This window comes from Lampetra planeri, chromosome 7, assembly GCF_965212315.1.
Source record: "Lampetra planeri chromosome 7, kcLamPlan1.2.h2, whole genome shotgun sequence".
Classification (NCBI taxonomy): Eukaryota; Metazoa; Chordata; class Hyperoartia; order Petromyzontiformes; family Petromyzontidae; genus Lampetra; species Lampetra planeri.
The window spans coordinates 17,465,161-17,537,249 of record NC_136113.1 but is presented as its reverse complement, the minus strand read 5'-3'; positions in this window follow the sequence as shown (position 1 = coordinate 17,537,249).

The following is a 72,089-nucleotide window of genomic DNA, read 5'->3' as shown; positions in this document are numbered from 1 at the left end:
CTGACGTCCCGTGCCTGTTCTTGCATCCGCGTGGTCCCTCTCACTGTCCATCTGTGCGTCGCAAGCATTGACAAATTATCCGCCGCCAACGACCACAAATCCGCCGACGTTGCATGCCAATGTTTAAACGAGTGGGATGTGCCTGAGAGCAGGCAACACGCGCGAATGCAGTCTCCCCTTTGTGTTTGTTTTTTAATAACGTGTCCATTTGGCATCGTGACGGCAGCGCGATCGATGACTCCGCTCACCGGTGGGAATTATCAGAGCACGCTTGTGCACAGCATTGTCACACCGGGTTAGGGAGGAAATATTTTCCACTGAAAATTCCCCACGCCCCCCAATGTGTCGGGCTACAGTGGCTTTCGAGAGCTGAGCCACATTGCAGTGACAAGATAGGACAAAGGAGTCACTTTCCATCGCTTCTGACTGACAAATGCGCACGCTGACAGTGAAAAATGAAACAAACAGCCAAACGATAATAAGGTCCAACAGAACGTGGAGCTTCTCCGTCGAGTGACATCGATGCCTTCCAGTGGCGGAGCGTCGTGGGCACAGGGCCCGCTGCGTGGAATTAAACGGGAGAGGGGGGTCCCCTGTCCAATCGCCGTCGTCCTTTCTCGTAGCCCGGCGCTGGGGCTGCCATGAGCCGGGTCTGCGTGCGGTGATTCAAGCCAGTCAGGAGAAAATTAAGGGCAGCAAGAGTCTTCATATCCAATTGTTTAAACTTACCTCTCCTGTCAAGGGAACTCCTTCTGCTGAACAAAACTATCGGAGAGAAAATTATCTACTAAATGCATTTTGGACCGTTAGAAAGAACTGTGGGCAATAAAATAACATAATTGTTTGTCCATCAGCCTATCAGACTTCTGCACATCCCAGCAACATTCGTTCAAGCAGCAAGTGGTTATGGTGTGCTAAGTTTCAACAATTCATTCCTTTCTGTTACGATGCTGCTTTAAACGTTATCCTACCACGAGCAGAGAAACTACCATTCACAAAATTCTGCGGCCACACCGTGAAAGTGCTCCATCATCAGTTCAGCGACGCTGCATTTGCACGGCTATGCCAAGAGCGGCTCAGCAAAAAGCTTCAACAGCCGCGCGGCTCCGCGAGCACCACACAATGTGCCGCTCCTCCAGCGATCCCAGCCCACGCTTACCGACGAGGATCGCAAGTGACCGAGATGCCATGAGGCACGCAAACTCTCGCCCCCATTAACCCCGCGATGATGTCACAGCTGGTTCCGAGGGCATCCGGGACGCGCGACTCGTCCGAGTCTCAGGCCTGGCCGGTGGCAACGGATTCTCTTGACCTGAGTGGGAGGTGTTTACTCCGATGGGTCTCGGATGTCTTCGTCTCGGTTTTTTTTAAGTCCTCGAAGTGAAGTGGCAGTCGCTAAAATAAATAAAGATGAGTCACCCGCTATCCCAGATTTTAGAAAAGCAATGCCTTGAATCTCTCTGCGCAGAGCTTCGCTAAACGTTTATACGTTTGAGGTTGTCTTTAGCTACTATACTTTTCTCCCACATGAAAGCAAACACTGTTAAAATGGAACTGGCCAAACATCCCAATGCAGGACCCTCTGTAGGTAAATATAGGGGACTTGTTATTATTCTGTGTAAACTGGTCAAACGCGCATCACACATTGTGACATCCTCTTGGAAGGCGGACGACGAGTGTCATCGATGGGCTCTCGCCCGGCTTCACATCAGAGTCTCTCAGCCTCTCGTTCAGCACCGGGGGGGGGGGGGGGGGCTCCTCGCCTCGGCGCAGCTTCGTCCCAACAATGAGAGCGAGTCTTTACTCCCACCCGCGGTGGTTGCTTTGTGTGTGTCCAGGTAGATGCAGGCCCCCAGGCACCGCGGCCACCGTCTGCGGTGCGGACGACAATTAGCGCGGTTGGCTACGTACGGTGCGAAAGAAGTTGAACTTACGTGCGCGCGTACGTGCTTACGTGCGCCGAAGGAAAGAGACGACAAAGAGAATGAGCCAAGGGTGCTGGTGACAGCCTGTCGACAGGGCACCACCTCCCCGCGCCTCCTCCCTTCACCTCCCGCACACCGACCCCATCAACCTTGCACTGGAGATTAAACCCCGCACCCCACACCCTTCTCATGCCTAGCACATCCACAGGACGTCATTGTACGTAATACCTCCATACCCAGAAGTTCAGTCTGCCAAAGCATTCAATATTTCGTTTCATCTCAAATAAAATGGAATGTTAATTTGTACCACGCGATGATAATGGTGGGGATTGTTTAACCATCCTTCACTATTCTTATGCGTGCGGGTTGGTGAAGGAGAGGTCCCTAGGACTGGTTTAGATATTACATTTGGGAACCGAACTAAGATTTTTGGGTTCATGGTGCGGTGTGCCAACCACTCTGCCACCGCTCTCCAGATCAACAACAATTGTAACGTATAAATTAATTTAACATTCACGAATTGAATGTATTCCGATGTTGACTCGTATGGCAATGTAAAACCAGGTGTACGTTGGGCCAAGGGTTGGTCGGTTATAATTCGACTGCACATGCAAGGAACATCGTGAATGGAGTACAACTCTGGCTGCCGCTCATGTCTCTGTAAAGTCACTTTTCTATTTGTCTACGATCGACACTCAAACTCGCCAGGCCTCTCACGAGCGAGTGCCGGGTTGGCTTGCTGCAAGTTCACGCCGCAGTGAGGAGAGAGGCGCACATTCACAACGCCTCGGCCCTGACATCACAACAACTCCCTGGCATCACAACAACTCCCTGGCATCACAACAACTCCCTGGCATCACAACCACTCCCTGGCATCACAACAACTCCCTGGCATCACAACCACTCCCTGACGTCACAACAACTCCCTGACGTCACAACAACTCCCTGGCATCACAACCACTCCCTGGCATCACAACAACTCCCTGGCATCACAACCACTCCCTGACGTCACAACAACTCCCTGGCATCACAACCACTCCCTGGCATCACAACAACTCCCTGGCATCACAACCACTCCCTGACGTCACAACAACTCCCTGACGTCACAACAACTCCCTGGCATCACAACAATTCCCTGACGTCACAACAACTCCCTGACATCACAACAACTCCCTGGCATCACAACAATTCCCTGACGTCACAACAACTCCCTGGCATCACAACCACTCCCTGACGTCACAACAACTCCCTGACGTCACAACAACTCCCTGGCATCACAACAATTCCCTGACGTCACAACAACTCCCTGACATCACAACAACTCCCTGGCATCACAACAATTCCCTGACGTCACAACAACTCCCTGACATCACAACAACTCCCTGACGTCACAACAACTCCCTGACGTCACAACAACTCCCTAGCATCACAACAACTCCCTGACATCACAACAACTCCCTGGCATCACAACCACTCCCTGACGTCACAACAACTCCCTGACGTCACAACAACTCCCTGACATCACAACAACTCCCTGACGTCACAACAACTCCCTGACGTCACAACAACTCCCTGACGTCACAACCACTCCCTGACATCACAACAACTCCCTGACATCACAACAACTCCCTGACATCACAACAACTCCCTGACGTCACAACAACTCCCTAGCATCACAACAACTCCCTGTCATCACAACAACTCCCTGGCATCACAACAACTCCCTGACGTCACAACAACTCCCTGGCATCACAACCACTCCCTGACGTCACAACAACTCCCTGACGTCACAACAACTCCCTAGCATCACAACAACTCCCTGACATCACAACAACTCCCTGGCGTCACAACAACTCCCTGGCATCACAACCACTCCCTGACGTCACAACCACTCCCTAGCATCACAACAACTCCCTGGCATCACAACAATTCCCTGACGTCACAACAACTCCCTGACATCACAACAACTCCCTGACGTCACAACAACTCCCTGACGTCACAACAATTCCCTGACATCACAACAACTCCCTGACGTCACAACAACTCCCTGACGTCACAACAACTCCCTGGCATCACAACAATTCCCTGACGTCACAACAACTCCCTGGCATCACAACAACTCCCTGGCATCACAACAATTCCCTGACGTCACAACAACTCCCTGGCATCACAACCACTCCCTGACGTCACAACAACTCCCTGACGTCACAACAACTCCCTGGCATCACAACAATTCCCTGACGTCACAACAACTCCCTGACATCACAACAACTCCCTGGCATCACAACAATTCCCTGACGTCACAACAACTCCCTGACATCACAACAACTCCCTGACGTCACAACAACTCCCTGACGTCACAACAACTCCCTAGCATCACAACAACTCCCTGACATCACAACAACTCCCTGGCATCACAACCACTCCCTGACGTCACAACAACTCCCTGACGTCACAACAACTCCCTGACATCACAACAACTCCCTGACGTCACAACAACTCCCTGACGTCACAACAACTCCCTGACGTCACAACCACTCCTTGACATCACAACAACTCCCTGACATCACAACAACTCCCTGACATCACAACAACTCCCTGACGTCACAACAACTCCCTAGCATCACAACAACTCCCTGTCATCACAACAACTCCCTGGCATCACAACAACTCCCTGACGTCACAACAACTCCCTGGCATCACAACCACTCCCTGACGTCACAACAACTCCCTGACGTCACAACAACTCCCTAGCATCACAACAACTCCCTGACATCACAACAACTCCCTGGCGTCACAACAACTCCCTGGCATCACAACTACTCCCTGACGTCACAACCACTCCCTAGCATCACAACAACTCCCTGGCATCACAACAATTCCCTGACGTCACAACAACTCCCTGACATCACAACAACTCCCTGACGTCACAACAACTCCCTGACGTCACAACAATTCCCTGACATCACAACAACTCCCTGACGTCACAACAACTCCCTAGCATCACAGCAACTCCCTGCCGCGTGTCCGTGCGGTGTGTCGCGAGGGCCGTGCGATGCAACGCACGGTCGCCACGGAGCCGAACGCCGACTCGAACTCTCCGCCGTTTTCAAAATCCGCCCGTGCGTCGATTTTCAGCGGTGGGCCTTGGGCTGCAACGTGGAAGCGCTTGAAGGCAGCACACACGCGCACGGGACCTCGTCCTTTGTGAACCGCATGCGCGTGTCATGAATATGATGTTGCGCGCGCCTGTATGTTATTAACCCCGTGGCTTCTGTGCGTGCATCCTGCTACCTTTACAACTCGCCACCGTCGCCCCCCACCCTGCACCTACCGACGATTCAAAAGAGATCCTTGCACGAATCAAAAGATGCATTTGAATCAAGTACATCATTGCTTCCTGCCAGCTGCATATCAGATGCCATTTTAACTGTTTAAATAGCGCGGCCCCACAACTGCGATAATGATAACGCCATGCCGTCGAGCGCCGACGATTTTTATTGCGGGTTTTTTTTTTTTAAATTGGACAACTGTTCATCACGTCTTTACGACGCGGGGCACACAACCGTTGGCGGCCGAGGAGGAGGAGGGAGGCGGCGGCGAGGCTGATGAGGCGTCGTTTTGTCGGCACGGTTTGGGGGGGGCTTGAGGTTGAACGTCGGAGTGACGCACGCGGCGTTGGGTGGGGGGGGGGGCTGCCGTGGCGAGCCGCGGCCAGAGATGAAGCGCGGCCTCAAACGCGGCCCGCGCCACGGCACGCCCCACCGGACGGGATTTAACTAACGATGACAAACACAGCCCGCGCCTAACTAAAATAAGGACTGCGGCATGAAACATTGAATAAAAAAAATGGAACATCACAACCGTGTCAGTGTGCATGGGTTTTTTTTTCGTCCATGAGCAGCACGAACTTTTTCTTTTCATTTTGCCGTTTCACCACTTCAAAAGCGGCGTTTTCGGATTTTTGGCAAAGCCACTGCTTGTGGCTATTTAAATTAATGGCAAAATGCATTAATACTGCACCGCACAAGGCCACTTCACATCACAAACTAAGCGGAGATTTAGATTTCAAAGCGAAATAAAATAGCTGGCTTCATTTTCAGGAGCAACTTCCCCCCCGTCTTTACTCATCAACGGACGTCAACTAGAGCAGGGCACGAGCGCTGCGCCCTCGAGAGGCGCGCTGGGAGCTCGTCACGCGAGAGGAGCGGCTCGCCACGAGGGCGTCCAGCGGCTGTGGTCGCGATGAGGATGCCCCTCGCGGGCCACCCTCGATAACGAGCACGCACCAAGCTCCCGCGCCATCAATCCGCACTTACGCTCCATCTCCTCGTATTTTCTTTTTCTTTATACACAAAACGCGTCGTGCGCTCTGATTCCCGATGACCGCTCGCGAGCGTTCACACTCGGCACCACGTGTTCAATGGAGCGCCGGTGTGGGGGGCAGCTGGGCAGCACGGGGCGGCGGTGAGACGCGGACGAGAGAGGGGCGTGAAGTGAATCTGAGGAGGGAGGGAAGTGAATCTGAGGAGGGGGGGGTGAAGTGAATCTGAGGAGGGGGGGGGGGTGAAGTGAATCTGAGGAGGGGGGATGGTGAAGTGAATCTGAGGAGGGGGGGGGGGGTGAAGTGAATCTGAGGAGGGGGGGGTGAAGTGAATCTGAGGAGGGGGGGGTGAAGTGAATCTGAGGAGGGAGGGGGGGAAGTGAATCTGAGGAGGGGAGGGGGGGGGTGAAGTGAATCTGAGGAGGGGGGGGTGAAGTGAATCTGAGGAGGGGGGGTGAAGTGAATCTGAGGAGGGAGGGGGGGAAGTGAATCTGAGGAGGGAGGGAAGTGAATCTGAGGAGGGGGGGGTGAAGTGAATCTGAGGAGGGGGGGGGGGGTGAAGTGAATCTGAGGAGGGGGGATGGTGAAGTGAATCTGAGGAGGGGGGGGGGGTGAAGTGAATCTGAGGAGGGGGGGTGAAGTGAATCTGAGGAGGGGGGGGTGAAGTGAATCTGAGGAGGGAGGGGGGGAAGTGAATCTGAGGAGGGGAGGGGGGGGGGTGAAGTGAATCTGAGGAGGGGGGGGTGAAGTGAATCTGAGGAGGGGGGGTGAAGTGAATCTGAGGAGGGAGGGGGGGAAGTGAATCTGAGGAGGGAGGGAAGTGAATCTGAGGAGGGGGGGGGTGAAGTGAATCTGAGGAGGGGGGGGGGGGTGAAGTGAATCTGAGGAGGGGGGATGGTGAAGTGAATCTGAGGAGGGGGGGGGGTGAAGTGAATCTGAGGAGGGGGGGTGAAGTGAATCTGAGGAGGGGGGGGGTGAAGTGAATCTGAGGAGGGAGGGGGGGAAGTGAATCTGAGGAGGGGAGGGGGGGGGGTGAAGTGAATCTGAGGAGGGGGGGGGTGAAGTGAATCTGAGGAGGGGGGGTGAAGTGAATCTGAGGAGGGAGGGGGGGAAGTGAATCTGAGGAGGGAGGGGGGGAAGTGAATCTGAGGAGGGGGGATGGTGAAGTGAATCTGAGGAGGGGGGGGGGGTGAAGTGAATCTGAGGAGGGGGGGGTGAAGTGAATCTGAGGAGGGAGGGGGGGAAGTGAATCTGAGGAGGGGGGGGTGAAGTGAATCTGAGGAGGGGGGGTGAAGTGAATCTGAGGAGGGAGGGGGGGAAGTGAATCTGAGGAGGGGGGGGTGAAGTGAATCTGAGGAGGGGGGGGGGTGAAGTGAATCTGAGGAGGGAGGGGGGGAAGTGAATCTGAGGAGGGGGGGTGAAGTGAATCTGAGGAGGGGGGGGGGGTGAAGTGAATCTGAGGAGGGAGGGGGGGAAGTGAATCTGAGGAGGGGGAAGGTGAAGTGAATCTGAGGAGGGAGGGAAGTGAATCTGAGGAGGGAGGGGGGGAAGTGAATCTGAGGAGGGGGGGTGAAGTGAATCTGAGGAGGGGGGGGGAGTGGATCTGAGGAGGGAGGGGGGGAAGTGAATCTGAGGAGGGGGGGGGGGGTGAAGTGAATCTGAGGAGGGAGGGGGGGAAGTGAATCTGAGGAGGGGGGGGTGAAGTGAATCTGAGGAGGGGGGGTGAAGTGAATCTGAGGAGGGAGGGGGGGAAGTGAATCTGAGGAGGGGGGGGGGGGGTGAAGTGAATCTGAGGAGGGAGGGGGGGAAGTGAATCTGAGGAGGGGGGGGGGTGAAGTGAATCTGAGGAGGGGGGATGGTGAAGTGAATCTGAGGAGGGGGGGTGAAGTGAATCTGAGGAGGGGGGGGGGGTGAAGTGAATCTGAGGAGGGGGGATGGTGAAGTGAATCTGAGGAGGGGGGGAGGGTGAAGTGAATCTGAGGAGGGGGGGGGGGTGAAGTGAATCTGAGGAGGGGGGGGTGAAGTGAATCTGAGGAGGGGGGGTGAAGTGAATCTGAGGAGGAGGGGGGGGTGAAGTGAATCTGAGGAGGGAGGGGGGGAAGTGAATCTGAGGAGGGGGGGGGTGAAGTGAATCTGAGGAGGGAGGGGGGAAGTGAATCTGAGGAGGGAGGGGGGGAAGTGAATCTGAGGAGGGGGGGGGGTGAAGTGAATCTGAGGAGGGAGGGGGGGAAGTGAATCTGAGGAGGGAGGGGGGGAAGTAAATCTGAGGAGGGGGGGGTGAAGTGAATCTGAGGAGGGGGGGGGGAAGTGAATCTGAAGAGGGAGGGGGGGAAGTGAATCTGAGGAGGGGGGGGGGGTGAAGTGAATCTGAGGAGGGGGGATGGTGAAGTTAATCTGAGGATGGGGGGGTGAAGTGAATCTGAGGAGGGGGGATGGTGAAGTGAATCTGAGGAGGGGGGGGGGGGTGAAGTGAATCTGAGGAGGGGGGGTGAAGTGAATCTGAGGAGGGGGGATGGTGAAGTGAATCTGAGGAGGGGGGGGTGAAGTGAATCTGAGGAGGGGGGGGTGAAGTGAATCTGAGGAGGGGGGGTGAAGTGAATCTGAGGAGGGGGGGGGGGGTGAAGTGAATCTGAGGATGGGGGGGGGAGTGAATCTGAGGAGGGAAGGAAGTGAATCTGAGGAGGGAGGGGGGAAGTGAATCTGAGGAGGGGGGGGTGAAGTGAATCTGAGGAGGGAGGGGGGGAAGTGAATCTGAGGAGGGGGGGTGAAGTGAATCTGAGGAGGGGGGGTGAAGTGAATCTGAGGAGGGGGGATGGTGAAGTGAATCTGAGGAGGGAGGGGGGGAAGTGAATCTGAGGAGGGGGGTAAAGTGAATCTGAGGAGGGGGGATGGTGAAGTGAATCTAAGGAGGGGGGGTGAAGTGAATCTGAGGAGGGAGGGGGGGAAGTGAATCTGAGGAGGGGGGGGTGAAGTGAATCTGAGGAGGGGGGGGGGAAGTGAATCTGAGGAGGGAGGGGGGAAGTGAATTGGAGGAGGGAGGAGGGGGGGTTGTGAATTGGAGGAGGGGGTTAGGTGAATATGAGGAGGGAGGGAAGTGAATCTGAGGAGGGAAGGGGGTGAAGTGAATCAGAGGATGGAGGGGGGTGAAGTGAATCTGAGGAGGGAGGGGGGGAAGTGAATCTGAGGAGGGGGGGGTGAAGTGAATCTGAGGAGGGGGGGGAAGTGAATCTGAGGAGGGAGGGGGGAAGTGAATTGGAGGAGGGAGGGGGGGGCTTGTGAATTGGAGGAGGGGGTAAGGTGAATCTGAGGAGGGGGGTGAAGTAAATCAGAGGAGGGAGGCGGGTGATGTGAATCAGAGGATGGAGCGGGGTGAAGTGAATCTGAGTAGGGGGTGAAGTGAATCAGAGGAGGGAGGGGCGTGAAGTGAATCTGAGGAGGGGGGGAAGTGAATCTGAGGAGGGAGGGGGGAAGTGAATCTGAGGAGGGGGGATGGTGAAGTGAATCTGAGGAGGGAGGGGGGGAAGTGAATCTGAGGAGGGAGGGGGAAGTGAATCAGAGGAGGGAGGGGGGGGGGAGTGAATTGGAGGAGGGGGTAAGGTGAATCTGAGGAGGGAGGGGGGTGAAGTGAATCAGAGGAGGGAGTGGGGTGAAGTGAATCAGAGGATGGAGGGGGGTGAAGTGAATCTGAGTATGGGGTGAAGTGAATCAGAGGAGGGAGAGGCGTGAAGTGAATCTGAGGAGGGGGGGAAGTGAATCTGAGGAGGGAAGGGGGTGAAGTGAATCTGAGGAGGGGGGGAAGTGAATCTGAGGAGGGGGGTGAAGTGAATCTGAGGAGGGAAGGGGGTGAAGTGAATCTGAGGAGGGGGGGGGTGAAGTGAATCTGAGTAGGGGGGAAGTGAATCTGAGGAGGGAAGGGGGTGAAGTGAATCTGAGGAGGGAGGGGGGGAAGTGAATCTGAGGAGGGGGGTGAAGTGAATCTGAGGAGGGGTAGGGGGTGAAGTGAATCTGAGGATGGAGGGGGGGAAGTGAATCAGAGGAGGGGGGAAGTGAATCTGAGGAGGGGTTGGGGGTGAAGTGAATCTGAGGATGGAGGGGGGGAAGTGAATCAGAGGAGGGGGGAAGTGAATCTGAGGAGGGGTAGGGGGTGAAGTGAATCTGAGGATGGAGGGGGGGAAGTGAATCAGAGGAGGGGGGAAGTGAATCTGAGGAGGGGTTGGGGGTGAAGTGAATCTGAGGATGGAAGGGGGGAAGTGAATCTGAGGAGGGGGGGGAAGTGAATCTGAGGAGGGGGGGGGGTGAAGTGAATCTGAGGAGGAGGAGGGGGGGTGAGGCGCTGCCTCTCTCACAGCAGCAGTGTGCGCCAGCGCTCCTGCGAGTCATTTGCTTATGAGAGCATCATTCTCAGACTTTGGTGAATCATTTATGTCGTCAAGCTGGCACGGGCTCTGCACCACTCATTTACACATCAAGCAAACGAGTCCCCCTAGACAGGCCTGGCCGGCAGGATTGATGAGCCGCGCACGCGACTCGGGGTGGGGGTTTTCCACCTCCTCGCCCCCCCCCCGCACCCCGCGCCCCATTTGCCTCCCCCCTCCACCCCGGCGCTCCACCCCCGCCACGCACTGCCCCCGCTGCCCCCCCCCCCCGCTCCTCCGTGTCCTCACATGCAGAGTGCAACAACGCCGGCGCTCATCCCACTTGAAGCTCCAAGGACGCGACTCGGTGTCTCGCTCCCCGGAGCCGCGCGCGCGTTAATGAATCGCCCCGACACGCTCGCCTCCTCGCTCCCTCGCTCGCTCGCTCGCTCCCTCGCTCGCCCCTCGCTCGCTCCCTCGCTCGCCCCGGCCCGTCCGGCCCATCTGGCCTGGCCCGGCCGCCGCGCCGTCGACACGAGAGGCGTCGTCCACCGCGTGAGCGACGCTGCGGCCGCGGCGCGCCCCGTCCCTGTCGCGTCGCCGTCTCGCTCGCCTCGGGACGAGCGGCGAGGGGGGAGGAGGAGGAGGAGGCGGATCGCTCTCCGCTTACATCTCTGAGCCCTGTCGGCGTGTTGGCGAGTCCGGGACCCATTTTAAAAAAATGTTTCAATTTCATTCAATGGAACGTCTTAATGCAGCGAACCCTCTGAGGAGCCAATTTAGAAATGGTGCATCTCAATGGGCATTCTTTGGTGCCAAGGCTCCTCACGGCGACGTTTTTATCGCAGCGACGGTTACATTTTGCTCCGAAAAAAAAGTCTTTAAATCCTCGCAGTGGCCAAAAATTATCTTACAAGGACTTGATTACCTAATCACTAAATTGCTCATGCCTGCTGCACTAGGGACTCTTTTGAATGAGTCAAAGAAAACAAAATAACAACTGATGATGATTGGAGAGCCATACAAATGGCAATTAGAGGCAGCTTCAGAAGAATTCATATTGAAGTGCGTCGCCTCGTCGCTCCGCACAACAAAACGTGGGGTGGGGCTCGCGGAGGGATTCCTCGGCAGCTATAATGTTATTAGCAGCAGCGGTCGCAATATAATTCAGCTTTATATCTCGTGTGATTTTTAGAAGCAGAAATATTCTCACGAAAACAAACAGCCAGACCTCTTGCTCGACGCTTCAAAAGTAACCACGCATTTATTTTGTTTTGTGTGCTACCGTTTCTTGAAGAAAAAAGAAATCGTCGATTTCACGTTTAACGCTCTCTCGTTTTATTTACCAGGATTAAAGAACGAGAGATGGAAAGAAACGTGCGTGTGTGTGTGTATATAGTGTCCCTTTTCTGCATTGGTGCATATCAAATTTGTAAGTGGGCTCTGAAGTAAAGACAGCAATAGTGGGGCTGGGAAGGGGCAGAGTGAGAGGGAATGAGATAGCGGATGGGAGGGGGAGGAGACCCGCACGGGCTGGGAGAAGGGGAGAAGTGAGCATATGCTTTGGCGTGGGAATTAATAGCTTGCTGGCTGCTAAGCCGCCTCTGGCTCATTTGCTAGCGGAGTTTGGGCAAATAGACGGCACATATGGGTCAATTTAGTTAATGCCTTGTACCAAATGAAGTACTATTAGCGCAATGAGGTATTGCACATGAATTGCACTGCAGGGCGGTGGAACGCCATTAAACTTGAATACGTGTGAAATTAAAACTCGGAAGCAGGTGTAGCAAAAAAAAACAACAACAAAAAACAAAAAATCGAAATAAAAAACCAGGACATTAGCCTGTGATGTAGCTCCCACTCAACTCTTTGTTGTCATTTAATAAAGAGTTTTAAAGTGCCAGACAGGCACAACACAATTTAGTGCCTGGAGACTTTACAACCTAATCATGCTGTGGCATATACTTCGTTTTAAATGCTTTGGTCTGCAGGAGGGGGGGGGGGTTACTTTTTAGTTTCCGCACGCGATGGTGAACTAACGCACTCGAGTCGGTCCCTCCCGTGTCTTCATGTACAGTGGTCGAGGCGTGCGCGAGTAGAGCGGTGGCGCCGTGGTTAGCGCGCCGCGCTACGGACCCGTCCACCCGAGTTTGATTCCCGCTCACGGCCAACACCGGTGAAGCAGCCCTGGGCATCCGCTTGGTCGATTCGGCCTCAAATAGGTTCCCGGTGCCGATGTGTGGGGAAACGAAGCCAGCCGGTGCGTGGTGTTGGCCACAACGGTCCCTCGCGCCTCGTGCCGGCCTCAATCGGTACTCGCCTCGACCTGCATCGTGGAATGGCGTTGCTAATCAAGTGACTGGATTTTTTCCATGATCATGCCCACCACCGGTACTTGCCATTGTGGTATACGAACCAGGTCCTGGTCAGGTTATCTTTAAATGAGCATCTGGTATGGGGTTTGAACATTGGCGCTGGTGCACAGTGCACAATATAATCTGTAATAGGTGCTCGCTAACAGCACCAACTGTGAAAGTGGATACCTTATGCTGCTGTATGCAGGTGGGACGGTGGTCTTTGAATTGTAAAGTAAATTTTACATTCAGCCTATGACCAAATCACCCGAAATGCACTGCGATCTCATCAGATATTGGGAGCTAAGCAGGCCCGAGCCTGCATAGTACTTGGATGGGCGACCACCATGCATACTAGGTGCTACAGGACATCAGGCTATGTGGTGGGCGTCAGAGGGCAAGAGGGCAAACCCCATTGTCGTACTCGACTTCTATGCCTCCATGTCTACGATCCCTGCCTTCGCCGACCTGCACTGACTTCCACGGTGAAGTATGGTCACGTGGTCCCATGACCTGCGTGATCTCGGCAGGGTCTCACCCAGCAGTGGATTGACGCTTGTACAATACGAGAGGAACTGAAATGGTTGGGCAATGTTGTTATAATTCGTCCACTCCACCTGCGACCATGCCTCTCATCGCGAGCGAGCGTGTGCACGCGCAGCAGCAGCAGCCGCGGGGGCACAACAATCGCGACCGTGGAGTTGGACCTGGCACCACGGCGCCGAGATATTAACGACGTCGCCTGGTAGACAAGAGGTCGTGGGTTCAATTACGACCCGGACGCATATATATGTGGAGTTTGCGCGTCTCTCGCCCTGTGGTGGCATGGATTTTTCTCCGGGTCCTCCGGTTTTTACCTTCACATTTGGAATCAATATGCATTTAGAGTACTTCGCTGCAATACATTTCCACATAAGCTACTTCGTTGAGCGATCATTTGTGGCCAGGTCACTTCTGAAAAAGAGCTATAAAGCTCGTGGGCCTTGCCTGGTGAAATTAAATAGTTTGTAGTTGTTTTAGTTCAGACTGGGTTTGTGGGGCCCTACACACACCGTACGTGCAGCGATGCCGCATCCACATGTGCAAAGTTTAACGATTCCCTAATTGATCCCGAGGATGAATCTGGGAGAATTGGTTTGTGCATCGAGTTCAATACAAAAGGGGGTATTGGGCTTTGCTTTTCTTAATTGTTGGGTTTTAGTGAAATTTAGAGCATACATTTGCCTACTTTGGTCGATGACTGCTTCAAGACACTTTGCAGTGTCCTGTATAATGTGATCTTGACATTCGCCTTGTAATGATATTTACATCTCTCGAGATTCAATTAACTGCCGTGACTCGGGGTCGCGATTCGATTGCTATTATTCTATTGGCAGCAGGGGCCACGTGTTCATCCAGGTGGTGAGAACTCAGGAGACCGGGATGAGTGTCATTTGCAAGTGTAACCTGGGCCATTAGTCTGCCAGTAGGTGGAAGTGATTTCTGCTGTAAATTTGTAAAACGTGGACCCAGATGCCAGCGCACGGTGGCCCTACTCTTGCGGATGACGTCATCGGATCTTGAACGTCCAATGCGAAGCAGACGGCGCGTGGTATTATTACGGTCATTGCACACCACGGTAATAACCAGGGCAGCCACTGGAGTTGAACTGGCGCCACGGTGATGAGATGTTAACTACTCGGTATACAGGAGGTCGTGGGTTTGATTCAAACCCTGACACCTGTAATTCGGAGTATGTATGTCTCTCTCGGCGTGGTCGCATATTTTTCTCCCCAGGTCCTCCGGTGTTTCCCTCCACATTTAGAAATATGCCTTTAGAGTATGTGGCTGATATAAATTTCCACGCGATAAGCCACTTCGTTGAGCTGTAACTTGTGGCCAGATCGCTTCTGAAAAAGTGAAAAGAGCGACATGGCTCAGTGGGCCTGTCCTGGTAAAATAACAAATAGCATTTAGATTTTTTTCCGATGAACATCTGCAACAAGCGACAAATGCACTGCTGCTAGGCCATGCCACCAACTGCATGATCAAATAGAGAATGCAAATGGGAATTATGTTTCTTAGACGCGCAATTCGATGGCGTCAATTGTGAGCACGAGAATCAATGTTAATCGGTGAATCAATGCGTCGCTTCACCTTTAAGACGCACACAGTACTATACGATCACCCGCATGCTGGTTTATTGTCAACCGTGCAAAATAACCAAGGTGGTATGTTCAAAACGGTGAACGCAGAAATAAATCCCGTCTCAGAATGTAATTGACTTCAAATTTCCTTGGCTAAACAAGACGCATTCAAGGTCAGACCTAAGACCAAGACACGTGACCATTTGTTGAAGACAATGAGCAGCGCATGTCTTCCCGTGTGACAGAAAGAAGAGTGGAACGTGGAGGTAACGAAAATTAAAATAACATTTCAAGCTTCCGTGGGACTAAGTTATCACCTGCCTCAGTTCACGCCAAATTGAGTCAATACGTCATTAACTTGAAGTGTGGAGACATACTTGCGTAGAGTGTATAATCAAACAAAGAATCATACTAAAAACATTTAATATGTGAAGTCGTTTGTTGATCTATCAAGCAAACAACCACGACGACGACGACCGAGGGTGACTAAACTCACAAACGGCGCAGCGACACGCTCCTCAGCGCGCACCGCCGACAGTCTGCACCATCGGTTGTTGTTGCGCCACGCTCTGGCATTAAAAACAAAATCCCCCCGAACGTTCCCGGTTCAATTGAGGCCACTCCAGGTGCTAATTGGGATGGCAAGCGACGCAAGATTACACAAATGTTTTCCGTGACAATTTGCCAAAAATAATCCGTGCGCCAAAAATGGACACGTGCCACCAGGACGAGAGAGCGCCGTTCCCTTCCCCGCGTGCGCATTAGCAGCACACTCTGCCGGACAACAGGGCACACTCGAGCTGCTGGCATCACAAATCGACGGCAGGCTTATTCTTTCGAGGGGGGTGGGGGTAGAGGAGAGAAAAGACCATTACGCAAACACGAATAATAATAATAGCCCTCTGTGACTGGCAGCTGTTGAGAATCCACTGGCACACTTAAGCCGGGTCGGCCCTCCCGCAAACATCAGCCTGCGAAATAACGGGAGTGTGCACGAAGATACGTGTTAGTCAGAGCGTGCTGCCTCGAGGTGCCTAGGGTAGGCGGGTGGGTGGGTAAGGACGAGTGAGAGGAGGGAGATGTATGCGCACGTGGCTATAGACAACAGATTAACGAGAGGGATCGGGAGGAGAGATAAGAAGAAGAAGATGCGCGTTCACACACAAAGAGAAACGGACCGGGTGGTCGTGTGAATGGGGAGAGACAAGAAACGGAGAGACGGGGGAGACACGGAGTGACAGGAGCATGCGGGCAGACAGAGAGACATGGGTAGAAAGATGTGCCGCGAGAAAGATAGAGTGGCTCAAAAGAAGGGACCAAACATCGCGAATTGGACGGAGACGTGCAGAGTGCGAGAACGAAATGGAAAGAGAAACGAAAAGAGAAGAGAATGACAGACGGAGGGAAGAGCGATAGTGATGGTGAGCAGCGGAGAGAGAAATGAAATGTGTATCTTTTCATCCGGGGCGCAGGAGCTAGATTAGAGGAGTGGTAGTGCGGGCATGGAAAGCATGCGAGTATAAGTGTGCGCTATCAGATTTATGTGAAGTGTAAAGAGATTGGACTAAAACAGCAAAAGCTGCAGCAAAACTGTTATTCCTGCCACATACGCACATTAGGAACTGTGCATCGCCCAGTCATTAATATGCACAGCTCCATCACTATAATTAGCTGGAACCCTGTAGCTTTTGCTAATTAGGGAAACCTCATTAACATATGCAAATGAATGAATGATGAGCTCTAATCAAGGGTTTGGATGTCACATTAATAACGGAATAAGCACTTTTCACACCGCCATCTTCACGGCACATGAAGGGACACGGTGCTTTTACAATATTTCATTTTGTGGCAAATTGTTTGTGGTAAGTGTGAGTATTAAAGGCCATATGTGGGCTGAACCTTGTCAGTGTCCAAATGACAGTAAAATAGCCCGTGTACCACGGATCTTTTGAAACGTACAAATATAATGCAAAAAAACCAAGCGGTGAAATACACATTTATAAAACTGTATTGCTGTGTGTGAATTATCTTGTTTAAATCTGTATCTCATCTCCATGAAATCTAAACGAAAGCAGACTTGAGTTTAATGACTATAGGAAGACAAGAAATGCCAAAAAAATCTTCAAAAACAGCAGAATGAAAACCTAATTGAATCTTTAAAATGTTAAATAAGGACTCATTAACGTAAATCACGTCTACAACGTGAATCAAATATAACGGATGTTTATCTCGCTCTCAATATTCCAAAGCCTGCGTTGGACGTGCGACTCACCGAGGGTGGCCACGGTGTGAGCACGTGGGCACGAGCCCGGAGCCAGACGGCAGTGCCCACGTGGCTCCGAGTTGGTGACATTCGCACGAGTCACAGCCACTTGAACCGCCATCCACGTGCCCCTGCCGTGCGTTTCACCGCCTCTCACCAACAAATGTGGCATTCATAATTCATACTCTTATTATAATTATTACCACAAATGTGACAATGCGACCTATTTACATTGGCGCCTCTCAAAACATTTGACATGTATTTCACCGAACTGTTTGAGCACACACGAACGTCAGCGCTTCTTCATTCCTTCCGAAGCAAGGCGAAATGAGACCGCCCTGCGGAGTTTGCTCTCTCTCTCTCTGCCCTGCACTGGGCTCCGACTCCGAGCGGGGAGACATCACTGCGACGCTCATTACATTCCTCACAGTAGAAAGACGCTCTTTAACGGACTTCGTCCGAAGCTCATGTTTAAACCCTCAATCTATCTTTCTTCGCTACCCCGGTTTATTGTGTGTGTGTGTATATTTCATTACGTGGCGCTCATTGGGCGCGCCGCTGCGATGAAGCGGGCTTAGCGCCACACTGGCGACAAATCGCGCCCGTGCAGCCGCTGGCACGGGCTGCGAGCCGCATCCATCAGCCGCGGGAGCAGGATGGATGGAGGATGGATGGAGCAGGATGGATGGAGCGGCGCTCGGACACTGACTGGCGCGCTCCGCGGCTTTGGATGGCGCGCCTCTTCATTAGGGGCGAGAAATCCCATCACTCCCAGATTAACTATCGATCCCCTGCCGAATTACATTAACACGATGGCTGACCCCTGAGACCAGAGGCCCGGCGAGGAGAGGGAAGAATGGCTGATTAAAGGGGAGGGGAAGCCTGCGGGAAATTGATATGGAAACGCGCGGTTGGCAGCGGCAGGAAGGCTGAGGAAGCGGATGACGGGTGTGGGGTGGTGTGGGGTGGTGTGGGGTGGGGTTGGGGGGGACGGAGGGGAGGGGCACGGTCAGCAAAGCGGCGTGGACGGCGCACGAGCGGATCGGCGCTCCGCCGCCGCGCGGCCGCGAGCGTCCTGCAACCAGCCCGCGTTGAGCCACGGCGCGGCGCGGCACGGCCCTCCGTGCAACGTGGCCTTTAGCCGCCGTTTGAAAAGCCCAGAGAAAAGGCAAGACAGTATCATAATGTCACGGAAATGAAAGGGCGAGTTTTTCAAAAGTTGGCCGGGGGAGGGGAGGGGCTGGGGAGAGCTCGGGGAGGTAAAGGGAGACTCGCTGCAAAATGCAGATTAAAAGGCGAGTCGGCAGTATAAATCCTCCGGCCCCTCAGCGCTGGGGAATGAATCCGCGCCGGTTTGAAAGCCAAATTCACGCTCACAAATCAAATCCCCTTGCGGCCGTTATTTATTTTTTTCCATACTCGAATTTATTACAGATAACCTTCAAGGCATCTACAAAGGCTGACCCGTCGGAAATCCGCCCATTGTCTGCCGCTTTGCGTCTCCGGGGCGCAGGCTTAAAGGATGGGCCACATTAACATTTTTGCGCCGCCGAATGGAGTGCGTTTTTATCGCGAGTTAATAACTGAAAAAAACCCTCTCCGTGTCCATAAAGGTTATCGTGCAACGATTGCAATCACCTTTTTTCCCCACCCCGCTTTTCTCTTTTTTTTGACCAAACAAAATCCATACAGATCTCTCCCCTCCTCCTCCTCCACGGCGGCGGCGGCGGCGGCGGCGTCTCTCGTCGCGCTCCACGCGGGGCGCGTTGTTGTCCGGTCGCACGGCGACGGCGTTCGCGAGCTCCCGGCCAACTCATGCGATGATGTCAAACTCGAGGTGTGCATTTAAGCGCTGGCCGTGAACGAAGTCGGGGGAGACGAATGCAGACGCGGCGCGGCGGAGAAGGCTTGTGACCTGCTTACCAAACCCGACCTCAAATCCCACACCGTGGCGCAGTCTTCACGAGCGAAACGAAGCGGTTAGCGCGTGTGACTGGCATGCGGTGAATTCGGCTTCGTGTCAACCCCCTTATGCAAAAACCGAAATGCGAAAAGCTTGACCTAATCCCCCGGGGATCAGTAAAACCTTGCCATCGTTCGCGGGGGCTAGGTATTTAACAACACAATGACGAAAAGAGAGCCGGAAAAGTTTCGGCATATGCATAATTCACGCCACAATATATTCCGCACTCGGTGACACCGTGTGCCTTTAATTGGCTGCTTCACGCCACGCCGTGGCAATCCTCGGTCCCGTCTCGAGTACGCGCCACGATGAAGCTGGCGTGGGCCAGAACACACTCGCGGCTCAGAAGCATTTGTTTAGCTGACGACGAGCGGGGCTGGCGGCAGGGGGGGCGGGCCCCGGCATTTAAGCCGGGACGGGCGACGACCCGCCATGGTGGGTGGGGGCCGCCCCTCGCGAGCGAGCGGAGACGCCAGCGGGACGGGGGAACCGGAATGGCGCGGGGGGCGGGGGGCAAAACGGCGGGTTCCGAGGGCAGCGGTGGCGGCCTCGGATCCTCGAGCCGGAACTCGGCTTGGGGTGGGCGACATCCCGCCCGGGGGCTCGAGCGTCGCTCCGAGTCGCCCTTCGGAGCACGGGACCCCCCCCCCCCCCATGGGTCGCCCGCGGCGCCGCTGGTCGGCGTGCACCTTGACCCCGCCGCCTTCCCCATGCTCTCACGGCGGCGCAGTACCCACGAGTCCCGGTCTGCAATCGATGGCAAGACGCCAGTGCACCTTTCCGTGCGGCAAGCGGTGACTTTTGAGCATCAGAGGCAAGGGGGGTCTAATGAAATGTAAAAAAATTAACCCGTAAAAACAAAGTTTTTCACTATAAATCCTTTATATGCGTGGCGGCTAGAGTCCTCTCGTCCTCTGGCTTGAGATGGCTGCCACCTATGGGTCAGATGATTGCCTGCCACCATTAAGCAATTGGTAATTTAATAGAATTTATTTTTTCCTAAAAAGTGTAACATTTTGGAAAACATTTTTCAAGAAAATCAATTGTCACGCACAACGAGTCTGTGTGCAAAATATCAGCTCGATTTGATCACGGGAAGTGGGTTAAAAAACGACCGAAAGATTTGCACGGTCGTAAGCGCGCAAGCAAGCAAGCAAGCGAACTTAATATAAAGGATTTAAAAACAGAGTCGCTCGCGTCGCTCTATCCACGCACGTAGTTTAACAAGCGGCCATTGCGGCACCGACCGAGTATCGCGTGCGAGACTAATCTGTGGGGTTCTACCGCTAACACCGACGATTGTCTCTTCTCAAACACTTGTCAGCTGGTTCCCCCCGTGCAGATCGGGCCCCATCCCATCTGGACCACTTTGTTTCAAGGCAATACTTGGCACGTGGTCAGCATTTAAAATGACACGAAACATTTTAACACGCGGATGATTGCACGTGCGTATCACGGCGCCTCCCATTGGTTCGCCAAACCCCCGTGGCTCGGGGTGTTTACGATTAATTTGCACAAACTGCAGTGAGAGGAACCTATCCTCGAGCAGCAGAGGCCCTGTGGAGCAGCGAATGCATTCACACCCCTCCTCCTGCCCCCCGCAATCGCCCCCTCCTGCCCCCAAACCCTCTCGTCTACTTTGACCAATCTTCAGCTCTAAACTTCTATCAGATATTTGCGTCAGCCACCTGGCTGATGTCACGTTAACGCTCCAATTTAGCACAAATTCAGTTTTCCATTTGCAATCGGGCGAGTGGGGTCAGCGAGGTCACCCTGGGCCACGTACGCCCAGCGCGTGCGTGTCCCACACACCCAGCGCGTGTCCCACACACACACCCAGCGCGTGCGTGTCCTACACACCCAGCGCGTGTCCCACACACACACCCAGCGCGTGCGTGTCCCACACACCCAGCGCGTGCGTGTCCCACACACACACCCAGCGCGTGTCCCACACACCCAGCGCGTGTCCCACACACACACCCAGCGCGTGTCCCACACACACACCCAGCGCGTGTCCCACACACACACCCAGCGCGTGCGTGTCCCACACACCCAGCGCGTGTCCCACACACCCAGCGCGTGTCCCACACACCCAGCGCGTGTCCCACACACCCAGCGCGTGTCCCACACACACACACAGCGCGTGTCCCACACACACACCCAGCGCGTGCGTGTCCCACTGTCACAATCAGTGGTGAGATGTTAAATATCTCACCTAGTATACAGGAGGTCGTGGCTTCAATCCCAACCCTCACGCCTGCTGCATATTTGGAGTTTGCACGTTCTCCCCGTGGTCGCGTGGATTTTTCTCCAGGTCCTCCAGTTGTTCCCTTCACTCTTAGAATCAACGTGCGTTTAGAGTATTTGGCTGCTATACATTTCCACATTAGCCACTTCGTTGAGCTATCATTTGTGGCCAGGTCGCTTCTGTAAAATTGCTGTGTAGCTCAGTGGGCTTTTCCTGGTAAAAAACAAAATTTAAAGTTCATTTTATTTTCACAATCGCATGTACTGCTCTGTTTGGGAACACCTCAGGAAAATCCATCGCTCAACACATTCACTCCGCCTTGTAAGTTCCACTGGGCTTAACACCACCCCCAACGACGTACGTAAAACAGACAATGCAGATTACAGAACAATGGCGTGCTATTATGAACCGCCAATTGATTTCAAAGCAATTCTATCTATAGGTGTCCAATATATCGGGGTTATTCTCGGACCTGTCACCTCTGAGATGATTTGCGGTGGGGGTGCAACACCGGCCCTGCAATGGACGCCCCCGTGGGGCGAGCCACCGCGGCAGAGAAGTGGACGTTACGGCCGCTCGTCGAGGCTTTGCCGGCTGTAGGCCGGCAGGTGCGGTGGGGTGATGTCTGTCGCGCGAGGCCCTGACCCAGAGTCGCCCTCTACCCCCTCCAACCCCCCCCACGTTACGGCCATGGAGGGCGACAGGTGGCAACCAAACTCTGCTGTCGTGCCACTCGAGGGTGACCGTGCCCAGATTGCGCATGAATTGCGACGCGCGCTGCGTGAAACGTGGACGCTCTGAAACGGCGCGGAGCAAAAGCTGAAAGGTGCGCGGGGAGAAGCGTGGGGAGATGCGTGCCTGGGATTATATCGACAAAGACCAAGGGAGTAACTCGCGGATCAAAGGACAAACATGAGCCGGAGGCACCATAGTGACTCAAAGTGAGCGGGTGGACAGGTCGCCGGACGGTATGACGGCCGATGTTTGAGGCTCATGACGGAGCCTCAAACATCGTGGGATCATGGGAGATGGTGGTGTCGTGCGGAGGTCTACATCCAACAGGGGATCGAGCCTGATGGTGATGATGATAAATTGTCCTCTCTTCAACCAACCTCGCACACACTCTCTGCACAAAATCAGTGTGTGCACTATACATCGCCATCATCACGATCAATGTATTACTAATATTTAAAAAAACTTTCCTAAAGTACAGCATAACATTAACTGAGTTAACCATAATCAAGTACCAACGTTTGCAAGTGCTAAAAATAGATACATCGATACAGGCAACAATATATATACACAATCTAACTGAGCACGTATTTAGATCATGAACAATATAAATTTAAGTACCTTAAAGGAACAAGCTGACTTTGTTGGAAACATTTGCAGTCGAATGGAGAAAAATACAACTCAGAACCACGTGCCATGTTTACAATATCAATATATGCTGGCTTTAAAACTGTGGTATAGCATTTCATTGATCAATTGATTAAGTGCTTGTTAAATGTGCATGTTCATGTGCGTCCTCTGCTTTAAGAGCACTTGTCAATACAACATTGGGTATTACTATCGGTTGATAATCTACATTATTATTACTGTAGAACAGCGCCCTTCTAATACGTCTTCTTCGTATTCCTACCAGTTAAAATCTCCCACTCGAAGAGTGTCGGCTTTGTTTATCCCAGTCTTGTCCGGTCAAACCCAAGTTCAATAAAACCGAGCTGCCACTGCGTGTGAAGCCATCGTCGTCATCATCATCAGCAGCAGCAGCAGCAGCGGAGTCGCTCGCAGTGCCATGGTCGAGAGGGCACACTCCTCACGGCTCCGGTGGGTGGAGCCGCAGCGAGCGGCGCGCCCACCACGGTGCCCGTGGAATTGGGGGTGAGACGATGGGCGGCGACGGCGCAATCCGAGAGGTGGTCGCGGCGGGTCGCAGCGTCGCCCCCAACGTCGCCGGCTTTCTCGCGGCGGGCGTCACTCCGCAGCCACTTACGCAATCTGACCCCCGTTGGCCCCACCCACCGCCCACCCAAACTCCGTCTCGCTCTCAACCTCAACCCCGTCGCCCTGGCTCTCGACACATCACGGATTTCACCACGCGCTACCCCCCCCCCCCAGACACTCTCTCTCTCCGCTGGCTCTCATCACCCTGCGTGTGCAAATCCTGGCGTGAGCGGTGAGTCGAACGCTCGACTCACACTCCCAAGGTTACTTGGTACAAATTGCCGCAGTTTTTATTTTGTTTAAATATTTCACCCGGAGAAATGTCTTGAGACGGAACGTCTCGCTTGCCAGGGTTTCCAGGGAGCCGGCTGACGCATCCTCGTACACGGCAAACCCATCAGAGCATGATGTCGACGTGGTGTTTCTCCCCTCCACCTGGTCCCTGCCATGATAATGCGGAATTCCCACTACCGACTCAGAACTGTCCTGGTACTCCTGCAAGTCAGAGACGAGAACCACTAAAACGCATTTCTAGACAAAGCATCCGCTCTCAGTTGACTTTCCTTGACGTATTAAAAAACTCACAAGAGTTTTTGCTCAAGGTGTTTCACGTGGGAGCAACCCAGCAGAGAAAGCCCAGGGAGTGCAGACAAAGACGGCTCAAAATCCACAGCGGGTAGGTCAGCGACGTCCTCGCAGTACTGCTTGTACACGTGGCCTTGCTGGGTCTCCGGCTGCGTACGTCACGGACGCGATCTCTGCATGACCCATTAACCCTGGTGGCACCCGGTCAATGGGTCGCACCTCCGACGAGCACGGCTGGCTACGTACGGTGCTAAGAAAGTTCAATATACGTACGTACCCCGACGTGGGGCCACCACAAGCCAGCGAGTAAAACAAACGCTGATTAAACACGAGAAGTTAAATCAGTTAGAGGAAGGCCTAGTTTGGTGCATACGCCAGAGCAGAGAGTGGGCTATTATGTCTGCGCTTATATTAATTCAGCATATGTGGCTTTTTTTGTAAATTGCCATAACGACTTTTCGTTATTATTCACACAACGCGTATGTAAAATCCAATGTATGGTTTGCATGTAATTGTTATACCGCAATTCTGTCACATTTTTTTTCGTTCAACATAATTATTTTGCATAATTTCCGTGCCATAACCACAGAGAACCTATCTTCGTAATGATGGCAGTGTTGTGCTTTTTCTAACGATTTGGTAGAATTTCATGAAATTCTCCCCATTCAAGCCAACGAGAGTCTTGCAGACGGAGAGTGTGTCACGTTGTGCACACGCTGCCAACGCCATCGCTGCTCTCATTGCACTCTAACAAGTTTAATATTTTCATCTGGGATCTGTCATTCATTACGAAGTCTTCATTGCGCGGTTACTCAAAAACATGCCCACTCAAATTAGTTGTGTAATGTATTGCAAGGAAAAAATAATATTTTTCTCTCATCCAAAATTTCGTATTTTTGTAAAAAAAAGATAAAGTAGAGAGAGCGATGCGTTTGCCTGAGCACCTAAGCGAATGCATGTGCGTGTGTGCATGCATTTGGAGTGGTAGCACGGTGATCAGCACTCTGCACGATGAGCCTGACCACCTGAGTTCGATTCCCGCTCGTGGCCAAAACCAAATGACTACCACGAGTGAGACTAAGGCGGCCAGGCGTAGTGCTGGCCACCCACTCGTGTGCTGTAACGGCCCTCATAGGTTCTCGCAGAGGCGATACGAGGGGTATCTTTTTGCAACTGGGAAACAGTAACATGGTGGTTAGCGCACTGCGATACGAACCCAGCAGCCCAGGCTGGAATTCCACCCACGGGCTGACATCAGTGGTGATTATCTGAACCGGTCATGGGCTTCCCCGAGGTCGACGTGGCCTTAAGTGAATAGCAGGTCCAGTATGTAACCATGAGCACTGGGGAGACAAAGACAAGTCTCTGTAAGCTATATGGGGGGTCTTTGTCTTTGTGCGTGCATGTGCGTGCGTGCGCGCAAATTAAACTCCCTCTCCCATCCCATCGAAGCAGAACTTTCTACTGCAGCAAAATCAGCCACTCCTAATCAATATTGCTCATTGTTTCAGCTGTAAAACACTGATTTGTAAACAATACCAACACAAAATAGCCTCAACAGCAACGTCAAAAAAGGTAGCCAATTAAATATTTAAAGTCAGCTACATTCTCCCCGCTTCGGTTGCGAATAGCAGTTGCAAATTAGTTCGCGTGACTCTGCAGGAAACTGCAGCCGGCGCCGCAGACTGACGTTCGGTTATTCCCAACGCCCGAGATTCGGGTCTTTTATCTGCACATTGGATGGTTTGAAAAAGGAGAAAACATCGTATTAGGGAAAACATTCAAACATCCCTGCCTATTTTACATCAGCAGTGGAAGTCCACGTGTGTTTGTCTAGCCAGTGGTGGGAAGTCATAGAAGTCTGGCAAGAGCCACTTGGGTCACCAAAATCACAAAAGCAAAACAAATAAATGAATGAAATTACTTAGTTAATTCATTAATTTAATCTATGTCATCGGTGCTCTACATTATCACCTGCTCCTGTACTACGATGGGCCTGAGTATGCGTTTCGGCAACATCACTGGCAGGCTACCAGATGAACGTGGAGATCTTTGTGCATTTGGACCTCCATTAAAACAGTGCAGCCTGGCACCAGGAATTAAACAATATACCATTTACTGTCTCGGGCCTCTCAAGGAAGATGGGCACGCTGCGTGACGTTCATCTGAGCACGAGGACACTGGCAAGTTGTCCGAGAAGTGTGGAACTTCCAGAAGATGTCCATTACCGGTCCCGAGAGCAAAAGTAATTGTTGAGGGTCGATCGATTACGCGGGCAGAAGATGTCTGAGGACGCCGGCCTCGGGCTGCTTAGAGAGGGCATTGGGGTGGAGCGCTCTGAGGAGGACGCGCTCGAGGTACGGCAGGCTTCGTCCGGGAAGAATCTAAAGACTCTGCAGAAGGGATATCGGGCGGCGTAAGAAGAAGGTCTATGTGCAGAATCAAGAGATGATGGAAGGGATGGAGAGGGTACCCTAGAAGAGTTTTGACTTTAAACTTTCGTGACTGCAGGAATTCATATTCTTTGGTTCTTTCGGTAAAAAGTCACGCAGATAAAAAAAAGTTAAAGCCAAAACCCCACTATAATTTTTATTTTATTTTTAATTTCATTTTATTTTATTTTTTTATTTTCTATTTACGTGACTCTACCGAAAGAACCAAAGAATACCCTAGAAGAGGTCGGGCGCGTTGGATGAGATCAGGCAAAGTGGCAGGAACGTGTGGCGCTAATTGCTGAGACGTTGAAAGAAGAGGATCATACGAAGGGTGGGGAGTTGCACAATACAAGTAGCACGCAGTAGGGTACAGCTGCCGCGGGACTGGAGGAAGGCAATCATCGTGCAGCACCACCACCGCCGCCACCACCACCGCCGCCGCCACGGCCACCACCGCCACCACCACCGCCACCACCACCACCACCACCGCCACCGCCACCACCACCGCCACCACCACCACCACCACCGCCACCGCCACCACCGCCACCACCACCACCACCACCGCCACCACCACCACCACCACCGCCGCCACGGCCACCACCGCCACCACCACCGCCACCACCGCCACCACCGCCACCACCACCACCGCCACCACCACCACCGCCGCCACGGCCACCACCGCCACCACCACCGCCACCACCACCGCCACCACCGCCACCACCACCACCGCCACCACGGCCACTACCGCCACCACCGCCACGGCCACTACCGCCACCACCGCCACGGCCACCACCGCCACCACCACCGCCACCACCACCGCCACCACCGCCACCACGGCCACCACCGCCACCACCGCCACGGCACGCATTAGCAAGGGGGATAGAAAGTAGTGCAATGACTCCATGGGATTAAGGCTGCTGAGCATTCCAGGTCACAGGTATATACCGGAATCTTGTTCAATAGAATAAAGAGTCAGATAGAAATGTAAAAAAACACACGTAAGGGACAATTAGTGTGGATTTAGATCAGGGAGGCGTTGTAGTGATGAGATCTTCACGGTAAGGCAGCTGGTCGAGAAAAGGTGGAAGCACGGGAAGGATCTCTGGATTGCTCTGTCGGCTTTAAGCCCACGCTTCTGTGTGGGAACCGCTGTGGCTGTTGTGGCATCCCAGGTAAGATGAGCCAACTGAGCTGTTCATTCTTGTTTGAATGGTTTGACGTCAAGACAGGTATTCGTCAAGGTTGTATTTAGTCTCCCATGTTGAATGTTGCGCTTGATTGTGTATTGATTCACTAACACCACGAATGGGGTTAACAAAGTTGGTGACTGAAGATGAACGTACGAGACTTGGAGATCGCACGATTGTTGGCTGGGACTTCGGCTGCAGCTGGGCAGCTGGAGACTCGAGTCTGTAGACACGAGATTTCATAAGACTACGTTGATTCTAGACTACGTTGATTCTAGACTACGTTGATTCTAGACTACGTTGATTCTAGACTACGTTGATTCTAGACTACGTTGATTCTAGACTACGTTGATGACAGCTGTGAAAAAGAGCTTTGCAGCTCATCGGATTCATCCAGCGTGAATTCATATTCTGATTCTGAGAAACAACGTTCCTGGAGTGGGGTGGCATGTCTTGAACGGAGGAGAGGTTGGACTTTTTGAACTTCAGCACCAATGTCCATAAACACTTTAGAGCAATTACACACACGCACGGCGATTTCTAGGCCGCATGAGACACAATTACCATGATGACCAGCGGGTCATCATGGTAGATACGAGTTTACACACACGCAGAGCCTTGGTTGAGACCATCATCTGAAACGAGTCTAACTTGTGACCGGATTAACTTAGACGGCGGCAGGGCAAGCACACAGCCGTATGGCGGTTTCGCCCTTGTTAGGAGTCACCAGTACGGTGTGGCCATCGTTGTCTACTGCTGCCCCCCAGCCTGCACGCACACACGCACCCTCTCCACAGCCCAACCGAAACAACAACAACAACGGATCGGAGGGGGGGGGACCGCGTGGCGTGCCGTGTCAATCCTCTGGCCACGTTTCATTCACCCGGGCGGCGCGTAGCAATCAAACTCGCAGGAACATGGGGCCGCGCATTGAATTAGTATACAATATTAATACCACACACCAGTCTAATTTGTATAACAGCTCTTTTCATAATTAATACAACATTCTAGAAGTAGAACCCAAAATGAATTCTTAGCAAATGCATGTGCCATCAACTCAGAACATGCATATTTGCACTTGCAATAGAGAGGGCTGCCAGAACTGTCAATGCACTTAAACATCGCCGCCGTAATTGTAGCGCACTAACAAACGAGGGGTAAATATAGCTCCGATAATTAGGGGAAATGACAAAATGTAATTTTGGAAATGGCAAGATGCTAAGAATCAGGGCCACCCGATTGTAAGTATAGAATGCCTTTACATTAACACTTATCACGATCCAATTACCATGGGTACCGAGGGCGGGGGGGGGGCATTTAAAAGGATACGGAATCGGGCCAATTACTCCATTTCATTTTGTGCCGTAAATTAAAGGGAAAAAGAAGCACGAACTACGAGACAGAGAAACATTAGTAATTTAAATGCCAAACTCCAATCTTACATGATAACTTCATAATTTTCAGATGTCATCCTCGTGAAATTAACACCTCGCAAATCGAAGCGCTGCTGCTGCCTTCCTTGCGCGCGCTCGTTTACGTGCGGGGGGGGAGGGGGGACTTTAATAACACAAATATTACAGCCGGCGCCGAACGAATGTCGAGAGTCAGTCTCGGGCACAGTTTTTTGTTTAATTACATTCTGGAGACTTTTACCTTCCTCGGTTCGATTTTGTTCATTAATTGAAAGTTCGATGCGAGGCCCGCGGTGACACAAGACGGTGACACAAGGGGGTGACACAAGGGGGTGACAACAGGGGGTGACACAAGACGGTGACACAAGACGGTGATACAAGGGGGTGACACAAGACGGTGACACAAGGCGGTGACACAATGGGGTGACACAAGGCGGTGACACAAGGCGGTGACACAAGGATGGTGACACAAGACGGTGACACAAGGCGGTGACACAAGGGGGTGACACAAGGGGGTGACAAAAGGGGGTGACACAAGACGGTGACACAAGACGGTGACACAAGGGGTGACACAAGGGGGTGACACAAGACGGTGACACAAGACGGTGATACAAGGGGGTGACACAAGACGGTGACACAAGGCGGTGACACAAGGAGGGTGACACAAGACGGTGACACAAGGCGGTGACACAAGGGGGTGACACAAGGGGGTGACAAAAGGGGGTGACACAAGACGGTGACACAAGGCGGTGACATAAGGGGGTGACACAATGGGGTGACACAAGGGGGTGACACAAGACGGTGACACAAGGCGCTCTCAACACAAGCTGCGGAACACAGCGCCCTGCTCTCGTTTGGTCAGTGTACAGTGGTGGGGGGTGACGTGGGGGGGGACGTGGGGGGGGGACCTGATGCACAAAATGTTTTTAACCTCAAAATCCGAAGGTTCATTGTTAGCGCTACAAATCGCTAACAGCTCGTTAGGGGTGGCCACTTGTTCTGTTGCTCCCAAAAATGCCAGGTGCTCAGAAGAATGGGGGTTGAAGACTTGCAAATTATGTTTTGTGTGTGTGTGGTGTTCCATGCCTCCTCGCTAGCCTATTGCTAATTAAGGCAACATAATCAGCACTCCCGGCAGACTCTCGCGATCTGAAAAGCGGATACCCCAGAGCGTGAACCGGTAGCAGCTCCAGCCGCTCGCCCCCAGCGGTCAGTCATCTCCTCGTGACCCTGCTGCGGCTACTACCCTGAGCCAGGTTCACTCTTGCATGTGAGGCGACCCTTATCTGTAGAGTTCTCACCTCATTGAACAAAATAAACTTGAAACGACTCTTACCCGTGAACTTCGCTCATCGATTACGCAAATCACGTTGGGGATGTTCTCAGTCTACCAGACTGCTCGTTTCAACTCATCCGTACCGTGTTCAACTACCATTGCAGACCACAAAAACACATTCACATTTCCACTTATCCATTCACTCACCCAATCACCCACCCACTCACCCGCCCACTCACCCGCCCAATCACCCACCCAATCACCCACCCGCTCACCCACCCACTCAATCACCCACCCGCTCACCCACCCGCCCGCTCACCCACCCACCCACTCGCTCACCTACCCGCCCACTCACCACACTGCAGATCACCTCGCTTCTCTCTGCACGCAAATTCGTGAAGCGTTCTCTCTGCTTCTTCCCTCGCACCTCTCCATCTTGGAATTCCCTCCATCCCATCGTCATTTTTGTCCAAGCACTTACAATAATAACCTCGCTCAATTCAAGAAAAGTCTTAACTCTGATCTATGTTAACAATTACGGTGCTGATAGTTACTGGCCGCTTGTCTGTGGGCCCTTTGGGTCTGTGCTCAACACCTGTGTTTCGAAAAGCACAGAGAGAGCACCATCACCAAACGCCTCCCTGGCGCGCTTCACCGACACGTCCCCGGAGTGCCGGTTCTGCGGTAAAGTGGAGACGGTGGCGCACCAATACGCGGAGTGCAAGAGCCTGGACTTGTTGTTCAAGGTCCTGAGAAACATCCTCCTAAGGTTCAGCCTCCACTTCTCCCCGACGGTCTTCATCTTTGGATACCCAAAGGGCGACGGGCCCCAACATCTTCAGGGGCTGGTCAACGTGCTCGTCGGCTATGCCAAGCTCGCCGTACACAGGGCGAGGAAGTTGGCCCTGGAGGGGAAACATCCGGCCAGCAGCGTGGGCATCTTCCGTGGGCTGGAGTTCCGCCATGCGCGGCTGACCCACGCCGTGCCGACATTCAAGGAGCAGTGGGCGATGGAGGAGGCCGTGTGCTCGGTGGCAGATGACGGAGAGCTCTGCATGCAGATGTGAGCTACCCGTCGGAGGCCGTTGGACTGCGAGATGGGCTGCGTGCAGAACGAGAGTGAGCGAGCGAGTGAGTGAGCGAAAGCGAGCGGGGGGGCGGGTACATAAAGCAAAGCATTAAAAATACGAAATGATGAACGAAGCAAAGTGCCGACTACACCGACCATCTTCTTGTTTCCACTGATCGTAAAAAAAAAGAGCAGGCGACAACCTCTCCCTCGCCCAACACGCAGAGACGCCTCAGTCGGCCGGCCCGTCGCGACTCAAGTCGATGTGGGGGTGATGTAGCGCCTCCAGTGGCTGCAGGGGTGACGTCAGCCCGTGTGCACGTACATAGAATCGATTCACGCGTCACGAGAGTGAGAATTGATTTGATGGTTGAAACACTATGTTCAACTTCTTTCGCACCGTACGTAGCCGACCGTGCTCATCGGATGTGCGGGGGAAAGAGAATTGAACACGAAACAACTGCTCTAGAGAAATGAGGTTTTCAACTTTTAAAATGTAAAGCTCCAGTGACTTGCACCCGTGACTTCTCCGCTCACCGCGCCTTCTGCGAGGGGTGTTCTCGCCACTCGTTGTGGACTGTGGGGGGCCGCACTCAAGGCCACCAGGGGCCGCCGGTGACCCGCGGGCCTTGCACTGGGGATCCCTGGCTTACACGAAGAAGCATCGTCATAATGCTGCGACATCCCTTGCTGACAACGGAACGCTTCGCCGAGTCTCGGATATTTTTTTTTTCAGGAGGTCCCTGGAACGATTCGCAAAAATTGTGGGTTGAGTATTTTTGCTCGTGGGAAGAAACCACGAATCCCAACGCAAACAACTCACGCACACGCATACGATGCGGCCGTCTGGAACGCTTTTCTTTCAGATGTTAGGAAGTCACTGGAGCTATGCACTTTTACATCTAAATTGAAAACTAATTTCTTTCAAACTGCATTTTGTATTCAGTTTGTTGTCCTTCCCCCGCGCATCCCGTTATAGTACGGTTGGCTACGTACGGTGCGAAAGACGTTCAACATACATGCGACCATACGCTGCACAGACGGACCATAAATCTACGTTATGCACTGCCCCCCCCACCTCCATACAATGGACTCGTATCTATCGCATGCCGCTGTCCACCGCGTCGACTCCATCCTTACAGAGTCCGCCCACGAGTCATGAACAAATAAATAAATACCGCTCCTGCCTGCGGACCCTCGTCCCATGCTCGCCCCTGAAGCTGGGGGTGCTGGGGGGCTGGGAAGGGGGGCACACGTGGATACGGTGGACAAGCAACGGCGCTGAGCGTCGCGTCCGCTCTCGCAAGTCGCGCGCCCATCCCTGCCGCCGAGTGAGCATGCGAAGAGCCGCCGAGTGAGCGTGCAAAGAGCCGCCGAGTGAGCGTGCAAAGAGCCGCCGCCGCCCGCTTCTCCCGCGGTGCCAGCCTCGAAACGGACAGAGAGCGCCATCAGAGACACTCCCCGCCCACGATGAGTGCGGAGTGTAGAGCAGCAGCAGCTGCGTTCTGTTCCTTCTGCTCCCACCACGCACGAGGCTGAGAAGGGGGGGCGAGGCTGGACAGTGGGGGGCTGTGACTGGAGCCCACTCACTTCGCCACGGGACCCTGATAATCTTCAGGTGAAAATTTTGTTTCTTTCCTCTCGTCGTAATCCCTCTTCCTCGAGGACCGCTCTGGCGTTTTAAAAATACACACTTCAATGAATGAATAAGTATGAACTATATATATACGCACACGCACAACAAAAGCCAACACCAAAATACGCATTCCTTTTAATCACAACCCGACTTTCAAGTGTGCTGCTATTTGCTGTTCATAACCAGGGCTGTGTTCGGTAACTTCAACTCGCATCATGCTCAGGATGGCGACTGCCGAATTTAAAAAAAAATCTGAAAAATATTTTAGAGCCTTTTGAAAACAGCGGCCCTCTTTGTTAAGCAAGTGCTACCGTGGCGTGCCGAATTAACTTGCTCAAACAAACGAACACAAAACGTGGAAAAATATCCTAAAACAAACACGAGGGCAGCAATAACGCGCCGGGCTTGGTGCCACGTGGGCCAGCCATCATCACGACGAGGGGGGAATTCGGGAAAGGTAATTCCGGACAAACAGCTCCGTTCCACGACGAGGCCTGCAGCCCAATCATAGCTGCACCTGGCGAGCACTTAGGGGCAAAGGGAAATAATCTCCATGAATAAAAAGCAATTCCCTGCCGCAATCCGACCAGGAAAGCTGATCTGAATGGGCCTCCCATCGCAGTGTCGTGGCGCAGCCTATTAAGCGGAACAGCAACGCAATTGGTAATTCGAGTCCGATTAACGAACTTTTTTCTTTCATAAACTCAATAATTAGAATTAGCCTATCAATCGTTTTTTCCCCCGGCTCAAGCATGCATTGCCTTTAAAAATAGAAATTAGAAAAGTCATAAAAGTATGGTATATGACATAAATGAATCCTTTAACGTATAATTGAACATAATTGGACCAAATGAATTAAGCACACCATGCGATGTCTGTCACCGTCAGTGTCAATTATTGTTGTTTCAATTAGCACAGTGTCTCTTTACCAGAAAAGCGTTATTTAAGCCACGCTAGAATTCATTACGAAAAATTAGTTGCAGAGGCTTACACGCTGTACTCTCGTAACTAATTTCATAATGAGCTCTTCATAATGGCCCTATATTGACACAAGTATTGTTCGGCAGGCGTGCGTGGTGCGCTCTGCATTGAAAATCTCCGGCAAAGCCGAAGCGCATCCCGTCGCTGTCTCCGCGCGCACGGCTCCGCCTCGCTGGGACGACATCGCCGCCACTGCCGCCACTGCCGCCGCCACCGCCGCGATGTTTAAAAGCTGCCCTCCCTCAGCCGGGGCCGCGAGAGGGGCAGATGAAGAGGCCCACGTCCATTGTTTGGCAGTGGATTCGGCCGCCTCTGTTTGGAGTGCTTAGACCCACCTGGCCTGGCGTACGGAATTACTAGATAACAATAATGATGATGATGAAAGCACTTCAGCAGCAGACCTCTCTCCTCCTGGGTCTCTGTCGAGTATCTTAATCCTGGCGAGGTTTGACAGAAGGGACGCCCGTGTGAAAGGGGTGAGTGGGAGAGGCTGTTGTACGAGCAGAATTGCATTTGTGGGTCGCGGCGGGGGAGGGGAGGAGAATGGGAAACCAGGAATGTGTCCGCCGCAGAGGGGGCGGTCGGCTCCGCGCGCGCCGGTCACGAGATCCGGGCCTCCTCCTCCTCCTGTACGCACGTACACGACGCACGCCCGTGCTGTTGTACACGCGAATATGATCTTTCCCGTTGCCTACCTCACATCTGCTTGGGTGTAACGTTACGCGCCGTGACTTTGCGTGTTTGCCGGTGGGACGCGAGCGCACAAAGGGGTCGCCTCACAGAAGCGCTTTGGCGAGCACCCCGTCGTCCGTGGGCAGATGGGACGGCGGTGGCCCGCGCGGCCCTCACAAAGGGGCCGCGCGCTCTCTGTGGCGCCAGGGACCCCTTGGTCTGATGGAGAGGCCAACCGGCGGTGGTAGCCTGCGTGCATCGCAGGCGCAGATTTCGGCTTCACTATTCCGCATTTATTCCACAATGGTTTTTTTGGGGTTAGGTCACATAATGATCGGGACAAATGTGTGTCATTAAGACCGTCCGCCGCCTGATTTGGCTAAACAAATGAAACTGTCACGTGTGCACGCGTTATGGTTTCAGCTCACCGGTAAGTTAAAGAACAACTCTCACAGGCAGATGAAGAAATTAGATGCCACGCGTCACGTCTTCAGGAAAATGTAAAAAGTCAGGATAAAATCCAGGAATTCTGACTGAATAAATCAAACCAGAAGTCTGATTGAAATCAATGATTCCTGATTTTTTTACTTATCTACAATAATTACCTGTGCAATGACATGGTCATTTTTTTTACAAATGTGAAATCTATTTTTAAATAAAAATTGTTTCTAAATGTATATTTTTTGACCGTTTACATTTTTGTCGCGTTGTGCTATTTATATAACTTCTTTGATACATTCATTATTTTATTCATTCGTGTGCATGGGGTATAAGTGTGTAACGCTTGCAGGGGCGGCCCGTCCATATAGGTGAACTAGGCGGTCACTTAGGGCGCCAATTTAAGTGGAGCGCCAAATTCGAGGAAATAAATACAAATAAAATAATGGAGATGTAATTTTTTTCAATTTCCGTGCACGTACAGAGGGAATATTAATTATAATTAATTTCTCAACATTTCTGAGAATGTATTGGTTGAACGGACGTACGGAAAACTGGAATAATTATGCCTCTGTTTAAAACAAACGCTTAAAAAGCATTAAACGGAAAATAGGGGCAAAGTGTTCCCAGAAAGAGTATGTTCCCAGTTTACCAAAAACCTCAACCTCGATCTGCGCTTGGGGTTTGCATGGCTCTCCTGGGGCGCCAGTTGCTGGCAGCAGCTCGTCAAGGGCAGCCTCCCGGAACGCTTGGTTTGTTCATGCGGTGTGTGTCCACATGCCCTGCGTGGCCAAGCAGCTCTCAATTGGTGAAATGAAGAGGTCTCAACAGGTACATGGCTAGAGAAGAGACGGATTGATGTGGCACAGGAAGACCTCAAGTTGAGTGGCCTTGCCGATGGCTGGCACCAGCTAAATCGAGATCAGCCTTTGTGAAGGGAGATGTTGAATGATGCTACTGATCAGCAGCCACTCTCCACCAACGAGAGGCGCAGGGGCGGCGCGCACACGACGAAGCGCCACCTTACAGAGTGCGGTGGCGGTGGTGGTGGCGGTAGTGCCCCCGTTGCTCGCCATCCTGGTCAGGTAACCTACAGCATGTTCCCTGTTCCAGCACTGTTCAATAAATTGCCCCCCCCCTTCCCTCCCCATGGGCTAGCACCAATTTACAAATTGAGGGGGGTGGACTTGGGGGAGGGGGTGGTATGACGCGGAGCTGCGGCGATACGTCGCGTGTTTCGGCGCTGATGCTGGGGGAGCTGTAGCCGAGGGGCACTGGGTGGCTACCAGGCATGGAACAAAACACAGGTTTGATTCCCATCCTCAGCTCAGGTTACGTAGGGACGTTTCACTTTAACGACACAATCCACGTGTAAATCACAACGCGTGACTGTAACGAACGCCGTCACCGTCCAAATAAACTCGATTGGCTTCCACCACCAACGTGACTGCGGGAATTCTAGCAGGGGGAGGTTAAAGTGCATTGATCATCCCCCCCACCCACCCCGACCTCACCGCTCCCCGTGGCACCACGCACATCCCACACCGGTCCCACCCGCTCTGCCATTGCCATACCTCGACAAGCCCATCGTGGTTAGTTCCTCCTGCACGCCATGGGCACGGGAGCCCTGGCGGGCCGCTACGTACGAGCGGGGGACACCCCGCTGCTGTTGCTGCTGTTGCTGCTGCTGTTGCTGCTGTTGCTGCCGTTGCTGCTGTTGCTGCTGCTGTTGCTGCTGCTGTTGCTGCTGTTGCTGCTGTTGCTGCTGCTGTTGCTGCTGTTGCTGCTGCTGTTGCTGCTGTTGCTGCCGTTGCTGCTGTTGCTGCTGCTGCTGTTGCTGCTGTTGCTGCTGTTGCTGCTGTTGCTGCTGCTGTTGCTGCTGTTGCTGCTGCTGTTGCTGCTGTTGCTGCCGTTGCTGCTGTTGCTGCTGCTGTTGCTGCTGCTGTTGCTGCTGTTGCTGCTGTTGCTGCTGTTGCTGCTGCTGTTGCTGCTGTTGCTGCTGTTGCTGCTGCTGTTGCTGCTGTTGCTGCTGTGGCTGCTGTTGCTGCTGTTGCTGCTGCTGCTGCTTCTCATATCCATCACGGGCTCCGGTGTTTGATCGCTCGATCGCGCGTGGTATCCGAGATCTCCTCCTCAACCCGTTGTCAACGGGCATCGGACAGGCCGGCCCCTGCGAATCCCGCCGAAGAAACTCGCCGGCATCCTTTGGGGCAAGTCCAGAGAGCGCCGGGCCTCTCTGTCAGTTAGCAGAATCGGGCAGCCAAGCTATCTATCTTCCAAACAAAAATGCGCGTCCCCATGAGAGCGTGAAGGCGATGGATTGCTCTTTAACCCTCGCTCCGGGAGAGCCAGTCACGGCTCAATGGAGTTTACTTGCGTGGGTACTCATGGCAGACCGGTGCCGCGCCTCGACAGTGCGGCTGGGACGGTTCATCCTGCGTTGTGTGGCCGGCACAAACGAGGGCACAAGCAGAACAAACCATGGGGGATTTGGTAAAAAAAAAAAAAAGCTTTGGCTATTGGTAAAACAGATACGTGGGTTATAGCAGCGTGCTTGCAACATCATTGAAACAACGGTATATCAACGCAAACATTATTACACGCGGTTATTCAATCCCTGTAGATGTACACTGTGTTAAGTTACACCTCCCAATTGCTGTTATGTCATGATTAAAGTTACAATATTTCACGGGAGTGGAGAGCGAGGCAGATAATCCTGCCGCCTCCGACTCTGCGACTCGCTGTGCAACAAAGACGCCTCTCCGGCCGGGCGAGTCGATATGCGCCTCCCCGTGCATCTTCAAACGCGCCACGTGGACTGCACGCTTCCCCCCGCCGTCGCCGCCGCCCCATCGCCGCATCTCTCTCTCTTCACCAATACCCCTGCTCCATTGTGATAAGCTAAAAACGTTCAAAAATAATATTCACTTTTTTTTTCTTTCCTTCCCAAAACAGAGGGTTTCTTTCTAGGTTTCGGGGTTGTGTTGATGAAAATCTTGCAATGCTAATGTTTGAGGGGTTGTTGTTTGCTCCAAAACAAAATTTTAAAACAATTCTTCGTTGACGGCTTGGATGCTGTTTAACTACTTTGAAAATATGAACGTCCCCTGTTTTGCTTTGCAAAACGAAAGAGTACTCCGGATTTGTTTCAGCTGATGCTGCAGAGGTTCTCATCTCGGGGTCGTCACGACTTTTGTTTTTGGGCATTAAGAAGACAGGACACGGGACACGGCCGTAGTGTATTCAGATAGTGCGATGTACAGCCAACAAGCACAGGGATGGGTAGATGAATGTGCAAATAATAACATCATCAGAAGAGCCCCCGCTGTCGATCCACTGCAAGACGAGGGCCTCCCCGCCCCGTGGAGGTCGTGGGGTTTTTTGACCATACTTCACCACAATGGTCAGCGCGGATAGGTGAACGCAGGAGGCATAGATGTAGGATTAACACGGTTGGCAACGTTCGGGGCGAAATGAAGTTCAACATGCAGAGTTCACTGGAGTACAATACAACAACGGATTTTACTGCACCACCCTCTGCTGGCCACCGCTGGGCACAGCAGCAAGTCGTGTGGCTGTATAGAGTGCCCATCCGAGTAATATCCAGGCTCGGCACCGCTTAGCTTCTGAGGTGCGGTGAAATGACGCAGCGCGCTTGGCATGAACTGGGAAAGGTCGCGCACGTCACGGGATGTTCACGAGACGGCATTTCGTGTAATCCACCACCAACACTGCGGCTCTCACCGCTCTCCTTCTACCCTCACACTGTCGGACTCCAGGATTCCCTCCCATCGTCGCTTTTCCCCAAGCTCTGATGACAACCACCTTGCTCGACTCAAGAAACGTGCGAACGCTTTCACCTATTACGACTTCGCTGCTGCTCAGGCGGCTTTCACAGCCGCCCACCCTGAAGTGCAAGTTCAACCCCTGGCAGTGTCATCCGTGGGAGGTTGTTCTCGTGTGTGCGCGTGTTAGGGCCCTAACACCAGCGAGTATGATCCGAGTCGAGAGTTCTAATCCCAATGGCTGACTGATAATGCGACTAACACGGGGGGTTGTGGTGCAGTGCTTAGCACACTGTGCTATGAACGCAGCGACCTAAGTTCACCACCCAGTCGCAGATAACACCGAAGGCGAGCGATATCTGAACCGGTACCTGGGTTACCTGCTTCATTAGCCCAGCGCGGTGAAGTATGGTCGAACAACTCCCCGTAACTAACATAGCATCGTAAGGCCTTCATCCAGTTGTGAAGTGACAAGGGGCTATGATTATAATAATAACTAATTATGTATTATTACGTAACAAAAGCTGTCAAGGTACGCATTGAAAGGGACAGAGTCGTGTCCACCGGGCCTCGAATATAAGCATCCCAGCATTGCATCTGTCTCCATGGAAATTATAAACTATACCTACAAAATGTATTTTATTACTCTGCAAAGCCTCGTTGAATCTAAATGCGTATTCTCAGGATTGCCCGCCTAGGTATGTCTGCTTGATTATTTTTAAAGCATTTTTTGGGATAGCGAAGAATTCAGCGTGCCCAGAGAGAGCACACAGGTTTATGGGAAGGACAAACTCAATTTAAATAGGTTAGCGATGTACTTGCTGTGCTGCCGCCTACGTGTGCCACTCCACTGCTCTGCAGGCCCTGCAGGCTGGAAACGCACCCACGTGAAAGCTCCATCTCTGCGTGAGCCACCAACCCCAGCGTGGTCGGATCACAGGCGTTCACCGTCATCACATCCGCCACTTCTCACTTCCAGGCAAGGGAACATTTGTTCTTTGGAGGTGGAGAGGGAGTGAGAGAGAGAGAGAGATTATAACCCCCAAAATAAAGGATGTCCCCACGGCGTCTCCTACGCCCCCCCCGCCTCTCGTCTCAAGAAAGGAATTATCCCAGCGCGTCACCGTGGCGGCGAGCTGACGTGATGTATGCCCGCGTACGGAACTAAACATATATCTTGTGGAAAGCTCGCGCTATGCACGGCACGGTTATTGCATGGGTGTGTTCGTTTGAGGCCTCGTCCAAATACGGAAGGTATGAAGTTGTCCTAGTAAATTATAATGTACCTTTAAACCGTGGGAAGTGTGAAAACTTTCCGGAGCACAATAAAAACACGGCAGCGCCGTGGGCTGTTTGCATCAAACTTTTGGAGTGGCTGCGGGCAGTGATCGCGGATGGATTCTCTCTCTGTTAGGAGTAATTTTGCAAAACAAAACTGAGCACCGTCTTGAGTGAGACGGACCTCGAGACGATCTTGGATGCAGCACTATCTGGTGCCGATGTCCAACACGTGCGGTGTCAAATCTCGGGTCACTATTCGAAGAACCCCATTCTCTCTCGTATGAAGTGATAGCAAAAGGGAGAGAAAAACATCTCGAAATGTTTAAAGCAGCCATCCTTGTGCTACAATGTCTTAATGTACAGCCTTGCATGTTGTGTGTACAGCACAGCCAAGTATCCATCCACTGCTGAAGGCATTCCCGACAACAACATGCAGAGCTGACGTGCGCCTGTACCTAACTTTCACGCACTGTTGTTCACTCGGGCACTGCGTTTCGTTTACGACCGCTAGATACATTGCTGGTCCGCTGTGCAATACCCCTTAAGCACTCTGCTCTACTCGATCTCGGCAACGTCGACGTTTTCCTAGTTTATGAAGATAGCGTTCGTCCAGCTTAACCGAGTGTGGTGGGTTTGGTGGCTGTGCTCGTGCGCTGGGCTGGCGGTGGCAATTCCACATTCCCACGGCCGGTGCTGAGTCCATCCGCGCGAGAAACCGAGGGGTTGGACAGAGCGGGCGCTGGGGGTGGGGGGGGGGGACTGTGGACCAGGTGAGGGGCACCCGCAGCACACGTGCGAAGTGGGCCCATTGCGCAACGCGGCGGCACTAAATTATTCAGAACGCAACTCGGGCGCGCGGACACAAAGCGCCGCTTTCCGCTCAATCAATAACGGCGGCGGCGGATGCGATTCAGAGGCGGCGGCGGCGGCAGCGCGCGCTGCGGGCTCGCGTTCCCAAGGCCGCGTGCCGCACGGTCGCCTGAGCCCCCAACCGCAGATCCATCCGATGTCATTACAAGGCTGACGGCCTTCTTATAATAAAGGTCGCTCTTTATATATCGAAATGCATTAACTCTCAAGCCTTGGCTTTAAAAAAAAAAAGGGAGAGAGCGGGAGAGCGGCACTGTAGTAGCCATTCAATCAACGGCCTCGGAGCAAAAGGGGGTAGAGGAGGGGACTGTGGGACGGGCGCGTTGCGGGGGTGGGGTGTTCTGTTGGGTTTGGTCGTGGAGGCTGTGGGTGGTGGTGGTCGTGGAGGCTGTGGGTGGTGGTGGTGATTATGATGGTGTGAGAAGGTGTGCGGCGTGCGTTGTGGCGATGAGGTTTTGGTTGCTGGTGGTGATGATGATGATAGTGGTTGAGGTGTCTATTGTGGGGTGAGGTCGGAAGGGTGGTGCGTGGGCTTTAGTGGTCCGCGCTATGGCATTGTCGGTGTGGGAGGTGGTGGTGGTTGAGAGCGCGGGTGGATGGCTGAGGGTGGGGGAGAGAAGGAGTGGGGGCGGAGGGCGAGCGAGGCTGCCCCCTCCACCCGCCCTGCCCGACTCTGCTGCGCCCTGTGTATCGCTGCATATTGAAATGAGATTGAAAACCGCTGCTCTATAAAACACCGCGACCTTGAGAGCGTGGCAGTCTTGTTAGGACGGCGGCTCATTTTTTTAATATTGGGAGGCCGCCTCCGAGACAGGCGCTGGCTGCTGAGAGATGCCCCCCCCCCCCCCGCGTAGAGACGCGATGCAAATCGCGTCCCTAGGCGGTGACAAACGGCGTGGAGCCGCTATCTGCGTGGGGCTCAGCGCGGGGCCCGCCCGCTCTCTGGCTCGGGGCCGCGTGTACGCCCGGGTGTCTGTGTGTACACGAGCCCGCGATCACACACACACACGCGCGCACACACAGGCCGCCGACTGTTTGTGTGCACGTACAAAGGCAGTGACGGACCACCCCCCCCCCCCCCGTCTTTAATTCGATTCTTGCAATGATGGCAGCAGCAGGGTGTTCAGGGTGTTCAGGGTTTTCAGTGTGTTCAGGGATTAAATGCCAACATCCAGGTTTGCTGTTGCCACGACGAGAGGGCTTCAGCAGAGATGTTGTGTAGTTGAGCTCCTCCTCCGCTGAAGGAGCACAGATTGCAGTGGTTGACGATACGGTCCAGAGTTTGTATCGCATTGCCACAATCGCACAACTTTTGTCTAAATGTGTCTCTGTGCACCTTCATATGTCTCTATGGGTGTCTATGAATCGATATATCTCGATGCGTCTCTATTGATTCACCACGGGGTCCAGAGTTTGAATCGCATTGCCACAATCGCACGACTGTGCCCTGTCTTTAATTTTAAAATTGTTTAAGATGTGCGCATTGGCCTGTTGATGTTCACGCGGGCGTCTCTGAGAAGGCATGTCGAAGGCGCGACACGCCACGTGATCACACTGGAGACACGTCGAGGGCTGGTCACGGGCGCCTATCCAGGCCGGTACGCCATTCGAGGGCCTGGCGTGGCCAGCACCACACATGTCACGATCTCTCCCAAATGTTGATGTTTCTTTACAACGCAACAGGTACCTTTGCTTAAGGCCGAATTAACCTAAAAGATGGCCAAGCCCGGTTCAGATATTACTCGCCACTGACGTTAGCAATGGTCGGGGATGAAACTCAGATTACAAATCAGTGCGGATCAGCACATCACGTGGGCGTGTTTAACAAGCATCGGGTGCGTGCCGCGTGGTAAGCGTGGAGGGAGGGGGGAGTGTGAGAGAGAGAGAGGTCCTGCCGCAAGCCCCTGGTGCCTCGGGGTCACGGGCGCGCATCCAGGCGACCCTGGTCTCAAGCTGGCTGGCGAGCGAGTCGAGTTCAATGCCAACGTCGCTTCAGCGGAGCTCTCTCCACACACAGCTTCTCCCCTCTCTCTCTCTCTACAATGAAACTCTTCTTGCAGTCCATTTACCACCTCCCCCACAACCATCCCCCACACACCTCCTACACCCCCACTCGCCCTGCTCCACAACCAGTGCCCCCCACCCCGCACCCTCTCTCGGCCTAGCCCCCCCCCCCCGATCTGCTCACCGTGGCTCCACGAGGCAGACCACGCGTGCGTGGTGCAGCAGCAGCAGCAACGGCGACGGGAAACTGGAAACCGACCCCCACCTGATTAGCATCGGTTCAAGCAAGCCTGACAACTCTGCTGACGAGACACTGATTGTCCAATACGGGCCACGGTTTGTGTTGAAAATAAAGCCGCTGAGGTTGTGCGCTCCAGGAGGGCCGTGCGGCTGATGTGATGTGTACAACAATATATATATCAGGGGGAGGGAGGGGTGCGGGAGAGAGGTGCGTTGCTTGTTTATTGTGCTCGCAGCTCCGCGAGTGCACGTGTTGTACGAGGAGCTCTCGGCGTGTCCACGTGATGAGCGTGTGCAGCCCATCGAGTCAAAATCCACTGCTGGATGAGGGCTTCCCCTTGCCACGGTGGTCATGGGGTTACGCGACCATACTTCACCACGTTGGTCAGTGAAGACGGGGAGCATAGATGTGGATGTAGAGTACAATGCAACGATGCGTTTTGCTGCACCGCCCTCTGATGGCCACACCGTGACACCCACAGCTGCCTATAAACACCTATTCACGCACGTGTGTCACGTGTGTCACTCATCCGAGCACGACGCAGGCTCAGCCTCGCTTGGCATGTGAGATCTGATGCGATCAGGTACCAACTGGGGTGATTTGGCAACAGGCATTCGTAAAGTACTCACCTGGAAATCTACTTACGGGTTATGAAAAATCGTAAACAAACGCCGTGTATCGTCTGTAATACCCGGGCTCCTACTCAACACGTCTGAGGCAATGTTTCAGTGAAGCCGCGTGGAGATGCTGAACTTGCGTTGTGAGCACAGCGCCGCGTATCATCCAGGTGCTCTGTCTACCTCTCCAGCAGATGCATCCCTGTGCATACCTGTGCATACCTGTGCATACCTGGGGGTGCGTGGTGGTTGTGCATACCTGGGGGTGCGTGGTGGTTGTGCTCTGGGGGTGGTTGGTGGTTGTGCATACCTGGGGGTGCGTGGTGGTTGTGCTCTGGGGGTGCGTGGTGGTTGTGCTCTGGGGTGGTTGGTGGTTGTGCATACCTGGGGGTGCGTGGTGGTTGTGCTCTGGGGGTGCGTGGTGGTTGTGCATACCTGGGGGTGCGTGGTGGTTGTGCATACCTGGGGGTGCGTGGTGGTTGTGCTCTGGGGGTGGTTGGTGGTTGTGCTCTGGGGGTGGTTGGTGGTTGTGCCCTGGGGGTGGTTGGTGGTTGTGCCCTGGGGGTGGTTGGTGGTTGTGCCCTAGGGGTGCGTGGTGGTTGTGCCCTGGGGGTGGTTGGTGGTTGTGCTCTGGGGGTGGTTGGTGGTTGTGCTCTGGGGGTGGTTGGTGGTTGTGCCCTGGGGGTGGTTGGTGGTTGTGCCCTAGGGGTGCGTTGTGGTTGTGCCCTGGGGGTGGTTGGTGGTTGTGCTCTGGGGGTGCGTGGTGGTTGTGCTCTGGGGGTGCGTGGTGGTTGTGCTCTGGGGGTGCGTGGTGGTTGTGCCCTGGGGGGTGGTTGGTGGTTGTGCCCTTTGTTTCGTGGTCACACGCCCAATGGAAATGTAACTTTATAGATTGTTTGGGCCACGTCGTGATTTCAGACAGTAACCATTGTTCAACTCCTACCACGAATAGATTAAATGATGCCGGGAATCGTTGAGTGTCGTCATGTGTTGTGTGAGTGGATGACAATGACCCCTGTGACATCATCCGCAAGACGAGACGATGGTGTGCCAGTGTCGCAGCAAAATAGTAACAAAAAAACTGTGCAACAAAGAGCAGTTGCTGTCCTGACATGATACGGCGTTTGCATGCAGTCACTGACAAATAGAGCAATGTTATTGGACTTGGGTCTGTTTGAAAGACGGCGTATTAGAATGCAACGTATTTCATAATCAAGTGGTCTGGTTTTGTAAATTGCGAATATAGGTCAAAGACAGTGGGATGGTGTTTTATTAAATGACCGAGGTGTCTTGAGTGAGGTATAGTCCCTCTAGAAGATAGAGCGGGTTAACATTTACCCTCGTCCGTTTGCTTTCACGCAACCAGGCAGGTGAGCGTCTTATAAACGTCCGACTCATTTCTTACAGGGACTGACATCTCATTCAGTCCCGTCTCTGCGGCGTTGCAGCGTCACCCTCCTCGCACACGTGGCGGCTTCTCTGGGCACTCCGGTGTCCTCCCGCATGGACACACACCCGTGATTGGAATTGTCCCCACATCCAAATACGGGACCCTGGAGCTTGGTTTACAGTTGGCGCCAGTCCTGCCGACCTCCCCGCTCGTCTGCGGCCTACCGCGCCTCCGAATGATTCGCTCTCCCTGAGAGTGAACAACAACTATGCACGTTACAGAATCTCGTTCATCGTGAGGTGCCTGTATATGCGTATCAAATCCAGGTGGGTATTTAATATCCCATTATGTATAGCTGAGAGATAGGGGGTTCAACGATGCATCGATTCGCCCATGCATATTTATTCATCAGCATTACGATCCATGCATTGCATCGGGTGTTTGAGAATCGATCTTAATCTTTGCTATGGAGATTGCTTGCGAATGATATGCAAATGCATGCACATATTGCGTTCGGGCTGGCGGGCCAAATGGGTACCGAGCAGAAGATACAACAACGAGACACAAATACAAACGAGCAAAGAAAGTGGGAGAAAATGTTCTCTGGAATGCATTCGTAGCCCGAAATCGCACCAATTCATTTTATCATTCTGCGCGGGAGATGGAACTCCAGCTTCTGGATAAAAACCTACAAAGATTATGTGACAACATTCACGGACACATGGAAATAACTCTGTTGTTCAGCCTCTCACCAAGTACCACTTGTCAATGGGTGTCTCACGCACATGAGGCCTCCATCCACACGTGACCCACCAATCCCGCCTCCCCATTGGATTGAAGTTCAGGGAGCAGGAGAAGCCCGCGCGAGTCGGTCTGTCCGCAGAGCGAGCTGGCGCTGTGGTTATATGTGGCAGCAAGGGGTATCAGCGTGGAATTAATTACACTCTGCAACGTGGAGGGGCAAGGTCAGGAAGCGTTTGGATCAATCAGGACACAGGTAACAAGCTGATTACTTATACCTGCCGCAACACTCTGCCATCAATCAGGCCAGCCGTTGAGATTCCCAGAGTCGAATAAGCGTAAGCCCAAAGGGACTTCAATCGCAAATAATTAACGTAGGAATTACCTTTAATCAGAACCGCTCTCCATCGGTTAAAAAAACCTGCCTGTGCCATGAACAATTCGCGTAATAAATGTCTGCTAGCGCAATGGTGGGTGGCAAGATGAGGAGGAGGTGCCACACTTTGTGAATTTGGAGCCATTTGTTTCAAAAAATTCAGAAGAAAAAAAACACATCAAAGGGATCAAACAACCCCCACGGCCAATATGTGTGCCGTAAGGTTTCATCCAGCAGTGGATTTAAAGACATACACGGCAAATTAGTATTTAATAAATTATGTCACCCTGCACTCACCAAAGTGTTGGGCATAAATCAGGGGATCACAGTGTTTCTACGTGTTGATGTATTTATTGTGGACACCACAGATGTCCATTCCACACGCCAGCATGGACGTTTTGAAAGCCGCGTGCATAAGAAATTAAAAACGCCAAGACGGCACGGGAACCACGAGCACGGCACAGATACGACACAGGACACAATTTCACTATCGGTGAGCTACTTAACCGGAAAATAAGCAACTCTCTGCAAAACAAATGTTGCTTTTAAGATGTTTCTCTGTTTTATTGATATTTAAAGGCTGGCAAGCGGTAAAAGTTGTTGGAGGAAAGAAAAAAATCCATCGGGTAGGCCAGGAGATTGAAACAGCCGCGGTGTGTAATCCCGGAGGCCTGGATGGTAAGGCCCGGCTCATCTTTTACGACGTGTGACGTTACAACGTTTCATCACGTTTATCGTCGCCTGCGAAAAAAAAATTAAACGGGTCAGAGTGATTTTTTTTCGTCGTCACATTTATGGACATGAAATGACGAACTATTACTTGCCTTAGCTTCATAACAAAAGCTAATTTTCCTACTGTATCGCTTACAGCACCTTTAAATATTGCGTTACATAAATCGTGCAGCCGAGCGCGTTTAACCCTCCAATTCTGCAACGCTCGAAGCCACGGAGTGCTTCTCCTCTCCTGCGTACAGGCGCGGTGTCCCTATCTTCGTATATGTTTATATATTTTTTTGTTTCTCTGTATCCCACGCGGTGTCACTGCGACTGGGCATGACAGCGCAATAAATGCCAGAGTGCGCTCACCACGCGGAGCCGTGTTTATCTTCCGTCTGCCGGAAATTATGTGTCCGTTGTTTATCGGCAACTTTAGTGGGGACTTTTTTTTTCTGACGAGGCACTTTTATCGGCGCCAAAAAGAAAATTGCAACGAAATTATGATAGCGGCAATCGCGCCGACGATCCAGAGGCGCGATTCCCTCGCCTGCCATCCCGCGCCGAAATCACCCCCCCCTCCCTCCTCGCTCTCGTCGGCCCCCAAGTGTCAGTACAGAGAAACCAAAACGGGCAGGCCCATTCGTGTGCTCGTGTGCCCGGTGTTGACCCCTGCGAGAGTTCGGCCCTTTCCGTGGCACTGCTGCAGCTGCGCACACGGGCATTCGATTGATGTATCCGTCTATTCTGTACGTTTCCACTGAATTAAATGGATTTTTTTTCAAAATCTATAGGCATAGTGGCGTTTGATATTCAAGTTCAATTTTCGTGAAGCTGATTGATAGTATGTTGTTGTCACTGGTTGAACATACTTTTTCTAAACCGGCGTGCTTTTTGCGTTTGGCCTTTAAATTGACTATTATTTGCTTTGAGAGTTTATTTACGTGGGGTAAGAGGATCGACATTCATCACATCAGTTTTGTCCCAAGGCATTTCATTAAGCGGAAACTAAGTCACCAAAGCTCTCATAAACCCAAGGCCTTCATGAAAATGTTTATCAATTATCAAAACGATTCTCGAGACGGACCACATACACACAGAGATTGCAAAGACAACGTTACAAGTTGATCGACGCAACAAAGATAAATAGTGAACGTTCTCAGATTCGCTGATGACAAAGTCGTAATCACAAACATTGGCAATGACAAGAAGAAGAAGCGATTGCAGAAGTTCACAAAAAACGATGCCAAGGGTGAAGACCAATTTGGGCCAAAATTCACGTACAACAAATGCAATGAAACAAATTGAATGAGTGTGAGAGGAGCGTGATTAGGAAACACAGCGAGTGAGTACAACTTGGGCAATTTAACCTCATGGCGGGACCCCTGAGTCCCGAATAAACGGAAGTCAAAATATCAATTAATTTTCTATTTAAAGCTTTCGTGACTGCAGGGATTCATCTTCTTGGTTTTTTCGGTAAAGTCACGTAGAAGGGAAGTAATACAATAATAAAAATAAAACATAATAAAATAAAATAATTCTCACGACGTTTCGGCTACAACGCAAGCAGCCGTCTGACGACGTCGTGAGAATTATTTTATTTTATTATGTTTTATTTTTATTATTTTATTACTTCCCTTCTACGTGACTTTACCGAAAAAAACAAGAAGATCAATTAATTTATTTATTTTTGGCTACTCCGTCCCACCGCGCACCTGGCGCGGATCGTTCTGTTCTCGTTTCGTGTCTAAGCGTAGCAGCCGCAGCGAGGACGAACGCGCAGAAGAGCTGAACAAGCGAATGCTGCACTCCACGCTCGGGTATGGGCAGGATCATAAGTCTTACCCAAAGCTGCTCAAACTGCCTACACGACTTAAGTCCTTTATTTGTCATCACGTTATGCATAATACAGTGAAACTGCTCTCTTATCTTCATTATTATTTGTGACCTACCAATGTCTGCAGCCAGGATCAATCGATGACAATCCTATTACCTGCAGATATTTAACAGATGCGTTGCACCGTTAATTCCTCCTGTTTGATAATACTTCTCTTGTCCGTATGCATCTGTTCAGATAGGGGTTTTTTTACGATTAAGCCATAGTCCCCACATACCGCTCGTATCATGCGGATAAGAGGAGCAGCGACCCACTACTCTGTCGAGTGACATTGGTGTAAACGCTTGTTACAATATGACCAGCGCATTGAAACGCGTACTATTTCATGTACTGTTTACAAAGTGTGTTCACAAATCCACACTGAGAAACACGATGATTGACAGGAGGGAGTAAATGTTTTTTCGAAAGTGTATTTAAATAGAGGTACTGCAGGTAAGTAGTTTTCAGCTTTAATTCATATTTTAACGAGACAACACTTGCCACCATCCTTCAAACCCATTGGTGAAAAAGAGCAAAGTTTTTGTTTACATTATAATATAATGTTTACGCGAGAGCCGGGGGCTTATCGAACCCCGGGGCCGCGCCATCAGGTTCAATTGTTGAAGGCAGACAAGGATTCGCATGAAATACAGAGACGAGCGAGGGCAGGACGTGAAGTGGAACATGGCGATGATGATGAATAAAATAAACATTCATTGGCTTAGATAAGAAAGTTTTCTTTCGGTGCGTACCCATACCACCTGCCATAACAGATGGATCGGAATCACGGACACTGACGCAGAACATGGGAACAAAATCTGAACAACACCCAAAGAAGTACGAAGAGGTGCATGCTGGGAATAACACCGAAGACAGAGGTGAACGTGCATCAGAGAACACAAATGAGAGACGTCGCATTGAGTATCGCGAACAAGTAGGAGGCATTGAGCAGAAAACTCGGCGGGAAGGGACCATGGCCAGTGAAAGAAGCTCGTGCCTGAATGGCAGCCAAAGGAGATAACGCGCCCGAGACGATGACCACCGCGGAGAATGAACGCCAAGATCCAGTCACGGTGTGCAGGAGTGAGTGCTGCACTAAAGCCGATGCTGCTGGTGATGGTACTCTGTATATGTTATATTAATAGGGTGCTGCTGGCCGAATGTCCCTTTACTTACCCGCTGTAGCTCATCATAGCGCAGTTAATTCATCAGCAAATACAGAAAGAGAGCACCAGTCAGTACACGTGCCGCTGTATATGAGGTGCTTGGAATACTATGCTCCCAAAACTTTGTGACCATGCACCATATACCGTACATGCATATGCAATATATAAAATAAAAATTATGCTTCGCAATTTCTGGAGACTTTCAATATCGTTGGCAATCACGTCTGTCGCTCTTATTGCATCAAGTCTCATCGTGTCACGTATCGACAAAGGCAATCGCGATATTGTGTAGTCGCATCAAATCAGCCTCCAGCCATTGGGAGCCGCCTGTCGGGCAGAGACAATGCGAGCCCGGGCACTGGGGACCGGGGACTCGTGCTGGTCCCTCTCCCTCTCGCTGTCTCTCCAGAGAGACACAGAGACAGAGAAGAGACGGCGAAGGCACGGGGTACGTGAGCGGCACTCACGGCACAAAGACCCGGCTCCAGAGAGCAGAGGCACGGGGTGACGTAGGCCACCGAGAGGGCCCCCTAGGGCACAACGAGGGGAGGCCCCCAAGCCCCCCCCCCCCCCTTGCACCGTCTCAGGGGGGCCACGCTTTTATATTCTCGAGGACTCGGGAGGAGAGCCGCGAGCACCGCCACGACAATGTCTCCACGGCGCGCGCATTACTTGTGTCCGAGTTACTTTGTGCGTTCGACGGTGAATAGCAACGGAAATGTGAAATGTCATTGGGGCGGTTTTCATAAGCACAGTATCATTTTTTGATAATTAAACACAGCCTTTTATGATGCACATATCACGCATCCATGCATACACACACAAGGCAGAAATGCCTTTTAGAGCTGTTTGCTGTAGGTGGGAGCTTTAACATGAAGTTGTGTCGTTCTCTCGCAAGGTTATTTTGCCGTGCATCTACGACGTCGTCGTGTCACGATGGATCCTTGACTCGCGTTCAACGTTCGCGAGTGAGCATGAAAACAGGTTTTATTTGTACCCTGTGATTGTTACCGTGTGAATATATAACGGCATTAAATCATGTAGTATACAGCCTTTTGCCGGTCGACTGCCGGACGAAGTCCTCCACGTTAGAACGTCATCTGTGGGGACTGTTTAACCATACTTCACCACGCTGGTCAGTGCAGATTGGTGAAGGGAAGCGGGGCCCAGGATTAGTTCACGTTTCACTCGCAACAGATGTCAACGCTGACTAGGAATTGAACCCAGGTGGCCGGGTTCAAGAGTGCAGTGGGCTAAGCACCACACATCACCGCCCCACCCTTCAGCGGGAGCCGTCGCGTTATTCGACAACAGCCGTACGTGCCCAGTACCGAGTCGCTGCATTTGCACCTGGCATGCAGTTGGGGAACCACATACATCTCGAATAGTGTGTACGTCTCTGAGATGTAGGTTAGAGTTATAGTGGGCATGCACGGTACTGTACAGATATCTATCCCCATCTACCCGCTGGTCCTCCGCCATAGGAATGTAGAATTGCCACCACTGGCTCAGGACCATAAACAGGAGATAAGCACTGGCTCAATGCTCATTTGAGCAAGGAATTAAGTTGACCTGACGCTGCTCCTGCTGCTCATGCTGCTGATGCTGCTCTTCCTGCCGCACTGCCCATCCACACGGAGAGCCAGAGACGCATCCTCACTCGAGGAGACTGCAGAGCCTGGCTTTTGGTCTTACAAATCTTCAGGAATGCATGTACTTGTGCAATGTGTACTTCTGGAGTGAGTTTAACTGAGTCGCAGACGCACTTCTTGGAGGCAACACATTTATGAACACCAACACACGGGGTAACTGCCCCTTAACAAGATAACCTATGGTGGTGACCACCAGGCTAACTACACTAGTTACACTGGAACGAGCTACGACGGACCGGACCCTGTCCTGGGTCCGGGTCCACGTGTTGGAGACTTTGTAGGACGTAGAACGTAGATTCTTCAGGATGAACAACAGCAGCCGGTCCCTCTGGGGGACCCGGCTTCTATCCTCTGTGGCGGGGCTGGCTCCGCCCTTAGCCACGCCCACCTTCTAGAATCTTCGAGCAGGATCTCGGCCCTGACACGTGACCACCCCTAGCCCCCACCTGGGGCCCTGTGTAGACTTTACTGGTCACGTGTCCTCTGGGGTCAACCAGAGTGCCACAGCTCTTAGTAACCCCATTCCCATGGCCGGGACCCTGGCACCCTATCATGTAGGGGTCGGCACTGCACGCAGAGCGCGGTGCCACTCAGCACTGTCGGACAGCGCTCACCGAGCCCCTCCACCCACATCCACGTGGTGCCCGCGATGTCACTACACTTCTATACTTTATTTATTTATTTTGTAACTTCACTTTTTCTGTATCTTGCTGTTATGTTTTTATGTAACTTGCCGACCCGTCCCTCCTGGACGTCTGTGAAGACGATCTCCATACCCTCGTCAGTTCTCCAGTCTAAATAGAGATTCTGAATCTGGATGAATAAATGTAGATCTGATCTGCCCGACTTCTCGACGTTTCTCTCCGACTCGCCGCAACTTCCCCGGAGAACTCGGAGCGGTGTCCTCGGAGCGCACCAAAAAAAACACGTTCAGCAAGCGGAGACCTTGAACCGTGGCGTCAACAGCAAGGGGGCGGATGTGGATTTGACTGACAGACCTCTACAATACCTCTCCACGGCCGCCACTACACAGCACGCACAACAACAACAACACCCCTCGCGACACCTCGGGCGAGGCTTCTACCTCCGGGTTTGCGAGTAAAGGTGTCGTGCCGTGTGGTCTCACGCCAATTGCGCCAATACAGCTTGGGTTGGCTCAGCGAACCCCAAGGCGTTTGGCTTCCAACAAGAAGCGTAGGAATCACTGGAATGCGTCTGCTGGCAACCTGTCTTCCGCCTATTTATTTTATCAGCTGCTTCGTTTGAAACATTCCAACGTTTCTCCTGCGTCGGAGGCACGCGTCTCTCGCGTTCATCCAACGAGCTCACCAGCGATCGTTTTACTCCGGCAAAAAACTTCGCTCTTCGGTGCCAAAATCATAATAATTTAACTGTCCCCGGCTCGAGTATGAAGCCAATGAAGCACGCTCGCGTCCAGACACACAGCTGCTTCGACGTGACGCGATCTGCCGGACAAACCAGACCACGGTGGGCCAAATGAACGTCGTCAAATCTCAAACGTTGCCGCTAGAGTACACTCTCCACGCGCACCCTCCAGTGACATATATTCCCATCTTCTTCTCTATGTTGGACTGGATGGGATGTTGTATAAACACATACCGTGTACGTTATAGCTTTGGAATGTGTTTACATGTGTTATTGCGTGTTTGCAGCAGAGATGCCCCATCCAGGTGTAGTTTGGTTTAAAGTTTGTCGTTATTTAGGGCACGCGTTTGCGCCGAGCCCGGCAGCAGCTTCATCATTCGCGGAATGTCGCGTCTTCCTCACACTTCTGCTAAGCTTGCTTCGCGGACATTATCTCAATATTTTTACACAATAACAATAAAATAAACGCCGCTTTATCACTACTAAACACTGTGCTTATACATCTCCCTTGCTATTAAAAGTACAAAAGTAAAATAAAATCGGCTTTGATTTGTGATAAGTCTGCTAACAATTGACAACCTTCATTTCCACTCCGTCAGCTCTTCCTAAGGCCGTCCCGTTATATTGCCCAATAACTTAGTAGAACGGGTACGCTTACGGCTCGCACACTAAAGCTTAAGATTCAAAACCACCGTGAATTGTGGACTTAACAAATTGTTACATCAAGTCGAGGCAAATCCATGCGCGACAGAAAATAATAAATATATTCAACAGTATAAAGATGTCCAAGGTGGACGAGGACAACTACAGCGCATCAATATTAAAAGTAAAATGTTAAATATGAAAAGTAAAATGTTAAATATTAAAAGTAAAATGTGAGTGTGGGTCGGAGTGATGCAGTCGCCTGCCCAGAACCTTTACGGGGAATCAAACGGCACTTGGAGAGCGCTTAAGTGAATGATTATAAGCAATGTCAGCAATGAATTATTGTAAGAATTATTGATCCATTGATAATTGATCAATTCATTATTGATCGATAAATAATTGTAAGCAATTAATGATTGTAAGCAATGTAAGCAATGAATCACTGCACGAATGATTGATCAATGAATGCATAATTGATTGATCGATGAAACATTGATCAATTAATTATTGTAAGTAATTAATCATTGTAAGCAATGAATAATTGTATGAATGATTGATTGATGAATGATTGATCAATGAATGGTTGATCAATGAATCATTGTAAGCAATGTAATCAATGCGCAACCTGTGCAGCGCTTAAGCAAGTGGGAAGGTCCCTTTGCCTTGCTCTCTGTGCCGCCCGCCTGTGCTGCTGCTGCTGCTGTAATGGGTTCCCGTGGAAGTCCAAGGTGAAACGCGACAGCCCTCGTGGCAACACGATTAGCTCGGGACTTCTATCGGCGACGAGAGCGGGCGCGGCTCCGTGGCGTTACGGGCTCCTCCTCCACCACCACCGGGTGCGGGCCGCTTCGCATCCTTCGGAGGCCTCGACGCGAACCCAGCGATGGCCTCTTGCAATCACTGTGCGCTGTAGTCATTTGCCGGTTCGTCAGTGGTACACGCTCCCAAACAGCACGCAGGGATGCCATTTCGGTGACTCTTGCAAATTAAAAATTGGTAACAGAACCGCTCATTTGTTAATCTGGATCTCTCGGGGGGTCCCCGACTCCCTGCACGCGAGGGTTTTTACGCAGAGTTATGCGCCGAGACGGTCCCTGATATATTCCGTTATCCCAATCAATTGTTATTTTTGGTAGTGCTCGGGGGAATTTGCTTTAAGTCTCTTATAGGGGTCACCAAAGTGGAGATGGAGTGATGGAATCATGCTGCACGTGAGAGTGAAATAGAGAAGGGATGATGCAAATATATTAATCGCTGCTCCAGCGATGGATTTTTAATAGCTGATTATCGCGTGAATGACCTCACGGAGCGAGTTTTATCTGCAAGCAGCCACCACGCCCTCCCAGGGCGCCCACTCGCAGGGCACTCGCCGCCCCCCGCGACACGGCCGAGTGACGGCCGCCCTCGACAGCGCCATGCAACTCGAGACGACGTGGGCTCGGGGAAAGAAAGACAAACAGAGCCGCCCACCCCCAGGCCCCACGCCCCCATGAGCGTCGAGGTCTCTCGCCATGGGCAGGGCGACTCTCACGCGGACGAGCCGGCGGTGGCCTACACACTAGCTCGCCTGCCAACACCGAGGTCGCGTTATCAACTCCAGCGGCAGCCGCAACCCGCCTGGCGACCGCTTTAATCGTCGCCCCTCGCGGGCGGCGCGCGCGGTGGGGGGGCGCGAGGGAGTGGGGGGGGGGGCGTGAGAGCGGCCCCCCCGTTTATGCACTTGGCCGAGGAATAATCCGCGCACGACGGACCGGGCCAATTGAATGTCCAGGATCTGACAGCCGCTGATAAGGGGCTCCCGAATATTTATAGCCTCGGCCGCCCGCTGCCTCTCGCCGCAATCACACAGTCCGAGCCGTCGAGACGGCCGTGAATGGAAATTAGTCTGACCGCGGGGAGGAGAGGCAGACAGCCGGGGAGAGGGAGGAGGAGGAGGCAGTACGGGAGAGGTGAAAATGCCCACTTTCGCGCTCGGCTTTGTGTAGCGGCGGCACGGCGCCGCGCCTGACTTTGGAACAATTCACCATCCAGGCAACCAACTCCCACGCAGATTTCTATTCTTGTGGTTTTTACAGTGGCGTGCTCATTTCAAACTATTCGCAATAGCTGAGATGAGTCACGGCTATGACACACACACACACACATGGGGGTGTGTGCACATGAGAAGCATTACACTTCTGTGCAGACATGCATATGTGTGGGTAAATATCTGAAACTCTAACAACAGTCCTCATTGCGCAGTGGATTTATGAAAGTGCCGCACAAAAAGCTGAACCTTCAATCGCGACGCAAGGCTCAGATTCTGAATTGAGCATTTTCAACATTTAAAAAAACTACAGTAGCTTGTATATCTCTAACCTTTTGACCGAACAAACAATCGCGGCCAGGGTGATGTGGACCAGCGATGCACCGTGAGCAGGCCGCAAGGCCTCGAGAGGTGTCGGGGCGCGGGGAGACCGCAGAGCGCCGTCTGAGCTCGGAGCAGTCCCCTCCGTCTCGACGGAACCACAGAAGAAGAAGAAGAGAGAAACCCCCGAGGAGAAGTTCGGCCGGGCTCGACTCGTGCAGAAGCTGCTCGCTGGAGACTCACGGCAGCATCCCCCTGCACGCCACCAATCCCGAGCCCCCGGCCTGCCAATCCAACACCGGACGTTTCACACGAGCCGGGCCCGAAACCGTTATTACGCGCGCCTCCAAAATGATTTTCAAATCGGGTGTCAGGCATTTGACGATTATGCTCACACGCGGAGGAGCCGGGACCGCTGTCTCTCCGTGAATTACGCAGCGACGCACATTTCCATGGGGCGGCCCAGAGAGGGCGAATTCTAAAACTGTGTGGAATCTGCGCGACCCGTGTTGCTCTAGTAATGCGAACAATACAGCCGCACACGCTCATGAAAACAGACGGAGAGTGATCTGCCAAGGTATTACAGGTTCCCTACACTGGATTACATTGCGGCCGTCACTAGTAATCAAGTCTGCAAGCCTCCAAATCCACATTGGCTCTGTTCGCCGCCGCGTGCCTAAGAATCCCACAATCGCGAACGACATCGCTGCCTCCTGAAATTGCGGGCTATAGAGCCGTCACCGTTAATATGGGAGAACTCCCCCCCCTTCAACCCCGGCAACTACAGAGCGGTGCTCAGAAATATCGAAACAAGAAAATAAATCCGTGTAATACATCACGGCCCAGGCGAGGCAAGTGTTATCTCGTTTACATTGTGTCGGCAATGTCCATCCTGCGGGGAAGAGCACGCGCAGAGAGCGCGCGTGCCATCTCAAGGCGAGAGTCCCGAGAGGGCCGGCGCTGGCTCGGCGGGCAGCGCAGCGCCGCCGCCGTAAATCGCTGGGTGCGGGGGGCGACTCTGTGATTGACGATCACCCAAGAGCGGCGAGAGCGGCGAGCGAGCGAGCGAAGCGCGCGCGGTGGCGGCCTCGTGCCGGCTTGGCTCGCGAGATGACGGGGAGGAGGGGAGCCGCGCAGGAACAGCCGGGATGGAGATAGAGAGCGAGATAGAGCAACAGGGGGAGAGAGAGAGAGATGTGGCAGACAGAGAAATAAAGGGTAGATGGAGAGAGCGATTGAGAGCGAGGGAGAACAAGACATGTGCAGAGGGAGGCGGAGAGAGAGAGACGGGGGGGGGAGAGAGATGCTGCGAGAGAGGCAGAGAGATACACAGGGAGATGATGAGATCAAGAATTGAAATGGAGGGTGATAACGACGGGGAATCAGCGGCGAAAGCAGTAGCGAGGTGGAGTGATGTCGCCTGTCGCCTGTATGGGGACGTGCGATTCGACTGCAAGTGAATGCGTGGATTCCCGCAAGGCGGCATTCGAGTATTGAAAATCTTTACGCGAGGGTAAGGGGTCGGTCCTCCATAATAATTATCATCAATTCCATCACGGGCGGGCAGAGAGCACTCTCGTGCCCCACCTCCCACTCCTCCCACCTCGCAAAAGTGCACTCCGAGAGGCGATTAAACGTCGCGTCGTCGTTTCACGTCGCGACCCCTCCGGGCTCGTCCGCTTCCCGCGTGCGACGTCCCGGCAGTCGTGTGAGAGGGGTCGTCTCAGACAGCCACACAAGCACCAAGGGCGGCCACCATCACCATCATCACCATCGTCATCTGTCTAGGGTCGGTAAAGCGAGTACCATCTAATGAGGCTGCACTGCTTGGTTGGAAGGCAACAGTGGAGATACTGACCCTTGCCACAAGAACATGGAATTTACTTCCCTGGCTCAGGATCATGAACACAAATGAACCCTGTCCATCAACTCTTTGAGGATAGGGGACTGAGGAATCCAAAAGCACCCCTCCACGCTGTTCTCATCTTCCGCCTCTGATGTATGTCACCTGCTATGACGTAGGGATCAGAAACAATGACATTGACCGAGACAATTTAACAAATAATGGAAAGTGCACAAAGCAGCATGGAGAGAAGCACGCTTGGACTTGCACTGTGGAACGGGAAGAGGAACACGCGGATCAGTTAACATTTGCAAGTTACAGACATGCTATTCACCACTTTGTGGAAAGTCAAGTGGTTGTCATATGGATAGATTCTCATCTGGCATAGGAATGCGGAATTTCCACCACTGGCTCAGGAATGTAAATAGGAGATTTAGCACCACCTCTAGGCTCACTTGAGCAGGGAATCATTCCAATCATGACGAAACATAGAACTTCCAGGAGGCGAATGGTTACAGCCCTAATCCACCGCTCTGCAAAGCATCCACGTATGGGCAGTGTGATGTCGAGACGTGGTAAAGATCTCCGCGGCAGATGGGATTTGTCCTCGAAATTTGGGCTCATATCAGAGTTGTATATATTTTTTTACCAGATTTGCAGAATCATCTTGTTTTACTTTAGCTGTAACCGATACCGATGCATTTTGTTTTATTTTAATGCTTCGCTATGGAGCAGGGACCTCAATTTGATCATATAAATCCCGGCTACACAGGGCTGCGTAATAGAGGCTGGTGTGCGTTCGTTTGGAGTAATCATTAAACGGGCTTCTGATGTGACACTGATAATAGTGATCACAACATCACCACTGTGCAGACTGGAATGTTTCCAAATTACACCGCTCCCGTTACCCCCATGAGTCAATGAATCGTGGAAATGCAGAGCTGTCGCTCCATTCAAGACTCAAATCTTGTTCATCTCATTTTCACCAACTCGCTTGCATTGTTTCTCTTTCTTGTCTATTATTGTACATTCTGGCCCACTCCATTAGCCTAAATGCAGCTAGTGTATCATTAGCCATAGAAAATCAATATTCCACTATCCTTATATGCGTTGTTATACCCTATATATATCATAATGTCACGTTTTACTATTTTCTATTAAAATAAAAACAGCCTCCTTTGCCAGCACTACAACCAACGTCATGTAGAATGTACAAGATGGGGGGGGGGGGTTAGCTTGAACACCTGCCTTTATTTTCACATATGCAGGTCACAAAACCACTCACTCTGTGTAATTAAACACATTTTTCACAATTAGCGCGAATTACACAATAATGTAATAATGTGTCGCACCTTTGTCCTTGATTCCTCTCAGTCACCACCAACACGGCGGCATCAGCGCCGCTGCGATTGGCCACGCAGCTCGCGGCGACACGACACGCAGGGGCCGCTCTCGGCTCCGCGCCTCCAAACAGCCGTCAGTCGGCATCGACTTTCAGCGTCCCTTCATTCTCAATGAAGAGGGAACCACAACACGGAAGCCTGTGTCCTCCTGGTGGCGTCAAGCAAGTGGGACATTCAGCCCGCCACCTCGTTTCTCAGAAACGTGAGATTCTGACAAATGTGGGCACACTCTGAAGGCTAAATGCGCTTGTGTCTGCTCGTAACAGGCTCGTTCTCGTGCTCTCAAGTGAACTCCGAAACAGGCTTCGTTGTTAACTCATTATTATCACTCACATGCTCGCAGCAGCAGCAGCAGCAGCATCGGCATAGTCATCATCTCCATCACAGCAGCAGAAACAGCATCAACAGCAGCGCCATCACGGCAGCAGCGGCCACACCATTACGTCGCCACAGCTTCGTGCCTTCCTCTCTCTGGTCTCCGCAGCCCGTTTATATCGCAGCAGCTGAACCCGGGGTAGCGAATTATCTCTCTCACCAATCAGGCTATTTGCATTGCTCCTATTCAATAATTTCCCAACCACAATGGATGCAGCTGTTCCCGAACAGGTCCGCTTCTCCAGCGATAAAAACCAGTGGCGCTGCGTACCTGGCGGGCAGGCCCCGTGTACCTGGCGGGCAGGCCCCGTGTACCTGGCGGGCAGGCCCCGTGTACCTGGCGGGCAGGCCCCGTGTACCTGGGGGGCAGGCCCCGTGTACCTGGGGGGCAGGCCCCGTGTACCTGGAGGACAGGCCCCGTGTACCTGGCGGGCAGGCCCCGTGTACCTGGCGGGCAGGCCCCGTGTACCTGGCGGGCAGGCCCCGTGCACCTGGGGGGCAGGCCCCGTGCACCTGGCGGGCAGGCCCCGTGTACCTGGCGGGCAGGCCCCGTGTACCTGGCGGGCAGGCCCCGTGTACCTGGCGGGCAGGCCTCGTGCACCTGGCGGGCAGGCCCCGTGCACCTGCGGGCAGGCCCCGTGTACCTGGCGGGCAGGCCCCGTGTACCTGGCGGGCAGGCCCCGTGTACCTGGCGGGCAGGCCCCGTGCACCTGGCGGGCAGGCCCCGTGTACCTGGGGGGCAGGCCTCGTGCACCTGGCGGGCAGGCCCCGTGTACCTGGCGGGCAGGCCCCGTGTACCTGGCGGGCAGGCCCCGTGCACCTGGGGGGCAGGCCTCGTGCACCTGGCGGGCAGGCCCCGTGCACCTGGGGGGCAGGCCCCGTGCACCTGCGGGCAGGCCCCGTGCACCTGGGGGGCAGGCCTCGTGCACCTGCGGGCAGGCCCCGTGCACCTGGGGGGCAGGCCCCGTGCACCTGCGGGCAGGCCCCGTGCACCTGGGGGGCAGGCCTCGTGCACCTGCGGGCAGGCCCCGTGCACCTGGGGGGCAGGCCTCGTGCACCTGGAGGGCAGGCCCCGTGTACCTGCGGGCAGGCCCCGTGTACCTGACGGGCCCTGCGCTCTACGAGAGTTGACTGCTCGGGAGATGTTCAATGCGCGTGCTCGTGCCGCGTTAAGCCCCACTTGACTTCATAATGCGGTGCACACTCGGATTGATGTAGTGCAAACAAAAAGAAGTGCACGCAAGCAAGGAACTTGATAACATCAAATATGGGCATTTGCTTTTTTGCAAACAGCTATATATTTTTAAAAAAATCTTCAGCAGGGAGGAATCCGACACTGACGTCATTTGTTTGTTTGTTTTGCTTCGAGTGCGTCGCACATTTTTGGTCGGGCAGGTTTTACGTACAGCGGTGCTCTGCTTGAAATAGCACGTATTCACAAGGAAATAAAATTTCTCGCGTAGATTGCAAAGTGCGAACGGCTGAACATTGATCTGGAATAAGGCACCGCAAACAGATCACCGCCACTGACAATTCAAGAAGCGACGCTTAAAGGCGACACAAGATGACAACCGCGGACGTTTTCAAACTTGGTGAGCTTGCGCGTGTTCAACAACAGCTGATCTCCGCCCAGCTGGAAATCAAACTTCGGATCCAACGCCTGAGGTTCGGAGACGCGGACGCCTCTGCCAGATGCCAATGCTCTGGCAACGGCCCTTCTGAAGGGCGCAGAGAAGCCATTACCTGAAACGTTGCTGATTATGTGTGTTTACGCCACATTGTTGTTGACGAGTGTGTTGAATGTTTTTGTTAATTGTGCCTGTGGACCACGACCAACGTAGCAACGGCAAATAATGTGTTTAGTGTTCGTGACTGAAATACATGAATGTGTTGCCATTTGCACATTTTGCGAAGTAATACTCGGAGCCTACTTTGCGAATTAGCGAACCCATTGAGAGGATCTGACTGGGAAACACAGATAATATAATAATAATAAGTTAACGTGCTCGAGTTCCCCCTGCTCCATGCTTATTGTTTTTTTTATTCCCCTTGTCGAATGTCGAGGAAATGCCCCCCCACGGTGTTTGTTTGTTTTGTGCTTGCGTTGCCAGAGCCCACGTGCCCCACTTAGACGGGGGCAGCCTCCAGCCTGGGGCCCTGCCTGTCAACTTCAGCCCCCCCTACCCCACATCACCGCCTCTCCCGTGTCACGCGTCCCTTCTATTCAGATGCAAAGTCCGCCTCGACGCACCTGCACGCAACCTGACGGGTCGGTCATCACGGAAAGCTGGACCACGAAGAAGGGCGTTGCGCGAAACGTCGCCTATTATATTGGACGTCCCTTGTGCGGCCGCAGCGTTATCTGCGAACGTGTCGCGTTTGTGTCCTTCGTAGCGTGGGGGGCGCGACCTGCGGTCTCAGATCAAACGCCGCTTCGGTGCTCGCGCGCGACGCCGTCGACTCTGCGAGCACGGCGCAAGGTCACGGCGCGGAACGTCGTTCCCGCGACACCGGCCCCAACCTCCCGGCCCTGCGGCCTCGGCGTGGAGTCGATGTCAACGCTGCCCCCCCCCCCCCGCGCCGTCTCTCGCCGGCTCACGCCGTCTCTCGCCGGTAGGCGAGAGACGGCGTGAGCCGGCGGGATTCGAGGGGGGATGACGGCCGCGGCCTCCGTTACCCCTCGGCCGCTCGTCGGCAAGCAACGTCGTGAGCGGCGCGAGGCGTCAGCGGCGTCCTTCTTGCTCCGCAGGGACCCGACCTCGGGCGACCCCCGGCGTGGCCCCCACCCCCCAGCACCCCGCGCCGTGGCCGTGGCGCTTTCTACCCCCCCCCCCCCTTCGCGTCCCATCAGGCCGCCTGGCTTGATTGCTGATCACCGTGGCACGGCAAGGTCACATCACTCAAGCCCCATCCACTCGTGGTTTGTGGCGAAATAGTGGAGCCGTCATTACTCATCAACACACACGAGCTGAGCACACCACCTCCTCATCCTCCTACGAGTGTCTACACACACACATACACACACACGGTGTGTGTATGTGTGTGTGTGATGTGCTCTGAAGGGCTGTAACACGATTGTGTACACGGCGGTGCATGCCTAATGTGCCCGGGCGCTGTGTGTCATGTCACGGTTTGTATGCGGGTGTACATGCTGGTGTGTACGTGTGTAGAATGCGATTATGCACGTAAATACCGTTGTGCGTATTGCTTGTGTGCCTATGCATGGGGAGGAGTGCTGGCGCAGTGATTGGTTCACGGCTAATATCAGTGGCAAGTGATATCTGAACCATTCCTGAGCACCCCCTTCACCCATGGCAGACGGCCCTCGTGACCAACATGGCGTGGCAAGGTGTTCGTGTGGACACGTGACACGCGTGGTGCGTGCCATTGCGAGTTCAAATCCTCGTTTGGGGGTCGGCTCGTCACACCATCCTTCCAGGGTCGATAAAACGGGGACCACTTTGTGGGAAAGTTAACAGTGGCTGTCCTACCAATATACTAGTCCTTGTCATAGGAATGTGGAATTTCTATCACGGGCTCAAGGATTTAGAAATAGGATACAATCACCACCTCGATGCAACGCTCATATGAGCAGGAAACCACTTAGACCAGTAGACAGGCTTTTAGGAAAAGAGGTGCCACTTGATCAGTCATGAGCTACGCTATTACGAGCGGCGGTGGCAAGGCTGCAGTTGGCCCCATTTAGTGACAGTGCTGTCTGATTCACTCTCCATCCCCACAACGCGCGTGCCTCCTTGAGCTGTAGATGTTTAGACATTTAACCAGACCCTTTATTCTGCCGATGACCAAATCACCCTACACACATGCGTCCGATCTCCTGCGCTCTCAGAGGCGAACAAGTGGCATCGAAGCGGAGTAGGATTGGAAGAGAGAGAGAGAGTGCTCGGAGAGTTCTCGGTGTTGTCTTGCCGAGGCTGCGAGGTATCCAGACGGCAGCGCAGCAGTGTGTTGAATCCATCTGTGCAGAGATGGTCGTGTTACTGCCTCCCATGTGTGACAGGATTTCTACGGATTTTCTGGTTTCCTCCCACATTTTATTGCAATCGGCCAAACATCCCAATGCAGGATCCTCCTGCAAAAGAGTCTCGAGGCTAAGTGAGGCTTTCCTGGATGAACAAAGGGCACTGTTTATATTACTCCCACGTGACATTGTTTGTGAGTGTTCTGCAGAGTTCAACAGAGCACCTCACACTTTGCCTGTCTCCACGGCGGCTGTTGAGGGACACGGCCAGGTTCACGCGTTTCGCGTTACGCCTCATTATAGAATCCGCTGCCACTGATGTTCCTATTTTAACTTCTTAGCAAAACATGAAGATTGAGATTAGAAATAAGCCTCCTATTAGGATGGTGAGATTTTAGTTTTTTTTATCTCATTATTTTGTTCTTTTAGTTCTCTTATGTATATAAATATATTTAACTACATTTCTCCGTGTGTATGCAAGAGGGGTGGAGTGGTTCGTGCACCGCACTGTGAACCCAGCAAACCAGAGTTCGACCCCCCGCCGTGGCCGCCGTCAGTGGCGACTGGCTTTGTGTCTGGCTCTCCCTCCGCGGACCAGTGTGATGACGTATGGTCGTCAACCCACGTGACTGACATGGCATGGGGAGGCCTATATCCAGCAGCGGACTGGTAACAGGCTTCGAATTGCTGCCATTCGAGAGTGCCTCGTGTTGAGGCTTGAGCACACGACGACAATTTGACGAACAAAAAACATTGTGTGTTATGTTTTAACTCGTAATTTCTGTAGTCAGAGTGAAAGCTTCTCATGGTGTCTCATGAATGTGCAGATTCCTGGGGAAGTCTAACCGACCCCACTTCACCGTCCGTAGCAACAGGCGATTAGTAGTCGTGCTAAACCTCGTTATTTTATTGTTTTATGATAGTTATTAACATGGTATGCACATTATAAAACTAGACAGCATAACTCCAGGATCGCATAATAACAAATGCAGTGTGGTAATTTGTATAACCCTCGGTGAAATGTAATATTTCCGATGGACGCCAGACAACTATCATAGCGAACGTAAGTCATTTGAAGCTAAATACTGTATTTCAATAACAGCGCAATTAACGCTGAGAAATAAGAGCGTAATAAAGGCACACATTTGCGTTTAAGCGACAGGCGTTGTAGGACCAATTCTACGTTTGTTCGTGCCAGATCGGGCAGCTCACAGCGTTTTCCCTGTTCCTTATTAAACACTACACGCTGAAAGGTTGGTTTTACACCCAGGCAATTCCAATTAAACTTTCTTTAAGGAGAGGCATCCCAAAGAAGCAATAGAAAATGAAATATTTTTAATTAAAACGTGCTGTGAACTTATTACCTGCTCCGCAACACCCCAAAGCACCCCGGCCATTATCGACCGCTACCGTTTTTATTACCGCCAATGCGCTGGAAAGCACCGCGGCGCATACACTCTATTGCCCTTAATACCCTGATGGGCGCGTGTGGCCGTGAATCACCCAGCGTAACGCCGCCGCCGCCGAGTTGGCACGGGCGCGGCGGCGAAGAGCCGGGTCGCTGCTGCCGCCGCTCCGTACAGAGCTGGGGGTGGCGTCGTCCCTCCTGGGCCCACCGTGCAACGCTGGGGGGGGGGGGGGTGGACACAATCGGCTACTCTACAGCGATTCTCGGTGCCGTCACTCAACTAGTCGGGCAACGGGAAAATAGTTCGAGAGAAAAAAAAGTCTTCACCTCTTGTTCCCTCGTGTGTGCCGCTGAACGGGAGGTGACGGGGCGTGGCTTCGTGACGCTGTCGCGTTCGTGTCGCACTGGGCTTGGCGCTCCAGGGGGTTTCCCACCTTCGAGAGGCAGGATGTCAAGGCGGCCACCGATTTGAATATCTAGTCAATAAATCTTGACTTAAAGCTTTCGTGACTGCAGGAATTCATATTCTTTGGGTCTTTCGGTAAAGTCACGTAGATAGGTGTTGTATCCACCTGATGACGGTCGCTGGTGTTGCGATCGAAACGTCGTAGTTTTTTGTTTATCTTATTTTTGAAAGATCGAGTCAATAAATCGACTCGCTCGACACATTTCCCCAGCGCTACGGACGCGCGTCCGCTGCCCTCCGTGTGAGGCCGGCACACGAGTCGAGGTGTCTCGCTGCCCCCGCGACACCAAACCCCTGCTGCGGTCGCTGCTCTCAAAATAGTGGTGCAAATTCCGCAATCACAATTTGGGACCCGCTTAAAATCCCGGCATAAGACGTGAGCTGAATTCCACACCTCTCTTGCACCAAGGGGTGTGGCTATCGAGTGTGCAGGCGGTGCAACTGCACCGGGGCGCATGGCCCACAGGGGCCCAGCTAAAAGGTTACGAAGCGGTGGGACCATCGACTGGAGGCCCCATTCCATTCCTTGCCACCAGGGCCCGTGGCAACCGCTCTGTGCCACAGTAAGGCATCCCGAAGACGTGGATTGGGCACCAGGATTGAACCGGTGTGCGTTTAGGTCTGAGGCAAGGGCATTGCCTTGGGTCAGCCTGCATTGGCAAGATACACCCCACAGAACACTGACCATCACTCCATCATTGATGAATTGACCGCAGTGAGTTTCCCTTCCGCTGAATTACGCATAACCTTCAGACCTTAATTGTTTATGCAGTATTGAGCTGTCTTAATTGTATGCATTGATTACCCGTGGCCATTATTACAGAACACTGGAAAATACAGCTTTTTCAATGACTCCTGCAACTTGATACTGATAGTTTAATTAATGCCTCAATACTAATTTTCCAAACGCTTACTCCGACGAAACGTGCGCTCTCACGATCCTGTAATTGTGCGTACATTCGATCCCAGATCGCAATTCGAGAAGAATTAATACACAGCGCTCCAATCGCTAATAAACTACTCAGCCCCGGTAACTGGCAGTGACCTGGTGTCAACCCATTAAGGCCCAGACCTCCATGGGGTCGCTCGCTAACATCGCGTCGCCCGAGCTGGGAAGCGATGCCCTGTGCTGGAGAGGAAGCCCTGCGCAGCCAGGCAGGAAGTGCTCCCCGCTGCTCCACGTGGCGCACGGGCACCGCGTTGATATTGAAGTGCACATAGCCTGGCACGAGCGCCGTGGTGACTTCACCGCCACTGAGTGGTGAATGGCGGTTTTTGTTGTTGTTGATGGTCGTGAGCACTCACACGACGCCGCTCGGCGGTGGGAGTGGAATGTCCATGGGGGGGGGGGAGATGCGAGCATCGCGTCGTGTGCGCGAAAATCGGTTGTTGTTGTTGTTTTATTTGCCCATTCTCTGGTCAGAGCTGCCAACCTCACGATCTGACGGTCATGAACCCACAGCCCATCACCCCTCCCTCCGGGGTTGATAAAAGAAGCACAACTTTGTGGGATGTCCACAGTGACTGTCAAGTGCAGAAAATGCACCCAGCAGTCGGAAGCCGATATCAGGAAGCGACTGGAGCTAAGCACTTTTACATCTAAAACTGCTTTTTGTGTTTAGTTTGTTGTCCTTCCACCAACACCTCCGATTATATCACTGTGTAACAAAAAAAATGTGTTCCTGTCACAAAGTAAAGTTTGTGGGGAATAATAGCCATTTTCTATACTTTTTATGCATAAGGAATACAAAAATAACACTTAGTACCCCAGTGAATTATCACATTCGGCCACGTACGGTGCAAACGAAGTTCAACATACGGTACATACAATAAGAATGTGGAATTTCCAGCACTGGCATGGGATCCCAACGGGTCTATCTATGTATGTTGAACTTCTTTCGCACCATACGTAGCCAACCTTGCTCATCGGGGGTGGTGGTGGGGGGGGACTCAAGCACCGTCGTGGGTAAACGCAATGCGCCGTCTCCCCAGCCGACACTCGCAGGTGTTGGCGAGTATAAAACCGCACCGAGCCATAAGATGTTTTTTGTCGCAAGCCTGCCTATCCGGGCTAATGTTTACTTGTCAACAGCGTCATGCTAATCTAAGCCGTACGACCCCATTCCAGCGCAGAAACAGTCAGTGCTAGGGTAGCCTGCATTTATTTTGGCCGACAGATTAAGCGACAGGAAACTGCATTTGCTCAGCCGATTTAGCCGGGCCAAATTTATGCACATCCATTAGACCTACCCACCGATTTGCCTGTCACAAGCAAGGTTATACAAGAAGGCTGTTTGTGTGAATGTCGCCCGTTCCTGGCTACCAGCATGCCGGTGCAGACAATGCCCACACAAACCTTTATATCAAAAAATGCTTCTCTAAAAAATGTATGTTTTCTTTACAAAATGTACTTTTTGTTAACGATTCATTCGCTCCCATGAACGAATACTTTTTAAACAGAAGAAAACATGTTTCATCTATTGAAAAAAACATATTGTTAAATTAACAGTCCTTTGTCCATCTACAGTTGGATGAAGGTCTCTCGACACCGTGCGGAGAGCGAGGGATTTTTGACCATACTTCACCATGCTGGCCAGGGTGGATCGGTGAAGGCCAGGGCCAATTCACACGCCCCTCACGTTCTCTGGGGCCAGGAATTGAACCCGGGTCGCCAGGTTCACGGCGCAATGTGCTCATCGCCACACCACCGCTCCTCCGCCCCCACCTTTCCCGTGCTACCCATCGAGTCAAACCCCGGCAATGGCGCGGTCACCAACAACAACAACAACAAAATCCCTCCAGCAGGAAACGACGAGCGTGACGCAGGTCTTCCCAAGTCGGCGCGGGTGCCGACACGGCGCCCGGCGCTTCGCGGTGACGAGCGAGCCACGGGTGCCACTCGCGTCTCGGAGAGCCCCCCCCCCCCCGCAAGGGGAATAAGAGACAAAAGGGAAATGCAATTTTACAAACGCATAAATAAATAAATAAGGGCCGCGCACTTGGCGAGTCGAAAGGGAGGTTGGGGCGACAGAGCGAGCGAGGCGCGGAGAGGGATGCCGTCGTCATTAGCATGCGGACACTGCCAAACGCCACGTTGGCGCACTTGCCTCGCATTTTATTTATTTCCTACTGCGCACCGCAAGAAAGAGGTTTATGCAAAACAACTCTGAAAATAAAAAAAGAATATATATAAGGCCCGGGGTCTCCATCTTGGTGGCAGCCCATTCCCCACGCAAATCAAAGGCCACTGCGCCTCTTGCAGGGTCCAATTATCTGGATAAATTGACAGTTCAGTCGCTCGGCATAATATTAGGCGAATGGAAATTAGATTGCAATGGAAATCGGTGCCATCAGTGGCCCTGGGTTATGAACCAGAAAGCAATTGATGTGCTCTATCACAGGAGATCAGTCAGAAAGTATTCCACAATGATTCAGTTGATTTCCCATATAATCAGATTAACTCGGCCGACTTTCTCCCGGGCCCCCGCTCTCCCCACCCCCCACCACGTCCCTCCCCCTACCGCTCCTTATTCCCAGACGAGAAGGCAAAGTGATTGGAAAGTCTACGTGATCACCATACCTGCCGCTCGCTAACCACTGCTCAACAATAGGCGGACCAAAAGGTTACGGCGGGATGGGTGTAAATACTTCCCTGCGACAAGACGCCGCTGCATTAGCGCTGCCTAACGCGTGCGTTTATCTGCTTGTTTGCGCATTTGCGCTTTTTTTCCACAAACAGAAAAACAAAAACCGAAAAAGAAACCTGCTCCGAAGATTTATTTCCCGGCGTTAAATTATAATCCACATTTCTCAAACGATACTTTCTCAAACAGCTTATGGCAGCAACCTGTCAAGAGAGGTTCTCATTGACTTCAGTGATCATCGCTGTAATGCTTCATTAAACATCATCATCCAGTGGGGTGCTTACGTTGGGAGGGCGATGTCTTAGCCGCTTTGAAAAGGTTTCAATCAACCGACGGTTAACTTATGCAGGACCAAATGAACTGCAGGTCACCATCCTCATCACCATCATTTTTATGATTAATCCATTTTGCCGCGGAGACGGCACGCGGGCGAGCGCGGTGCCGCCGCCCGGCGGTGTCCGCAGGAGCGGCGGCGCCACGCGGCACACGCCGGTGAACTTGGGTGCAGCGCTCTCGAGTCGCTCGCCTGCTCTAAACCAGTGAACTTGTGTGCAGTGTTCTCGGCTCGCCCTCTCTAAACGTTCGGAAGGAGGTTGTTTTTGTCCGTGCAGCTGCGTGCGCGCTTTACAAGAGGGCTCTTGAAACACTGTCCAACCACCGTCATTTATTTGTGGATTTTTGTTTCGTTTGATCCGCTCGCGACAATTTCGTGAGTTGCCCGCGTCGGCTTGGTCCGAGCGTTTGAATTCAACATAAGGATCTGAAAGATGATCTGAAAATGTTGTTCCTCTTGTTAACGACACTCGCATCGTGAATTCATTTCGTTGATAGCGCGAGTCGTGTTCCACTGCGAACGTGAAGCCGTGAGGAACCACGTGGGAGGCGCTCGTGGAGCACGAGGCAATCGACCTGCAGCACATACAGCACGACGGGCGCACGGTAAACACAACATTGCTGCTATAGCAGCTGTGGAGGAGTTCTGACAGAGTAGAGCACAGTTTTACCTTTGCCTTTAATGACTCTGTCATCTAATATCAAAGACACACAACAAAGGAGACCGATGTTTGGATGAACTTTCAGTCGTTTGACCCCTTGGCGGTATCATTTGGTGGCGCACGGCGTTAGCGACCCAGTGGCCTGAGTTTGATTCCCGGCAACGGCTAACACCAGTGGCAAGAGAGATCTGAACCGGTGTCCGGCCACTCTCCCCCAACTTGACCAACCTGTACGAACCACCATGATGTAGTACGGTCAAACAACTCTTATGGCTGACGTAGCATGGGGGATGCTTTCATTCAGCAGTGGATTGATCAAAGGTAAAGGATATGCAATGCCATGTGAACGTAAGAAGGGTGTCGCATCATATAAAGACACCTTCTCAAACTTTAGCAAGCGTTTACCCATCCATCCGCGACTCATTCTACACGACAAGGGCGCATCTCTTCATCTCGATATGTTAAATCCAGAAACCAATCAATGAGTTGTACACATTTGTCAGTGATGCCGGCGAGCTGTTAGCGACACCGGGAATCCACTCATCGAGGTCAGGAACACGTCTAAAGTTTAAAGTTGACTTTGTTCGACCGGGTGAGAAGCCACGAGAGCAGGATGAGTCTCATTTGCGGGAGTGAGCCGAGATGACAAAACCAAACTCGAGAGTCGCTCCGCGGCACAATCCGTGACGGGGCGAACAGTCACCAGGTCCACCAAGGGCCTCGGCGATAATTTACCGTGAAACGCAGCCAAACCGGCCGGAGCTACGGAACATCGGAACATCGGAACATCGGAGCATCGTGCTTTCAGTATTGTCCGTGAAATCCGCAGCGGACTGAGTTGACGCCGAAATCGGTGATGTTTGTTTCACTTTAGTTGACGCGGTCGTGCTAAATCACCCACCGAGAATCCCTCTGCCAACTCAACGTAAACAAGTGGACATTGCTATCGTCAACACACGGAGCAGTGGGTGTAGTTGCAGGTACGCAGGGACAATCGTTACTCGCAGGTGGAGGAGCGCCAGTCTTGGACGCAGACCAATGCTCGACTGCGTACGTGAAAAATTACATTGAATGTCTGTTCGAAAAAGACCAATGGTACAGCGTGCCTCTGTGCAGCATCCGTGCTTTTACCGTCATACATTAAAGTGATTTGTTGGCTGATACACTGTGACACTTCCTTCTGTGTACGCTTTTGCTTTCATATGTTAAAGCGATTCGGTGCCTGATGTATTTTGACGCGTCACTCCGCTCTCTTTTGCGTTTTGTCGACACAGCGCGCACGGCAAGGCGCACGTGCACTCAAACAGTAGACAAATCGCAGGCACTGCAATTAAATAAATAAACACGACGCACACACATACACATTCATACACACACATACACACACATACATACACACACATACATACACACACACAAACCACGGAGAGCCACGACGTCGGCCGCACAAGTTCATCCGCAGACGTTGCCCGAACGCTCTCCTGATGTGTACCCACCCACCCACCCTGCAAAGTTCCTTTCGTTTCTTCCTCCTGCAGTGTTGAGGATCACCACACAACGACTGCTGCCCTGCATCCGCACTGTGTTCAACCACTCACTCACTGTCTCACACTCATCACCACACTGCAGGTCACAACAACACTCACTCGCTCACCCACTCACTCCCACACTCACACACTCACCACA